The 69,585-nt window shown below is 55.8% G+C and overlaps 2 protein-coding genes, 1 non-coding gene and 1 pseudogene across 3 annotated transcripts; 3 read left to right on the top strand and 1 right to left on the bottom strand.

Moving 5' to 3' along the window:
- The first annotated feature begins 4,792 nt into the window (after positions 1-4,792).
- On the top strand, positions 4,793-6,566 carry LOC118626847 (annotated as a pseudogene).
- Positions 6,567-14,231: 7,665 nt separating this feature from the next.
- On the top strand, positions 14,232-14,361 carry LOC118627399. Its single transcript, XR_004959144.1, has one exon. It is a non-coding gene; the product is annotated as a small nucleolar RNA SNORA24 (small nucleolar RNA).
- Positions 14,362-22,492: 8,131 nt separating this feature from the next.
- LOC118626934 (tumor necrosis factor receptor superfamily member 14-like) lies at positions 22,493-27,481 on the top strand. Its single transcript, XM_036256978.1, has 7 exons — positions 22,493-22,561; positions 23,580-23,685; positions 24,128-24,253; positions 25,322-25,477; positions 25,571-25,661; positions 26,454-26,611; positions 27,331-27,481. Exons 1-7 carry the CDS (start codon positions 22,493-22,495, stop codon positions 27,390-27,392), a joined length of 768 nt encoding a protein of 255 aa, XP_036112871.1. The 3' UTR covers positions 27,393-27,481.
- A 6,865-nt stretch (positions 27,482-34,346) lies between these two features.
- MMEL1 (membrane metalloendopeptidase like 1) lies at positions 34,347-63,593 on the bottom strand. The gene is made up of 23 exons (XM_036256944.1): positions 63,440-63,593; positions 53,058-53,135; positions 52,414-52,473; positions 51,259-51,420; positions 50,925-51,005; positions 47,646-47,741; positions 47,028-47,146; positions 46,443-46,508; positions 45,195-45,329; positions 45,020-45,109; positions 42,585-42,721; positions 42,140-42,233; positions 39,277-39,405; positions 38,824-38,922; positions 38,248-38,331; positions 37,775-37,878; positions 37,454-37,512; positions 36,670-36,789; positions 35,720-35,853; positions 35,552-35,617; positions 35,046-35,141; positions 34,529-34,605; positions 34,347-34,446 (listed from the first exon to the last, which is right to left on the bottom strand). Exons 1-23 carry the CDS (start codon positions 63,591-63,593, stop codon positions 34,347-34,349), a joined length of 2,340 nt encoding a protein of 779 aa, XP_036112837.1.
- Between the last annotated feature and the right edge of the window lie 5,992 nt (positions 63,594-69,585).

Here is a 69,585-nt window from a genome sequence, read left to right as displayed (position 1 = left end):
GCATAATGTCTTGTGTTGAGTTTTGGGTTCTTTGTTCTGTTCCATTGATCTATATGCCTGTTCTTGTGCCAGTGCCAGGCTGTTTTGATTACCGTGGCTTTGTAGTATAACCTGATATCCGGTATTGTGATCTCTCCTACTTTGTTCTTCTTTCTCAAGATTGCTGCCATTATTCAGGGTCTTTTATGGTTTCATATAAACTTTTGGGGTATTTGTCTAGTTCTGTGAAATATGTCGTTGGAATATTAATAGGGATTGGGAAGTTTCTGTGGATTGCTTTGGGTAGTATGTGTTATAACGTGCCAACGAGATAATCAGAGACGCACAGCCGAATTGTAAATGAGAGGAGCTCTCTATTCACCAGCGGGATGCAGGGAGCATAGTCTCCCCAATTCAACAGCCACCAGCATTCTTACAGTCCGGCTTATAAAGACCAAAGCCACATCCTCTTAATGCTTACTAGAAGGGGAATTGATGCAGATGAGAGGCATGAGGAGCTGTTACAAAGGTCAGGGCAATCATTAATCACAGTAATTTTTTGTCTATTTTTGGGTTTCTTAAGGCTATTACTAATCTCTTTATCTTTATGGTTCTGGTTTCTTAAGGCCATGGTGTTTTGATGAGTCAGAATGTGTATGTTTATCAATTGCTGGTCAGAATGGAGTTACTTAAATAGTCTACTTCATTCCCCACTGGATTTACGTATATGAGTCAAATCATTGACTCTCTTTCCTCCTCTGGCACAGGGATATATTGTCCCTTGACTACATCCTAGACTGTTATTCTACCACCAGGGACAAGCTCTCCCTCTCTCACTCAGTGTCCTATTTTCTTCCCTTCTTGACTATTCCTCCAATGTCCTGTCTTCCTGTAATATGTATGTCCCTTTTTTAAAAATCCTTTTTTATCTTTTCACTTAGTCTATTCTTTTCTCTTTGCTTCTTCCCTCTCCACAATCTTTTTTCAACTGACACAATTTTTCTTCAGCTTGCACAGACACTCTACGACTTACACAATCCTTCTTCAACTTCCCTAGTCCCTTCCCTGACATGAACCTGAGAGCTTGCTCAATCCACCTGCTGTCTGTACATCCCCCAGTTTTTCTTCTCCTCCTTCCCACTCAGACCTACACACATCTGCTTATCCCTCCACCTTCTCCCTTTCCATGTGACCTTACTGGACACCACCTGCCTCTTCCTCACCCCTAAGTCTATGAGCCCTGTTGCCATAGCCTCCTATTCCTTGGAACCCTTACTAATTTTTTGTTGTCTCCTTGGTATATGGGGATACCATCCTTAAATAGGGAACATAGATCTATGGTGAACTGCACCTGTTCCTGTTCCCCTGCTGTCACCTTGGCAAGGACTTCCCTGTGATTCCATTCCTACGTTCCCAATCCCATTTATACAGAGTAAGAACAATGTCAAGATTTCAATATTTTTAAGGGGTTTGGAGAGGCCTGGACGGTCTATTTTGCTTGTCCGCCTTCAGCCGTGAATGGTGCAGCCAGGTCAGCATGCTGTTGACCTTGACAGCCATTGGTGTAGTCAGGATGACAGTGTATGGTCCCTTCCAGGCCAGAGCTAGTCCCTGGGTGGTGAACTTCTTTACCCACACCGAGTCCCCAGGCTGGAAGGGGTGCACAGGGTCGAAGTTGGGCACAGGCAGGGCATCATGGACATGTTTATGGATGGCCTTCTGGGTGCACTGCAGGGCCTGCAAGAACTTGCACCCTTTAATTCTTCTCTGAGCTTGGGAAGAATGGGAGGAGGTCGACCATACATACTTTCATAAGGGGTAGAATCCTCCCGGTATGGGGTACTCCTCACCTGTAAGAGGGCCAGGGGGAGCAGAGTGGTCCAGTTTCCACCAGTTTCTAAAGTAAATTTGGTAGTAATTTTTTAACTACATTGGTGACTGTCTCTGTTTTGGTAGGGTAAGCCTCAACCTACCCATAGGAATTGTCTAAGTAAACCAGGAGGTATGTACATCCTGATGCTGGGGGCTTAACTTCTGTAAAATCTATTTCCCAATGTTCCCCTCGAGAGGCTCCTCGAGCCCGAATTCCCAGGGGAGCTTTTCTACCCTGCTTAGCATTAACCTGGGTACAGAGAGTGCACCTTGACACAGTGCTATCCACCACAGTGTCTAAATTGGGTATGTAGCACCTGCCTCTCAGGAGTTAAGTAAGCTTGGTGTAACCTAAGTGGATAGTCTGGTGCAGCTGGTTGACTAAAGTTCAACCTAGAGCCTCTGGGACCAACAATCTCTCATCAGGCAGTGTCCACCACCGTTTGGTTCTTGGGTGCTTGCTTCTGTTCAGCCAAGTCATTTTCTGACCAAGTGTATCTGCAGAGTCCCCACTGATTTTAGGGTTGCCTCTCGAGCTTCCTGATCTGAAGCAGGACTTCCCCGAGCCTCTGTGGAGTTCCCTTTTCGATGTCCTTCCCAGTCAAGGTTAATAATCCTCCTTTTTGGTAGATGGCGCTATGCACGTGCACTGTGGCAAAGGAATAACTGCTGTCAGTGTAGATGGTTACTGACGTTCCCTTGCCTTATTGGAGAGCCTGGATTAGGGCAACTAGTTCTGCTCTTTGGGCAGAAGTTCTCCTATTCAAGGACAGAGACCAGGTTACACTGTCCAGAGTTCTTATTGCGTTCCCAGCATACCTGATTTCTTTCTGGACATAGCTACCTGCATCCTTGAATAATACCTCATCTGATGATGGCAGTGGGACATCCTTGAGGTCGGGGCGGGCTGTCTGCACTATGTTGATTACCTCCAGGCAGTCCTGTAGAGGTTCCTTCGGGTCGTCATCTGGAAGCAGGCTGGCAGGGTTGATGGTCAACATCTTGTGGAGCTTCATGTGGGGCTGGGCTGGATGGCAGTGACCAGCAGGTGATCAATCACTGGAGGAGATCACGTCTGAGTACGGGGTATGGGCATTCCTGCATGACCAGAAACAAATAAGTCACAGTATTTTCCCCAAAGTCTATAGTTATCTTTGAAGTCCAGAGGTAAGAGTGCCGACTCTCCGGTGGCATCTTGCATGGATGTATTTTGGAGGCTAGGGGCCCCATTGGCTGGTCAGGACTGAGTAGGCTGCACCAGTATGTATTAGGAACCTGACCAGTTTCTCACTACTCGTGTTGTTACCCTGGACTCCCGGGGGCTCAGTTGGAAGAAGCCTTGGCCCCGTCATTCTTCTAAATCAGGATGACTTTGTACTTTGTTCCTCTGCCCACTTTTATCAACCTTTCTCTCTCAACGCTCTGATGCAGCTGCACCTCACCTTTCCTTCACTTGCTCTGACCTTCGGCTCCTGCGCCCTCTGGGTCAGTGCCTGAGTGCCCGCCCGCCACCTGCCCTGCCCCCCCCATCACCACATGCCTGGTCACTGGACGCCCCTTGCCACCTCCCCTGGGTGGGTGTGAGGCTGGAGCTCAGGTGGAGGTGGCGTCAGGCTCCTGGAGGCTATATTGCTGGCGGCCTTGGTGGGGCCACTCCCCCTGCTTGGTGCAGCTGCCACTGGTGCTTGCTCACTGAGGGAGGTTCACCTTCTCTGAGGGTGGGGGAAGGACGGGGTTCCTGTCCTCAGGTATCTCTTGGGGCCCAGTTCGGGGCCCACTACCAGTATTAGACTAACTGTGACAACGTTGAGGGAGACACAGTAGGGAGGCGGATGAAGACAAAAACAAGGAAGGACACACGAGACAGAAACATTCGCTTTGTCCGCCTGGCCGCTCCCCTCGCAGACACAGATAAGGACTCACACAGGCTCCGTGACAGGCATTGTGAAGCGTGGTCATTCACATACACAGTCACACCGTTCAAACTTCCATCCAAAAATTGCCTATCCTGAGCGGCGTCTATGCAGCTTGGGAGGTGATCAGACTCCCCTTCCACCCCAGAGGCAGGCTGTGTGAGGAGAACCAGAGGTTCCTGGCACTGGGGAGAGAGCTGGGAAGGAGGCCATCGGGATCCCTGTGAGGAGTCATTTCCCCAGGCTACAGAAACCATTTTTCTGGGGCAGACTTTTCTCATCAAAGTGGCTTTAGCCTGGGGGGTGGTCCCCAATTGAGACCCCTTTGAATCCCCACCCCCACTGGCTGTGAGGAGTTAGCGGCTAGTACAGAAGCACACCTGAGCTTCACCAGCTCTCAGAGACTTCCAGTCAGTCAGTAGGCAGAGACGTGTCTCTGGGTGATTTGAGCCTTGGACCTGGCTCACAGTTGTAGGATTTCCTGACTTTGTGGACCAGGCTATGAAGGGATCCTGGGCCCCTGTGCTGAGCCATTAGCCCATGCTGCAGGAACCGCTTTCTTCAGGCAGAGTTTCTGTCTCCAAGTGACATTTGCCAGAAGGAAGCGATTGCATCACCTGCTGGAAACCCCCTTACTCTTCCTGCCTGGGGGTGGGGGGGTGTTAACATCCCACTGAGATCTGCACTCTGAGGCTGATTAAGTGACTGAGACTAAGAGTCAGCCTGCAGGCAGAAGCAGATCTCTGGGACATTTGAATCTTTGCCTGCCTATGACTCTACCCAGGAGAGTAAGACCAGACATTGGTGTTCAGCTTGGTCCCTTCCATACACATCCACACCCAGCAGAGGGAGCCACAACCTGCAGAACATCCATGTCCACAGGAAGACTCTGCTGGCTCCAAACCCTGCTGAGACAGCGAATATGGTGAAACAAAGAAACAAGTCCCAAAGGAAAGAACAAGAGAATTCTCCAAGAGCAGGGCTATGAAATGGAGTTAAGCAAGTTATCAGATATAGAGTTCAGAGTAATGATTAAACAGATGCTCAACAGTGTGAGAAAATATATAGAAACAATGAAAAACGACCCATCAGAATGAAGAATGACAGCAGAAATAAAGAATACGCTGGAAGGGCTGAAGAGAGTGGTGTGAGTCAGCGGCTTCCACCTAAGATCATGGTGCATGGGAGCTGGACCTCAGGGCTTTCCTTGTTGACAGGACCATCAAGGTGAGAAAAGACCAAGCTAGGAGTCATTTTACCCTGGGGACTCCTAAATGTATCTGTGGCTAGAATGACATATACTGAAATGACTGAAAGATTATAATGTGACATATTGGCCCCTCTGGTATACTGAACTTGCCCTTGTGTCTGTCTTCAGCCTTAATGCCTTATTTGATTTTTGGAGATTTTTCAAGTACACTGGGGAGCCATCAAGTCTGGTTGTTAGCCATGGACAGCAAACACTAATAGGGTTAAAAACAGCTGTTGTACAGACTACTCCTCCCCGTGATCTGGCAGCCACCCAAATTCCTCCCTCTTCACCTTCTTCAATTCAGGGTCAGGGTGTGTTGAGTTATAGCCCATCTCGTTCACCCAGTACCAACCCCACGTTCACCTCCAGCTGTATGACTGGATACAGCCCTCAGCTGCAAGGTCTGTCATCAGGTGGCAGTGGTTCTTATGGCCCATCAGTGACCCACTCACCCATCAGTGGTTATAGAAAGTTGGCAAGCTATAGTCCCTCTCCTTCTCCTTACCTTACTGTGGTTGGACCAGCGGAGAGCAGTGGATTGAGATCTCGCTCCCTACTTCATCCACCGTCTGTAACTCCCCTACTGACAAGCAAGACTACATGACAGACCTACGCACTTTGGATACTTTGCTTAGAAGTGAAGAAACAGCATAGAGTAAAGCTGGGGAGCCCAGATTGTACCTCGCCTTCCAGCCGTCCACCTTCGGGAACTACAATCCTTCTATGGAGGAACTTTCAGTATCAGCTTGTTTATAGATCTCAGGCTCCGTGTGGAGCAAACATGACTCCGATCTCAGTTCTGAACAAGCTGCAATGGAGGTTTGGGCAAGAGTGACGATGAATAGACAACTTCTTGATGATATGGGTTCATGGACAGCTAAGTGCAGAAATTGGATCAATGAGACGATATTAGTGTCCCTTGTACAAGAGATTGAGTCTGTCAGCACACAGATGAGATCATGGGTTGTGCAGAGCAGCACAGAGGAGAGGCTAATATTACCAGCTCAAAACAAGCTGCGCTGGTCCAAGCTCCTCTCATTCCAACTCTGAATACAATCGTGCAGTATCCAGATCTTACACCAAACCAGGAATACTCATTCGAAAGGATCAAAGAACATTCTCAAGGAGGCTGTATGAGCTCCTTCGGATGGAATAGAGATGGAGACTTCACAGGACGCAAGTGGGATGCAGACCTGCCCGCCGATTCTGCTAACAGGCATGTGTGTCGCACCTACCTTGATTCCAGATCACCTCCACATTCTACATACCCTGCCCGAAACACATTTACTTCTCAGCTCTTTGTTCAGACACCAAATAAACCAGATGTGACCGATCAGAATGTTTTTTGCATTTATCAGAGTGCTATCAACCCTCCCCTTTATGAGCTAATCTACCCATGTCATGTCTACAGTCTTCCAAGGGGCAGAGATAGTATGTTTCATTCATTGCTAATGCTCCTCTACATCATAAAGACCAAAGAGTCACGAATACTTGGGAGAGTTCATCTTGGTCTATCCGGTATGAATATTTTGGGGATTTTGGGCGAGTAGTGAGAAATCATGTGATTCCAAACACTTGGACTTGTATTTGACTGAATCAGAAATTGAATCTACGCATCTGCATCACCACCTCTTTTGTTTATGGCACGTGTGTATGTTACAGACTCTGGATTGAATGGATAATTAGCTATTTTTTAAACTTCCTTGTGAAAGTATGTCCTGTATCTTCCACACCAACAGATTTACCCTCGACTTTTTATCACATTTCAGATTTTTCAGTCGCTTACAAAACTGCAACCCTTCAGGATTTTTGTTGACCTAAAACAGTGCAATCCCCCATTAGTTAAATAAATATGAGTTCATTTTTTCATTGTAATTTCTAAGTAAGAGTCACCTACTGAATCTTCCCAGCAAAAGTTGCTTTTTCAATTACCTTATTTAGTATAAATACTTAAAAAGAAACAAAGAACATTGTTAACTTCTTTATTGCTCTCCCTCTCTCTTTCCCCAGTGTTTGGCAAATCAGCCCAAGGCCCACATTTTAAAAATGAGATCAACTTCTAAGTAATGTATTAGTTAGTTCATGTGCATTTAAAAAATATTACTGGAAGAAGTTTGACAGTATTGTGTTTGAAAAGTCTACTCTTGGATTAAATTTGGCTGATAGACTTAAACTATTTGGGGCTTAGTTAAGAAGCTGAGGACATCAAGAAAACTACTGCTTTGGTTTTTGTTTTTGTTTTCATCTTCACCTGAGGATATGTTTTGTGTGTGTGTGTTTTCTTTATTGATTTTACAGAGAGAGGAAGTGAGAGGGAGAGAGAGATACAAACATCGATGAGAGATAACATCGACTGGCCGCCTCCTGCATGCCCCCACTGGGGACAGGGCCCACAACCTGGGCATGTACCCTGACTGGGAATCAAACCAGCGACCTCTTGGTGCGTGGGTCAGTGCTCAACCACTGAGCCACACTGGCCAGACACTGTCATTTTTTTATCCTAACCCAAGGACATTTTTGCATTCATCTTCAGATAGAGTGGGAGGGAGAGAGGAAGGAAGAGAGAGAGAGAAACATCAATGTGAGAGAGACACATCGACTGATCGCCACCTACATGGCCCCAACCAGGGTCGGGGACAAACTGCAACCGAGGTATGTGCCCTTAGCAGGAACCAAACCCAGGTCTCTATGGTCCCTGGGCCAACGCTCTAACTGTTGAGCCAAACGGGCCAGGACAAAACACTGTTTTTTAAAAGTTGATTTTAGAGAGACAGAGAGAGGAGAGAGAGACAAATATCAATGTGAGAGAGAAACGTCCATTTGTTACCTCCCGTATGCACCCAGACCAGACCTGGTATTGAACCTGCAAATCAGGAATGTGCCTTGACCAGAAGTCAAGTTGTCCACCTTTTGGTGCACAGGACGACACTCCAACCAGCTGAGACACTCAGGCCAGGGCTGCTTTGGTTTTAATAACTCGAGTCAAATACAAAAATTTTTCTAAGACGCCTATCTCTATGTCCTCCATTTTACAATTTTAATTCCAGCCCTGGCCAGCTTGGCTCAGTGGTTAGAGCATCAGCCCATGGACGGGGGAGTCCCAGGTTTAGTTCCCGCTAAGGGCATATGCCTAGGTTGCAGTTTGTCTCAGGTCCCAGTTGGGGTCATGTGGATGGCGACTACTCTGTGGGTCTCTCTCGTTCTGATGTTTCTCTCTCTCATCCTCCCTCTTTCCCTCCCACTCTATCTGAAGATAAATGCAAGGGTGTCCTCGGGTGAGGATAAAAAAAAAATTGTTTTTAATTCCATAATACTGTTTGATTTTAAGTTGTTTGTTTTGTTTTTGTTATTTTTTAATAGATCATATGATATCTTAATATTTAACTGTTTAGGTATATTCAATTTATCTGGAAAGTAAGAAGTTACCAGGTTTGTAAGTTTAGCTTGACTCTTGATCTTTATTTTTCTAACGTGTAGATGTAGTATCTCTTAAGGCCAGCCAGCAATTGCCTTTATTTTCTGGATTAAAATATTAGACTGCTTCTGTTACCTGGAAATAAATAATACCAGTATGTTCAGAATAACTGCATGTCAGTATTATATGAGCAATCAATTGTATAATTCTATAAATTCTCTTTTTAAAAGTTGTTTCTGTTTTTTAAAAGTCACCTCCATGGGAAAGGAGTTTCTATCTTTTAACTGCTTTAGATATATGTTCATATGTTTGCTATGATCTTTTAGAAGAAAATATCAATTAAACGTGAAATATAAGAACATACAAAAAAAATAGAACACACTGGAAGGAATAAACAGCATATAAGAGGAAGTTGAGGATCAGATCAGCAAATTAAAAGACAGGGTAAAAAAATCACTCAAACAGTGAACCAAAATGAAAAACAATTTAAAAACAGGTAGGAGAGCCTTGGCCAGTGTAGCTCAGTTGGTTGCAGCATTATCCCATACACCAAAAGTTTGTCGGTTCAATCCCTGGTCAGAGCACATACCTAGGTTGCAGGATTGGTTCCTGGTTGGGACCCATATGAGAGGAAACCAACAATGTTTCTGACATTGATGTTTGTCTGTCTGTCTCTCTCTCTCTCTCTCTCGTTCTTCCTCTATCTAAAATCAATAAACATATTCTCATTAAATATTAAAAATAAAAGTAAAATAAAATTGCACCCAGCCAGTGAAGCTCAGTGGCTGTGTATGGAACCATGGCACTAAGAGGTTGCCAGTTTCATTCCAAGTCAGAGCACATGCCCAGGTTGTGGGCCTGATCCCCAGTGAGGGGCATGCAGGAGGCAGCCAATCGATGTTCTCTCTCATTGATGTTTCCATCTCTCTCTCCCTCTCCCTTCCTCTCTCTCTAAAATCAATAAAGAAAAAAAAATAATAAAACAAAATAGAAAAAACTGGAGTTCAGTTGAAGAGAGCTGTCAGGCACAATGAAACATAACAACATCTACATCATAGGAATACCAGAAGAAGAAGATAGTAATCAAGGGTTAGAGAATCTGTTTGAAGAAACAGTGGCAAAAGACTTCCCTAACATGGTGAAGGAAAAAGCCATACAAGTTTGGGAAGCACAGAAAGTCCCAAGAAAAAAGAAGGCAATGAGGCCCATACCAAGACAAATCATAATTAAAATGCCAAAAATTAAAAACAAAGAGAGAATCTTAAAGGCAGCCAGAGAAAAACAACATTTTACCTACAAAAGAGCCCCCATATTAGCGGATTTCTCAACAGAAACACTACAGGACAGAAGGAAATGGATTGATATATTCAAAGTAATGACAGACAAGAAACTAAATCCAAAACTACACTACTCTGTCCACTCAAAATAAAAGTTGAAATAAAGAGCTTCCCAGATGAACAAAAAAGGCTAAATGAATATATTACCACCAAACCAGCCTGGAAGAAATGTTAAAGGGACTCCTGTGATAAGCAGAAGCAATAGAGAGAATATAGGCATAATAAACAAAATGGGCAAGAAATAGTACCTATCAATAATAACCTTAAATATCAATGGATTGAATGCTCCAATCAAAAGACACATAGTAGCTGAATGAATAAGAAAGCATGACCCATATACATGTTGTCTACAAGAGGCCAACTCAGAACAAAAGACTCACACAGGATGAATGTGAAGGGATGGAGAAAATACTTCCAAGCAAATGGAAAAGAAAATTAAAAAAAGCTGGGGTAGCAACACTCATCTCTGACAGAATAGATTTCAAAATGATGACCATAACTGGAGACAAAGAAGGCCACTACATAATATTGAAAGGATCTATCCAACAGGAGGATATAACCTTGGTAACCATATATGCACCCAACATAGGAGCACCAAAAGATATTACAAAACTTCTGGAGGACTTCAAAGGAGAAATCGACAGCAATACAACCAGAGCAGCGGACTTCAACACCCCGCTGATATCACTGGATAGATCCTCTAGACTAAAAATTAACAATGAAATGGAGACTTATATGACACATAAGATCAGATGGATTTCATTGATATTTACAGAGAATTACACCCACAAAATGGAGTTTATACATTCTTCTCAAGTGCACATGGGACATTTTCAAAGATAGGTCACATGTTAGGACACAAACTAAATCTCTACAACTTCAAGAAGTTTGAAATCATATCAAGCATCTTCTCAGATCACAATGGCATGTAACTGAAAACTAATTAGAACAAAAACCACTCAAAAACATTGAGACACATGGAGGCTAAATATCATGTGCTTAAACAATGAATGGTTTACTCAATGAAAATGAAGCGACAAAATCTATGGGATGCAGCAAAAGCAGTCTTGAGAGGGAAGTTCATAGTGTTTCAGTCCTCCCGTTTCAGTCCTACCTCAAGAAAAAAGAAAAATTTGTAATTGACTATCTAACCCTAAAACTTAAAGAACTAGAAAGTGAACAAATAGAAAAACCCAGAGGTAGCAGAAAGAAGGAAATAATAAAGATCAGAGTGGAAATAAATGATAGAGACAAAAACAAACATATGAAAAAATAATACAAAAGATCAACAAAACCCAGACCAGGATCTTTGAAAAAATAAACAAGATTGATGAGCCTTTAGCCAGCTTCACCAAGAAACAAAGACAAAAGACCCAAATAAAAAAAATCAGAAACAAAAGAGATGGAACAACTGACACCACAAAAATGCAAAGAATTGTTCACAGTATTTGTGAACAATTATATGCCAACAAACTGGACAAGCTAAGTGAAATGGACCAATTTTTAGAATCACACAGTCTCCCAAAACTAAACCAGAAAGAGCCAGTAAACCCAAACAGACCAATAACAACTAAGGAAATTAAAGCAGTAATCAATAAATCCCCCTTGAACAGAAGCGTGTGTCAAGACAGCCTCACAGGGCAGTTTTACAAAACAGCCAAAGAAGAACTAACACGAATTCTTTTCAAACTATTCCAAAAAAATCAAGAGGAAGGAAGACTTCCAAGCTCTCTCTATGAGGCCAGGATAATCCTAATTCCAAAACCAGATAAAGACACTACAAAGAGAATTACAAACCAATATCCCTGATGAACATAGAGACCAACATTCTCAACAAAATATTAGCCAATGGGATCCAACAATGTGTTCACCATGACCAGGTGGGATTTATCTCAGGGATGCAAGGCTGGTACAATATTTGCAAATCAATAAATGCGATGGGTGGCCATGGAGCCTAAGCTGAGGCATCAGACAGGGCGGGAGGGGGGCTGGGCGACAGGGACCCCTCAGCACAGAACCGGCTCCTGCTGTGCGCGAGGTCAGCACCCTTGTCAGCTGGACGCTGCGGTGGCGGAGCTCTCTGCCCAGATCCCCAGGGATGGACAGGGCGCTGACCTCCCACCTCCAGCCTCCTGAGGAGGAGGGCGCCTTAGGGCTCCGTCTGGAGACCCCGCCCGCCCTGGCACCTGGGTTCTGGCCAGTGGGGGTCCGGGAGGAGCTTGGGTGGAGCCCAGGTGGAGGGCGAGATGCGCCCAGCAGCCAGGGTGACACTTCTCCCCAGGGCCACCTTGTCACCCCCGGTGTGGTTGGGAGCCCGGGGAGGACCGTCTGAAATGTCTCCTTCCCTGGAGCAGAGGGGCCGTGCACGCGAGGGGTCCTCCCAAATGAGTGAGACTAAACCGCTGTGGAAACAGGGTCCCCGGGCAGCCTGCGCCCTGTAAGGACTGTTGACTTGCTCTCCGCGAGCAGCCCCCCAGGAGGGTGGTTTCTGTGAAATGCACACTCGCCCCTGTTCCTCCAGTGACAGCGAGGCTTCCTCTGTAGAGTAAAACAAGAATCCTTACTGACATGAATACGTTTGTCCTTATAGTACAATTCCAGCTACTAAATGTAGAAGGCAGGGTAGAATTAGGGACAGCACCCCATTGGGAACCACCAAAGTAATAATTATTTCAGAGGGAATCACCAGTGGATACTGAAGCTAACAGGTGGAAGTGGATGAGAAACAAGATGTTTGCATCGCCCCCAGGTGCCTGCCCACCAAATGCTTCCTGCAGGGGGTGAATCTTAACTAGCGGAGGAGGGAGCTGGTAGACACCCGGACCAAGTGATCAGAGTTAACATGACGGGACCTGGGACAGAGTGAATATTCGGTGCCCCTTGGGACGATGCACCGAGGATCCACTATCACTTCTGTTTCATTCCTGCCAATAACAACAAAAAAGCATAATCTGAATCTAATTTTAGGAAAACATCAGACAGACCCAAATGAAGGACATTATACACATGGGCCGTGTGCTTCAGAGACACCAAGGTCAGGAGAGACAAAGACTGGAGAACTGTTCTGGACTGAAGGAGATGGAGAGAGACATGCCGGGGCCTGGGTTAGGATGTTAGTAGCACAACTGGAGAAATTTGAATAGGTCTCTGCATTTTAATACTGTGTCAATGATAATTTCTGGAAGCATATACCATGTTGATGGATTGGAAGAATTAGCATCATTAAAATGTCCATACTACCCAAAGCAATCTATAGATTCAATGCAATCCTCATCAAAATACCAACGATATACTGCACAGAACTGGAAAAAATACGCCAAAAGTTTGTATGAAACAAACAAAAAAACCCTGAATAGCCACAGCAATCTTTAAAAAGAAGAACAAAGGAGGAGTGATCACAATGCCAGATATCAGGTTATACTAAAAAGCCATCATAATCTAAACAGCCTGGTACAGGCACAAGAACAGGCATATAGATCAATGGACCAGAACAGAGAACTGAGAAATGGACCCAAGACATCATGTTCAATTAATATTTGACAAAGGTAGCAAGAGCATAATTGGAGTCATGACAGTCTCTTCAATAAATGGTGTTGGGAAAACTGGACAGCTACCTGCAAAAAAAACGAAGCTAGACCACCAACTTATGCCATACACAAGAATAAACTTATAATGGATAAAAGACTTAAATGTGACTCAAGTGAATCCATCAAAATCCTAGAAGAAATTGTAGGCAACAAAATTTCAGACATCACACACAGCAGAATTTTCACAGATACGACACCTAAGGCAAGAGAAACAAAGGAAACAATGAACACACGGGACTACATCAAACTAAAAAGCTTCTGCACAGCAGAAGAGACAACTAGCAAAATGGAAAGGGAACCCACTACAAGGGGGGCATCATTGCCAACGATACATCAGAGAAGGGGGTAATTTCCAAAATATATAAAGTGCTCATACAACTCAACAAAAGGAAGACAAAGAACTCAATTGAAAAATGGGCAGGGGACCTAAAGAGACACCTCTCTAAACAGGACATACAAATGGCCAAGAGACATATAAAAAATGCTCAACATCACTAAACATCAAAGAGATGTAAATTAAAATAACTATGAGGTATGACCTCACACCTGTCAGAATGGCCGCCATCAACAAATCATCAAACAACAAGTGCTGGCGAGGGTGTGGAGAAAAGGGGACTCTAGTACACTGCTGGTGGGAATGCAGACTGCTGCAGCCACTATGGAAAACACTATGGTGTTACCTCAAAAAATTAAAAATTGAACTGCCCTTTGATCCAGTGATCCCACTTCTAGGAATATACCCTAAGAAGCCTGAAACACCAATCAGGATGAACATATGTACCCCCATGTTCATAGCAGCACTGTTTACAGTCGCTAAGATCTGGAAACAGCCCAAGTGTCCGTCAGCAGATGAGAGGATGAAGAAGCTGTGGACAGCTCCACGTGACGTTGGGACCTGCGGCTGAGGCAGTCTGTCTTCCGGGCCATGGAAGAGCATTTCCCTGTTTATTGGCAAAGCTGTCATTATTCAATTGGTATCAGGTTCTGACTTGCACAAGTAACATTCTTCGCTCTTAAAACCCTGGAGGGTGCCGGGTTTTTGGGCAAAGGTCGATTTCTCAAATGTTTGTCTGCGAAGTTGGACTCACTGTCCCGATGGGTGATGATGGAAAACATTAGGGATCAAGAAACGCAGGGACGTGGGTGGGTCTCCTGCTGCTTCCCGCAGGGCACAGGACAGCCGTGCTCAGGCCTCAGCTGCTCCTGGACTGGGTGCTAATGATGTCTGCACACGATCAGGCAGTGTTTCCAGCACAGGCCTGAGTGTTGTTGTTTTAAGTAGAGAACAGGTGAGCGCCTCCTTGTTGTAATTAAATAAGAGGCTTGGCTCATCCAGAAAAAAAATAAGAGCTGTGGCACATCCTGGCTGGGGTGGGGTCAGTGGTTAGAGCGTCGGCCTGCAGACAGGAGAAACCCTGGTTTGGTTCCCATAAGGGCACATACCTCGGTTGCCATTTGTCCCCGGCCCCGGTTGGGGTCGTGTGGGTGGCAAAAATTCCAAGTGTCTTTCTCACATCGATGTTTCTCTCTCTCTCTCTTCCTCCCTCTCTCCCTCCGGCTCTATCTGAAGATGAATGCAAAAATGTCCTCACCCGAGGATTAAAAACAAAAAGCTGTGGTACATGTACACAATGGAGTACTGTGCAGCTCTAAGAAAGAAAGATCTCTTATCCTTTGAGACGACATGGAGGGACCTGGAGAGTATTATCCTAAGCGAAAGAAGCCAAGCAGAGAAAGACAAATACCACATGCTCTCACTCATTTGTGGAATATAATGAACAAAACGAACTGATGAACAAAATAGACCCAAAGACATAGAAGTAGGTTCCAGATTGACAATCGTCAAAGGAGGGGGTGGTCAGAGGGAAGGGATAAACCACAGAACTTATATGCATGTATGTGTAACCAATGGACATAGACAACAAAGCTGGGGACGGGGTGGGGAGGGGATGGGGAGGAGGGTGTCAATGGGGGAAAAAGGAAAAACAACTGTAACAAAAATAAATTAATAAAAATGAAAAATAAAGAAATGTGATGGAGCACATAAAGTCATTGAAAGGTAAAAATCATTCAGCCCAGGCTGGTTTGGCTCAGCGGTAGAGTGTCAGCCACAGGACCAATGAGTCTCGGGTTCAGTTCTGATCAAGGGCACGCAACTTGGTTGCAATTCATCCCTGGCCCTGGTTGGGGTCTTACAGGAGGCAACCAGTTGATGTGTCCCTCTCACGTTGATGTTTCTCTCTTTCTCCTTCCCACATTATCTGAAGAAAAATAGAAAGAAAAGTCATATACATATCAACAGATGATGAAAAAGTATTTGAGAAAATCCAGCACCCATTTCTGATAAAAACACTCTGCAGAGTGGGAATAGAGGGATCATATCTCAAGATAATAAAGGCCATATATGAAAAACCTATGGACAACATCATACTCAATGGACAAAAACTAAAAGCATTTCCCTTAAGATCAGGAACGAGACAGGGATGTCTGCGTCGCCGCTCTTATTCAGCAAAGTACAAGAAGTCTTAGCCACAGCTATTAGACAAGAAGAAACAAATAAAAGACATCGAAATTGGACAGGAGGAAGTGACACTGTCATTCTCAGATGACATGATATTGTACATAGAAAACCCTAGAGAGCCCATCAAAGATACAGGATTTCACAGTGCAGCTCACATGAGGTCAGACCCTCTCCCACAAGCCGGGGAGGGGCCTGGACCGCAGAGACCAGTCTCCACGTTCACCTGACGCAGAGCAGAGCCGGCGCAGCGCAGGGCCCCTCGCTGGATCCTCGCACCGGGTCTGGGTCCGCAGGGTGGTCCTGGGTGAGCTTCTTTGGAATCCTGCCCACTACACCAAGTCCTGTCGACGTAAGAAACGTTCAAAGCTGAGAACATTGTGAGTTTATTTGAGCCAAATTGTCGACAAATGCCAGGAAACAAAACCTCAAAGATTGAAATAACGCTCTGGGAATGGCAGTTGTGCCCTTAATTTATACCCGACACTCAAAAGAGAAGATGTGACTGGGGTGCACGGACCCACTGGTGACCGATGAGGGGGCGGAGAGAGCAAAGCGGGGAAACCCTGGGCTTGGACAAAAGGTAAATGATAGACCCAGGCTCCTTTACCTGGTGGTGCAGGACAGTTCACAGTCAACAATTCACATGACGCTGATAAGGAGGGGATGTGTGGTCTCCACCCTGGTGCCCTGGTTGTGCCCTGAGGGGTGTGACAGAGGGAAGTCACTCCACCTGACAAAGGTCTGTTATCTTAGAGGCAGAAAGACAAGGGCTCCATGAAGGTGAAAATTGACCTTTGTCCGGGGAGATGCAGACCTGGGCCCTGTACCTGCCATAACCTGCTTCTAGTTACAAGGTAAATCTCAGACCCTCCTTTGTGGCTACTTTAGTAATATTTTGTTTGTTTGTTTATTGGTGCAGGGTCGACACTCAACCACTGAGACACACCGGCCGGACTTTCTTTTTCAAGTTGTCCCCACCCGGACCTTTAACACAGGGAATCAGCAGGCGGTCGCCATCCTCGCGGCAACTCCTGCATTTCCGCAAGCGCAGAGCTCGCGTGCCTTTTTCACCAGAATGCTCGAGAACGTGAAAATCTTTCGTTTGACCATTTCGCAAGCTCAAGATATTATTATTATTTTTAATAATATGTTTTTATTGACTTTTTAGAGAGGGGAAGCGAGAGATAGAAACATCGATGTGAGAAACATCCATCAGCCGCCTCCTGCTCGCCCCCTGCTGGGAACAGAGCCCACAACCCGGGCCAGTGCCCTGACCAGGACTCGATCCGGGACCTCTCAGTCCATGGGACACGCTGCATCCACTGAGCCACACCCACTGGGCAGGATATTATTAAGGCTTGCCCAGAATGTCCCCTTTTAGGAGGGACTCCAACATCGCCAAGAGTCTATCCTGGGGGTTAACCCCTAATGCCTATGGCAAGCAGATGTAACACATACTCCATCCTTTAGTGGATTTCAGTGGGTCCATGTTACCGTTGACACCATTCCAAGTTTTTGCATTGAACAGCTGCAGTACCGGGGAAAAGCCAAAGACGTTAAGCGTCACTGGCTGTCCTGTTTTGCACATATGGGGGCGCCACTGGAAATTAACACAGGTGGTGGGCCAGCCCATACATCTCAAAGCAAGAACTTATTCCTCCAACAGTGGAGCGCTGGGCATAAAACTGGCATCCCCTAAACCCTACATGACAGGCTACTGTTGAACGTGCACATGCTACTTTAAAGTTATTAATTACAGAACAAAAAAGGGGGAATATGGGTGAACCCCCTGTGAACCAACTTTCTCTGACAATCTATACCCTTAATTTTTAAAATTGTGGTCGCTTTGGTACCACAGCCCTGGAGAGACATTTTCAACATAAAGCTTCCCCCACGGGGCCCCAGGCTGTGGTCCGGTCCCGGGATCCACAGCAGGGGCCTGAGTGGGAAGGTCCTGTGGAGTCATTGGCGTGGGGGCGAGGGGGGGCCTGTGTTTTGTCTCCTACAGGTGCCAGGGGCTGTGACTCAGGGGATAAGACCTCACCATGAGCAGGAAGGACCTGCCCTTCAACCCGGTTCCTCAGATGGCGCAGCTGACCCTGGACCCTAACCGTTACCCTCATGCTCATTCTCGGGGCTCCACTCGAACCTTTCCGGGGTCCCTTGGGGCAGCCTTACGCAGCTGCAGCAACGGTCTGAGGAAGTAGCTGCTCGATTCGAGGCCTCGCAGGCAGCTGTGTTTGGGCTGGGAGGGCGTGGAGGCCGTGGCCACTCGCTCCACGTCACGCGGTGGTTGGTTTGGTCACAGTGTGTAAGGAACCGCAGTGCCTTGGGGTGCCCGCTCCCTGCCCTGGACAGTGGGCAGCAGCACTTGGAGTGAGTGTGTTTGTTAAGAATCTCGGCTGAAAACAGCCCGGGGCCGTGGGAACAGGAGGAATGCTGGGCTGGACTAACATCAGCAGCAGGACAGGGTCTGAAGGACTCAATTAGCTCAAACACAGTGTCTCCTAGGGCTCTGCTAAGACAATAAGTCAGCTGCATCCAGACATGGGGAGCATTGCTCCCTTGTGATGCCCCCTCACGCCAGCCCTGTCTGCTTGTAGTTCATTGTGGTGCGAGGACCCCGGGCAGCTCAGGAGTCAGCGGGTGGTCAGCACGGGGCAGACAGAGAACAGTGGGGCCGGGAGCATCAGACACGCACAGGTGCACACACACAGGTGCACACAGGCAGGTGCACACACATGCACACACAGGTGCATACTCATAGGTGCACACAGGTGCACACACACCACATGATTCACAGACATGATTTTAAGTGGAGGTCCCGTGCAGAGGGCCAAGGGAGGGGTTCTCTTCAGTAAAAGGAGCTGAATCACCGCACAGGGGGACGGAAGGAAATGACTTCTATGTTGCTCTCTAAAAGAATAAGCTCGAGGCTGACTGTAGACCTCAGCCACCTTGGGGTTGGTGTGAGATTTCTCACGGAGAACACACAGACACCAGCCATGAAGAAAACATGATCTATCTTTGATATGTTGATTAATTGGGCTAGTTTGAACCTCTGAGCTGGGGTCTGTCCCAACCTCGTCCCTCTGACCTGGCAGTGGCCACGATGACTCTCCTGCCCTCCTTCTGCAGGAGGAGGCCCCTCCAGGGCTCAGCCCCTACGCACATCTGGGCAGCGGGCAGGATCCGGCCAGAGGGCACCCCGCAGGCAGGGGCAGGAAGAACTGTGGGCAGAGTCATGCTGGGGTTCAGAGCGGGACTTGGGGGAGGGTCTTCCAACTCAGTGGAGTCAGCCACCTCTCTCAGCCTATTTCCTCCCAGAACACTGGGGTGATCACAGCGAGCACCTCACGGATAGAGTGGCCCCTCTATCCGGACAGCCCAGGTGACACCTGCTGCCCCAGTGGGAAAACGTCCCTGTTTGGGTGACCCGTTACAGGCCCCTGCTCAGGGCTGCAAGTATTTCTGAGGATTAAATGGGAGAGGCTGGTGACAGGGAGGCTGTGGCCAGAGTGCGCCCCCTGGGCGGCCACCTCCCCCCAGGTCCAAGCACCACAGGCCCTGAAACACCTGAGCCACCAGCCCCTCCTCTGCCGCCCCTTCAGGGGAACTTGTCCTGGAGCTGCTGCCCCTTCATCCTGTGGTACAGGGCAGTGACCTCTTGTCGCTCTTCCTGGGGGGCTGTGGCCTGTGGGGGGCTGGGCATTGACCAGGGGAGGTGGATCTGGCCAGGTGTGCCCCTCCCCGCCCTCCACCTGTGGGCCGGCCTCACATTTGCTGTCTGCGTCTCCAGCCTCAGCACCTGGCCATGTCCTTCTGCACCAGGAGGTGGTTCTCGGGCAGGGGCCTGTCCGGCCGCAGCATCCTGGGCACTGACACCAGGACCTGCAGGGAGGCTGCGCACACCTGGGCCGGAGGACGCAGGATGGAGTCGGGCACCTGGCCCCCTTGGCCCCTGGGGCTCTGTGTGGGGGTGGGGTGGGCCTGTGGCATGGGGGCAGGCCCCCAGGATGCTTGTCCCTCAACCTCGGCCAGCAGCTCACGGTGTTGTCATGTGTCCATGAGATGGACGCACAGCCGAATTGTAAAGGAGCACTTTATTTTTGCCAGCGGGCTTGGGGGGCATGGTCTCCCCTCAGATCAGCAGCCCCAATTTTTCTTGCTCAACTGCTTTAAATGACAGAAGCCCCACCCCCTTTTTGCCCCCCCTCAGCCCATCCCCCTTTTGGCCCCTTCCCTCAGGTCACAGGTACAATAGTGGGTGTGACAGTGATTACAGAAATCAAAATTAGCATTAATCACTGGGCTCCTGATTTGCAGTTTCTGATACTCAGGGAAACTCAAATACTTCCTGACACGTGGGGGCAACTATGACCTTAAACAAAATTCCTTTACTTCCAGGGGTAGTTAACCTATTATTGGAAACATATCAAGGAGGGTCCATTGATGATAAAAATGGAGTCATTTAGTCGTCTTCGCCAAGGGGCCCAGGTCATTCCCAACTGGTTTTCCTGACAAGTCGAATCGGTGACTCAGCTTAGTTTGTATGAGGCTGTTTATCAGAAGTGACCCAAAAGCTACGAGTAAACATAACATAGCAAGAGGGCTGGAAACGGCAAAAAATAGAGTTGTAAACCGATTTTCAGACTGTCGCCTTTTTCTTTCTTGTTCCTCAATATTTTTCCTAACTAGTGATAAACTTTCTTGAATAAGCCCTGAATTATTTGCATAAAAACGGCATTTTTCTCCCAGTGCAACACATAATCCTCCTTCCTTAAGAAATAAGAGGTCGAATCCTCTCCTGTTCTGTAGGACCATTTCGGCTAAAGAGTTTTCTAAGTGGCTGAGATCTGTCTCTATCTGGAGGCTGAGGTCCCTTAGATTCTGGTCATTCCTGACAGGGGAGTAGTGCCCACTGCTGTGGATGGTTGGGGTTGGTCAGCCTTTTAACATTTATATGTGGATCGCTATTTCCTAGAGAGCAGGTAATAGTAGCTATTGTTTCACAACCCCAAGAGGGACAGAAATGTTTGCTAGCATTTAATCTTGGCGTCTCCTGGGCAAATATAAATTTCTATCCCTTGCAATCCCCATTCTGCAGCAGACGTTCCACAGCTCCATGCTGGGGTGTCTTCTAGTTGGGGGCTTGTGTGGACAGATGGGTTTGATCCGCAGGAAAACCGCCCTGAGTGAACATGGATGCTTTGTTTGCATGTGTCTAAGCTTAGGTGTAGCCGGAACACCCCCTAGAGTAAGCAAATGAGTCCCAGGACTCAAGAATGTCTGGGTTTGTTATTTTTTACCTTTAAAGTCTCTTTCCCCCTAAAACGCCAGAGACAAGGCTGGGCTGTATGGTTTGCAGAGACACCATCTCAAGGAAATAATTCACATAAATGCACATGTAACTTGGGGAACCATTCCACAGATAAATGGGGACTGCATCCAGAGATCTGGATCACTTGCTCCCTTGCAAATCTCCCCTCACTATTACCAGCCTGTGCTTGTAGTTTATTGGGTTGTGCCGACATCAGCAGGCTGAGAGACACAGTCTGTTCACACCAAACTGGCCGCGTTTCATTGGTTTGCACCCTCACAGAGGAGGGAATCCGTGGGGGTGCCATGCCCAGCACCTGAGCCAGGGACACACATAAGATGAGGAGCCAGGGGTGGGGGCTGACTCACCCAGTAGGCCCCCATCTGGTCCACCAGTGGTGGGTGGGCTGCTTCTCTGGAGCCACAGAGCCTGCCCTTTGGATGTGTGTAGGGTTTGCAACCTCAGGGTGCACATGTGTGCCTCAGGTCTGGGGTGACTGAGGTGCTAGAGCCCCAGGGCAGAGCCCCTCCTGCCTGGGAAGATTAGGGTTCGGTTCTGAGCACAGTCTGCACCTGGGAGACCCTGGGCAAGGCCAGGTCTCTTTTTGAGTCCCCATGGCCCCATCTGTGAAATGGGGGCAAGAAGTCCCCAGCCCCACCCCTCCAGGGACAGGTGGGAGTGGATGTGACCATGGTGGGGAGCCCCTCCTTCTGGGTGCTCAAGGGTGACACAGTGCCCCCCTCTCCCTATGCCAGCCCAGCCCCCACCAGACCTGATCTCTGGAATGCTCTGACTCAGACAAGGAATCTCAGACTCCCCGCTGAGGGACAAGCACAGACACCTGCCAGGCACAGGGCTCCGCCCCCAGAGCTGTCAGTCACTGCAGCTGAACACAGGAGGCTCCTTCCAGGGCAGAAGCCACAGGTCAGCTCTCTGGGGTGCAGAGCGGCAGGGAAAGTGCAGGTGCGTGTTGGGGGGCACCCACTCCCACTGGAGACTCCCAGGGGGGCTGATGGACAGGACGGGCTGGGAACTGCTCTGCAGACTCTGGGCTCACCCGCTGGGCAGGAGCCTGGTGAGGGCTGTGCCTGGTCCCCCCCACTCCAGGGCCCTGAGAGCCCAGCCCGTGCCCCTCCCCCCTGGCCTGTGGGTCTGGGAACCTGGGGCCTGGAGGGAAATTACTGCTGAGCCCAAGCTCAGTCTGTCTGCACTTTCGGACCAGCATTCAGACGCAAGGAGGAGTCCTGGGCCTGCCATGGGTCCTGCTGGCAGGGCCTGAGGGTCCAGAGGAGGGACATGGAGCCTCTGCAAGGCTGGGGGCCCCCACCCTGGAGCCTGGCGCCCAAGGCTGCTGCCCTGAGACTGGTGAGTCCTCAGATTCTCATCCTCTGCCCCCCATCCCCAGAGCCCCACTCCTGCCCCCTGCTGTGCCCAGCAATCTGCTCCTCCTCAGTGTCTCCCTGGGCCCTGTCCCTGTCCCTCTCACACCAGACTTTGTCCCCAGCAGCCCCGCTCTTTGGGCTGTCCCAGCCCCTGACACTCCGTTCCCTGAGCACCGGGATGGGGGGCACAGGCAGGAAAGCTGTACCTCCCATCATAGGATCTCTTCTCTATAGACTCCCACCCCCACCACCCCATTGAGGGGTGAAAGGTGAGCCCCACCACGAGGTGTGGGTGCTGGGACGTGCATTAGGGCAGAAGCCCAACCGGGGCTGAATCCACCCACAGCCGCAGCCCTGTCCTGGGAGAAACTCGAATATCTGTGCACTGGGCGGGAGGCCGCTGCTCCTGGGCTGTGTGGTTCCCTGTCAGCCCACGCGGGTACCCTGAGGATGACCCCTGTTTGCCGGGGCCCCTCCTAAGCCTGTGTCCCCTGTCAGGACCCTCCTAAGCCTGTGTCCCCTGTCAGGACCCTCCTAAGCCTGTGTCCCCTGTCAGGACCCTCCTAAGCCTGTGTCCCCTGTCAGGACCCTCCTAAGCCTGTGTCCCCTGTCAGGACCCTCCTAAGCCTGTGTCCCCTGTCAGGACCCTCCTAAGCCTGTGTCCCCTGTCAGGCCAGAGAACCCTGAAGGCCATCCCTGCCCTGACCCTGTGCTCCCAGGGCTGAGCAGGACCAGCAGGGGCAGCAGGGAGGCCCCGGTTCCTTCAGGCTCCGCCCTCCAGGGCTGGGGCCCCAGCTGGGGAGCAGAGGGGCTGAGCTGGGGACCCAGACCAGGCAGTGCCCTCCCCAGGCTTCAGGGTGGTCAGTGGACAGTCCTGTCCTGGGGCCACCAGCTTGGTCCCCACAGGCCCTGACCCTACACAGCTGCTGGTGCCCATTACTCAGGGGGTGAGGCTGAGGCCCAGGCAGCTCCTCTGACCCAACGCCCTCCCATCCCCTTAGGCCCTACTGTGTCTCCGTCTGGGAGCCCTCCTCAGCGAGGACAGGCCCCCCTGCAGGGACGGGGAGTACCCGGTGGGGGCCAAGTGCTGTCCCAGGTGCAGCCCAGGTGGGTGCAGCCCTGCGGGGACCCCTGGGGAAGCTGTGGGTGGGGGCAGGGCTGTGGGCAGGGGCAGACTTCCCAGCCTTCCCAGGCCTGGGGCCCTCAGTTCCCAGTACCCACCACTGGGGTGCAGAAGAGAAGGTTGCGGGGGGACAGGAGCCCGAGGTCACCCCCTGCAGCTCTCACACCTCAGACCTTCACCTCACTGCACAGGGGACAGGGGCTCGGGGTGGCCACCCCATTTATGGTCAGAAGACTGGGTCTCAGGGCCGGGCATCGGTTTCTCCGGAGGCCCCACATTCTCCCAGAACCTCTCACTTCACACAAGGCTGGCTCACTGTGCCGGGGACAATCAGCTCAGGAGCCCTTGATCCCTGTGGGAGGTGTCACCTCTGCCCGGGCTCCCGAGGGGTCACCCTTCCTGAGTGTGTGGACCTCCGGGCTGCAGGACACCGGGTGAAGGAGGCCTGTGGGGAGACCACGGGGACAGTGTGTGCACCCTGCTCCCCGGGGACCTACACAGCCCAACTCAATGGCCTGGACGAGTGTCTGCCGTGCCACCTCTGTGACCCAGGTGAGAACACTGAGCCCAACCAGCTCTGTGCTGAGCCCCAAATCCCCATCACAGCAGGCCCCCCACCAGCCAGGGGTGCTCCCTGCCGGCCATCCTTCAGGGGATCCTCAGGACAACAGACACACCTGTCTGTCCCCAGGGAGGGTCCAGTTCCCCTAACTAGTCACCCCTAGACCCAGGCCCTCCAGGGCTCAGGGACCCTGTCCCATCAGAAGGACACATCATCCTGGGTCACTGCCAGCCAAGGCCCCAGGGCCGGGCCTCCTTCACCTGAGTGCAGGGTCTCAGGACCCCTAAACTTCTCGCCCACCCGAGGGCCCCTCCTCAGGCTGAGCACTGGACCCGAGGCCTGCTTCCTGCCCAGGGCAGGTGATCTGGGCTGGGCACCCAGGAGGAAGGCCAGGGCCGAGGTGGAGGCCAGGATGCTTGGGGTTCAGGGAGGGGGGTGAGCCTCCTGCTACAACCACAGATCCCCCAGGGAGCCTGTGTGACGGGCTGAGCCGGGGCAGATGGCAGGAGGCTGTCTCAGGGGGCTCCCCACCCCACCGCCAGCTGAGGGGGCTCCTGCCCTGTGGCTGCCATCTGACCAGCCTGGTTTGCAGGATGGGAACCTGTCTGAGGGCGTCTTCAGGGGGGCAGCCTGGGGCTGGGACTGGCCTCAGCCTGTCCCTACTGACGGGACCTCACTTCCTGTCGGGCCCAGGCTGGGAGGTCTCAGTGTCCCCCAGAGGCCTGGCCTTCTGTGCGGGACACCCGTCCACCACCCCTACCGATGGTCTTTCCCTGCCGGCTGCTGGTCACCTCCCTTGAACCCCCTTTGGGACTCTCCTGTGTGTCGGGCACCTCCCGGCAGTGTGTTCTGGTGGAGCCTGGGGGCACCGGGCAGGGTCCCAGCTGGGAGCAGAGTTGGGCTGAGGTCCCATCACCCAGGGCGCTCCCCAGACCCCAGGCAGGAGCCCCAGGCCTGCAGGTGTTGTTCTGCCCTCAGCTTGGTTTCCCCCAGTGACGGGGCACTCACCACCAGCCCTGTGTCCTTGCTGTGGGTCTGACTCCTTCTCTGGGTCCCAGACATCGGCCTGGTGACCAGGAGGAAGTGCTCCAGCACCGGGAACACTGTGTGCGGCTGCGACCGAGGCCACTTCTGTGTCCTAGTGGACGGGGACGACTGTGCTGAGTGCAGGCCCCACAGTGACTGCAGACCAGGCCAGAGGGTGCAGGTGACAGGTGAGCCCCAGCACCCAGTGAGGACACAGAGCAGACAGAGCCCAGGGGTGGGGAGGCCCCGAGGAGCCCTCTGCCCGACACTCTCGTTCTCAGGCACCGAGAGGCAGGACACGCTGTGTGAAGACTGCCCGCCTGGAACCTTCTCTGCAGGTGGGACCCAGGCGGTGTGTGAGCCCTGGAGCAAGTAGGTGATCCCGGGGTGGTCCTCAGTGCTCCCCTGGGAGAGAAGGGCCCTCCCCCAGCAGAGAGACTGTGGGCCCCACTCTGGCCGAATCTGCCCATGTCCTGTGTCTCTCTCGCAGTCGTCACTGTAGCTCAGCGCCCACATCAGCACGTCCTCGATCCTGGAGCTCAGGGTGCTGTGGCCAGAGACCCCACACCCTGTGTTCTGGGGTGTCCCCAGGTGTCATGGCTGAGGGGCTTCCCTGGGATTCAGGCCTCAGGGAGAGGCCTAAAGGAGGCTGTCAAAGTGAGGACCCCCTCCCCCTGCAGCAGGTCCCCTGAGTGCCAGTCCCCGGGTTCCAGCTCTGTCCTGGATGCTCAGGGCTATGGGAGGAGGCTGGTGACCAGGTGTGGCTGCCACAGGGGAGGGTCCAGGGGTCCTTCTGGCTCCACCCTCCTCACCCCAGCTGAGCTATGTCCCTTTGTCTGTGGCTGTGGCTTTAACAGTCTGTCCCTGACACCAGCTCTGTCTCCACCCTCTGTCATCTCCATCGCTGTCCCTCTGTCCTGTGAGTGTCCCTGTCCCCTGGCTGTCCTGCCTCCCCCTCCTCTCCCTCTGTCTTCCCGTGGCTGCGGGACATGGAGTCAGACAGACCACGTTCACCCAGAGCCGCCCCCGCACGGGGGCCCCAGGCAGCAGCCTTCACCTCTGTGAGCCCGGCTGTGCAGCGGGACACTGGAGGGTCCCCGTGAGCATCAGGCCCCCAGGGTGCCCAGGCCTGTGACCCAGGTCCCCACCGCTCCTGTCCCCCAGGTGCAGCGGACTCTTGGAGATGGAAGCCAAGCCTGGGACCAATAGCACAGATGTGACCTGCTCCTCCTCGTTCAATGTTGTCATCCTGTGTGTCTGCACTGTCATCCTCGTCACTGTGTCACTGGGATACTTAATCATCAGAATCAGAAGGTCACGTGGTAAGCAACAGCCCCTGGACCCATCAGGGCTCAGGTCCCAGCTCTCATTCCACCACCCTCCCTGGTCTGTCCCTCACAGTGGGGGAGGTGTGGCTCTGGGGCCCGGGAGGGCGGGACTTCCTGTCTGAGGAGCCCTGTGCCCAGAGGTGCCTGCTCAGCACCTTGGACTCTGAGCTCCTGTCTGCCCTCAGGGGACAGAGAAGCACAGGAGCCTGGAGCCCTGGGGGCGGGGCCCACGTCATTCATTCCCTCCTTGGTTCCCCTCACCCACTGTCCCCTGCACAGGGCTCTGTCTGCCCGGGGAGCCCGAGTGGCAGGGGGAGCGGGCACGGAGCAGAGAAAGGCACAGGGAGAGGGGCAGGCTCTGTCCTGTGTCCTCACCCGGGAGGGGCCAGGCCAGGCTCTGAGCAGCCGGGCAGTGTCCCTTCTCTCCAGATCCTGGGGCACCCCCTCCTCTGTGGGGTGCTCACCCCTCTCCCTGGTCGGTGGTCTGACTGGGCTGAGTTAGGGACTGAGTTTGGCAGCTGGCCAGGTGGCAGGGGTGCCCTGAGTCTTGTCACCTGTCCTGGCTCCCTGGGGCAGGCCGGGCAAGGAGCCATCCACACTGGTCTGGCTGCCTCTGAGGGGCCGTCTCTCCGGGAAGGTGTAGGGTGAGGGGCAGAGCTCTGGGGTCCCCCCAGTGTGTATCGCCCCCCCATGCACGTGTCTCTGTTTTGCAGGAGAAACCACCCAGAGGACACACAGGGATCAGGTACTGATGCTTGTCCCACCCTGGCAGTGATGCTGCTGGGCTGGGTGGGGTCCCAGTTCCCTGTGGGTGCTGGGTCCTTAGGGTGCAGTGAGCTCACTCGGGACGGGAGGCCACTGCTCCTCCCCTGGGAGACCGGGCTGACCCTGAGCATCCTGGGCCGAGGGCAGGAGCCGGCTCATTGTCTTCATGCCAAATGTACTCCACAGTGGAGACGACAGCAGGCGGATTGGGACACCACAGCCGACCAAGCCCTGCAGGAGTTTCCGATCTTGCCAGATGTCACCACCGTGGCCATGGAGGAGACAGCATCTGTGTTCCCTGACAGACACCCACCAGGTCACGAATGTCTTCAGGATGCAGACATCTGAGCATCCACGGGGCCTGCTGACTGTTCCAAGCCCCCGAGGACCGAATGTGGGGCCCGGGGAGCGAGTGGCACCTGCTGCTGGAGGGCTGAGCCTGCACCAGGCAGAACAAGGGACCAGCCCTGCTAAGTGGGTTTTGGGGACCACACATGCCTCCTCATCAAACTCCTGAGGTGCCCTGAGCCCTCCTCTCACCCCTTGCTGGCCCAGCACCCCGAGGTCACTCCCACAGGAAATCTTGTCTCCCCACCTGCTCCAGCCCCCTGAGCCTCAGCTGCAGGATGGGCCTGTGGGCACCTCCGGGGGCTGGACTGGGCACAGTGGGCATGAATGTGATTATTGGAAGGTATTTCCCAATTGGACTTACATTCCGTTTATATTTTCACTGCTCATTAAAAGCTATTTTGCGGAGATGCTTTGAGGGTAAGTCAATGTCCAGTTCCAGCCAGACTCCCAGGGAAACCCTGAGACAGACGCTGCTGCACGTGGCTGAGTGTGTGGGGGGAGAGGTGTGAGACCACGGACACGCTCCGTGTCTCATCTGCGTGTCTCCATTGATTTTCTTTCCCGACAAAGTCATTGCACTGGGAAGAACTGTCCTCATTCATTCTGTCACTCCCTCACTCCCTCCCTCACTCACCTGTCCATTCATGCATTCGTGTATACTGATGACCGATGGCCTCATGGTTTCCTGTCTTATTCACTGGGGTCTGACCCACTAATCCCGTTCCTTCTGGTGCTAAGGTCCTCCCGGATCTTTCCATGAGGGGGCACTTTAAGCTGCTCCTGGATTCTTAGACACATTTCTCTCACCCCACGAGCCTCTCCGGAATGCCTGGCCCAACAGCATGTCCAGGCCTCTGGCTCCACCCTCCCTAGTCCCAGGACCAGGCATCCCTCCCCCAGCCCTGGCTGTTTCTATGGAGAACGGTGTTTAGAACCCACCCTTAGTGGCTGGGTGTGCTCACTGTCACCGGGTGTCAGCGCTCCTGGGGTTTCACGGGGAAGAATTAGGAATCGCACACCCCACTCTCTGCACAAATGTGTAGCAGAGATGTCACCCCAGTGGAGACAGAGTAGTGCACACAGGTGTCCTGAGCTGCAGGTGAGCACCAGCTCCCTGCCAGAGGCCCATTCCTGACCAACACCCACGTGCAACAGGGGTTGGCGCGGCTGCTGAGGGGCACTGGGCTGGACAACCCACCGCCCTGTGCCCTCCATCTGCCCCTTGTCTCCCCTCTCCATCCCCGTCCCCCTATGCCTGGGCTCCTGGGCAAGGCTCGGAGCTGGTCTCTGGGCACCTCTCAGTGCCCCAGGTCAAACCCTTGGGGCAGGTTGGTATAAACGGGTCCCTCGCAGAGTGTGGGCTGCTGTGAAGCTGTGTGAGCAGTGACATTCTGACCTTCGTGGTGTCTCGAAGGCGACAAAGTGAGCGAATGGGCACACTTCTCACGACAGAAACGGTGTCTCTTGCCTGGAAAGGAAGAGTCTTCCTTCGTCTCGGTGGCCTTGGTTGTCACCCACACAGCTGAGCCCAGCAGTGCTGGGGATCTGCCCGCCCTGAGGACACAGGCCCTTGACACAGAGCAGGGGGGCGGCACCCGCTCCCTGGGGCGGGCAGAGAAACGCGGTGTCTCCCACCCCGTGAGGAGCTGGGCGGTTCTGCCCCAGAAGCACGTGGAGAGCAGCTGGGCAGAGGAGGGCCGGCCAGGCCCCTGCCCTGGGACAGTGGGCACTGCGGAGAGGTGCACCCCCAGGCCCACCCACCTGGAAGGAGCGGGACCCTCGTCCCCAAGGGGGTCTGCAGCTGTCCACCTGGCTGGGCCTGCCCTTCCTCTGGGGCTCTCCATGCCTTCCAGACCCCGGAATGCATTTGCTCTGCTGGATGGAGGAACCGGGTTACTGTTCTGGAGCCTGGACCTCCAGCCGCACCCCAGGCTGAGGACGCAGCAGCACCTCTGTGGCCTGCGTTCCCTTCTGCACTGCAGGCTCTGGGGTGCCATCAGGGGCTCCCACCTCCGCGTACAGGGCAGGGGGCGCCCTTCCTTCTGCAGCGGGGTGCAGGCCCGGGCCCTCCGTCTCCAGCCCCCAGGGAGCCAGGCCCAGCGCGCGGGCGGCCCGCTGTCTGCAGCCCGTCCCGGCTCCCAGGGCTCAGTGCCTGTGTCACCTGCGGGAAACTTTGGAAACGCTGGACCGCAGGGACTTTCCCGCTGGACCAGACCTTGGGGGACAGGCTAAATCCTAGGAGGGGCGCCAGGTGGGCGGAACCATCGAGCACACCGCTCCCCTTCACCCGCCGCCGCCACCCCCACTCCTCTGGGTGCGGAGCCCGGGACCCCAGCCGAGCAGGAGGACCCGCCAACAACCTCCAGTAGCCGGGGCCCAGGTGCACTGGCGGCGGCCCCGCCTCTGAGCACCGCCCGCCGCCGCGCCATTGGCCGACGGGCCAGGCACATGCAAATTAGCTGTCTGAGTGCCTGAGGCGGTGTCTGGCTGGAAGGAAGTCTGGGGGGGGAGGCGGGGTCACAGGTCGACCCAGGCCGGGCGGGGCTTGTGGGGGTGGCCGGGACCGCAGCTGGGTGCGGGCTGGACCCGGGTTCCAGCAGGGCTGGATGGGGGCGTGGCCTGCTTAGGGGTGCGGGGCGTGCGACCTCGTGCACCTACCCCGCATGCCCGGGCGTGTGTCCTGAATTCCCTGTTGACTGCGGTTGGGGGGTCGTGGGGTCGTGGGGTCGGACGGGAGCAGGGCGGTGGTCCTGGTGGGTCCAGCTCTGGCTGCTGGGCTGGGGTGCTGGCCTTGGCAGGGAGCTCCGAGGGGCAGGGCGAGGGGCGGGGCTGGATCTCCAGCCCAGGCCCAGGTCCTGCATTTTCAGGGCTGGTGGCAGGAACAGGAGTGCAGCGTGGCTGCCTGTGGGGTTGGTGGCACCGAGAGTCGCAGGATCACGCGCGAGCTCAGCAGCCTGAAAAGTCTCCAGGACCAGCGTGGCATGTGCTGGTGGGCGTGTGGCCTGAGGCCCTGCCTGCAGGAGTTTGTAGACTTCCCTGGAGCTGCCTGTGCTCCAGCCCCTCCCCTCATGGAGCCTCCCCTCAGCCCCCTTTAGCTCTTATCACACTCAGGGCATTGGGGGTCCCTCCTGCCAGCCCCTCTCTGTCCAGGAGCAGGCAGCGGTGATGTGCTCCTGTGTCAGCTCCCCTCATCTCTCCTGCCCCTGCAGCTGTGGCCCCAATCCGGATCCCCTGCCCTGATGTCCCTCCCACTGTGGACAGACAGTGTGGTCCCAGTGGTGCCTCTGGTCTGGAATCAGAACTAAAAGGCTTTCCTGAGACAGCTGCACCCCGCCTCCCACCTTTGGTCACCTCAGATGAGAACCTGAACTAACCAGGTGCCACTTCAGCAGGAGTAGCTGGGACAAGAGCCCAGGCTGAGCTGCCCCCACCTCCAGGCCCAGGACTCCTCCCCAGGGACCCTCACAGAGCCCAGGGGCAGAGTGCAGGCGAGTCCTGCTCCCCCTTTCTGCGTGTCATCTCTGGGCCTCAGCCCTTCCTGCAACAGCATGTAACTCAGGCCTACTCTGCATGTCCTGCCCTGTGGGGAGAGCTGGGCTCTTAGGGTGGACAGAAAGCTGGGTGCAGGGGGTGAGCCAGGGTGCTGGGCAGGTCTGGGGCACACACTGAGACCTCTGCTGTCCAGAGTTCTACCTGAGAGAGCAAGGGGTCCTACCAGGAGCAGAGCTTCCAGCCCCTAGGGAGGGAGCCCAGGTCCACTGCTGACCCCCTTCTCCATGCTGTCCTCTCCCTGGACAAGGCTTTGGTGGACCCAACACGTGGGTCAGGCTTTCTACCCACTCCACCCCTACTTGTTGCTTTCTGTTGTGGTCTGTGGGTCTGGTTTCTCACCCAGGACCTGCCCCTAGAAGGCTGCAGAGGGGGCTTGAACACTAGAGCCCCAGTCAGGGGTCAACCCAGCCACATGGGGTGCCTGTGTCCCAGGCTGGCTGCCCCTCCCTGTTGGGGGAACAGTTGAGTCAGAGCTCTAGGCTTAGCCAGCCTGGGGCCCTGTCTACCTTGTTTGTCAGCCCCTAGCTGGCTGCCCCAGGACTCGGGCAACTGTTCCTGGCTGGCAAGGTGTTTCGGTGGGCCCAGCTGGTGCTGGCCTGGCTTGTCTGTGCCCCTTGAGCCCCCGGTTTGATGGGCTGGGGTCTGCTTGTGGGAACTGGTCTGTGGCCTTGGGAGCCTGTGCCTGAGCTGCTGCCATCGTCTGTGAGGGCTGATGTGTGGGATTGGGGTGGCTGGAGCCTCCTGAGGGCCTCCCTCTAGGGCTGACCTGGGCCTGTTCTCCTACCTCCAGGCCTGAGTGGACGTCCCTGGGAACCTGTCTGAGGACCAGCCACTGGTGGTCCTCCAAGGTGGGCTGGGGGCTGAGGAGGCTCAGCGGCCAATGCCTGGTCACATGGGGTGCCAGGGCCACACCCTGAGGTGGGCAGGAAGGCCTTGCAGCGCTGGGTGGGGTGTAGCAGAACAGCTGTCATCTGGGTCACCAGGGAGGGTCGGGGCCCACAAGGCTGCCTCCATCCTCCCCGCACACGGGTACCCCGTCCACCCCGACCCCCACTGCTGCAGGTGACAGAGTGCTGCCACACGTTGTTCAGGTGTCCCCACGTGCCTGCGTCCCCCTGAAGTGCCTCCTGCAGGTCCCAGACATGTCAGCGGAGCCTGTGCCAGGAAGCCACCCAGGGGAGCTCCGGCCTGGGTGGGCACTGCCTGCTCAGACCACCCCCTAGAACTACCTCCCCTGGGCCGAGCGCTTGGCATGGTCAGGGGCTGAGCTGTTCCTTGCAGCTTCAGGTCACTCCAGCAGGTCAGTGTGACCCCGCTTTGCAGAGGGGAGCAGGCTGAGGCCGGTGAGGCCAGGGTGAGGGTGGCTGGCCGGCAGGCGCAGGAGGGCCCCCCCCGGGGCTGCAGGTGGAGCAGCCCCCATGCTGGCAGGCTCCGGGGGGCTTGTCCCAGGGGACTGTAGGGTGGTCCTGGAAGCCGACCTGTGCCCTGCATGGCGGGGCCTGTCCAGAATGTTCCTTTCTGCACAGACTGCTCGGACCCGGTGTGGCTGGCCCGAGGGGCGGGGCCGCCTCCCCAGTGAGAGGAGGTGTGTGGAGCGCAGCCCAGGCTTCAGAGGATGAGGGGCGGCTGCTGGCTGGGCCGCTGCACGCTGGATGGAACGTCCCGGGACGCCTGGGCTGGGACTGAACCCTGCGGGGTGGGCAGCCGCAGGGGCATCATTCCTGCCGGTCAGCATTTCTTCACGAGTCCCCGGGGCCAGCGGGCAGCCATGGTGGCTGCAGCCTCCCCAGGAGCTCAGCAGTTAGTCACAGGAGCGCCAGGGGTCTGAAGTGCAGGGTCTGTTGGGCTCCGGGGGACAAGGAAGGCAGGAGTCGGGGTCTCAGAAGGAGCCGGCGGGGTGGGGCGGGTGCTCCTGTTGGTCCTCTGAGTGGTTTTGGGAGGAGGTGGATTCCACCAGGGGGTTGGGAGGAAGGTCAGAAAGGGCTAGTCTGCCCAAGCACCTTCCCCATGTGAGAATTGTCACGTGTCCTGCTGGGAGTGGCTGGGGGGTGTCTAGGCTCACGGGGTACTTCCGGCTGCCCCCCACCTTCCCCACGTGAGAACTGTCACGTGTCCTGCTGGGGGTGGCTGGGGGTGTCTAGGCTCACGGGGTACTTCCGGCTGCCCCCCACCTTCCCTAAGGGGTGCAACCGCACTTCCAACCTCACAGGTCCAGAGCCCAACCCCCCAGCCCCTCGGGTGCTCTCTGGGCAGTGGGATCGGCTTCAGATGACCCTCCCAGTAGCAGTCAGTCTCGTACCCCTGGTCTGGGCTCCGATGACCACAGGGCCTCCAGCTGGCCTCCCTGCACACCCCGGCCCCTGGATCCAGTGCCCCTCGGGCTCATCTGAACGCTCAGGGCAGGGGACACATGCTTTGTGGGGGAACCTCTCCCCGGGCGTCCAGGTCCACAGACCCCAAATCCAGCTTCCGCGCTGTGGTCCTGGGGTGGCCTCCACCCCACTCGGACCTCAGCTCCCTCCCTTTGGCAGCTCTCCCTCTGATGTGTGGGTGCTCAGGGCCGCAGGCCATCAGTAGGGGCCGCTGGTCAGTGCTGTGGCCCCAGCACGAAGACCCTGGGGGGCTTGTCAGGAGCACCAGCTCCTGCCCAGAGCCCTTCCCTCACTTGGCCAGTTGTCTTGCCCAAGGCCATGCAGTGGGTGGGCAGAGCCAGATGCACCCTCTGGGCACTGCCCCCACACCCTCCTGGCCTACAGACAGGCAGCAGACTTCTCTGAAGCGTTTACTTAGCTCAAGTCCGGAGCTCCAAGCTCCTGCACATTGAGGGTGCGCTTTGGGGTGGGCGGGAGACCTTGAAATGGGTCCATGAGGCTGCGCCAGTGGAGTCGGGCTCTGCGCACCCCGGGTGTCCGGGGCGTGGCGTCGGCTCCAGGTGGGGCACGAGGCCCTCCCTGCTGCGGTTCTGGGGCGCACGCAGGTCCCTGCCGGCTGCAGTGTCGTGTCGGAGCCCCGGGCGCCTGGGCCCCGGGAGGCTGTGCGCCGCTGCGTGGCTCGGCCTTGGCTACCAGACGCGGCATCGCACACGTGGGTGCATGGGGGTGCCCCGGGAGCAGTGGAACGCTTCCGAGAAGGCAGCCAGGTTCTGCAGGGAGCCCAGCACCCTGCAGGCGGAGGGAGGGCCTGAGCAGGCTGCCCGGCAGGGGGCACGGGGCCCAGGGTCGCGGGGCCACGGGGAGCTCTTGCCTGTACTTCAGGGGACTGTGGACGTCGGTCTTGATGGACTGGACGGCGAACTCGGGCCGGTAGGCCCCGCACCACACCTGTTGGCACGCAGGGGCGTGGCTTTTGTAATGGGGGCGGGAGAGAGGCGGGGCGTGGGGACAGGTCTAGGGGTAAGAGGAGACCTGAGCTGATCAAGGACGGGGAGGGTCAGGCCCGAGGGGGGGGGGGACAGGACGGGAAGGGGGGAGTGGTCTTATTTCCCATCAGTCAGGAGGGAGCTCCATCCTCTTAGCCTGCTCCTTCTAGGGTGGGGGAGGGCGGCCAGCAGGCTCCGCCCCTCCCTCCGCGGACCCCCCTGACTGCTCCCCCTCTCCAACCCCGTTATTTTCCTCCTCGAAGCCTTCTAGGCTGGTTAGTTCCGGTTCTGCCTGGCTTGTCTGCTTGGGTTGTCCTTGCAGGCACCCCACAGTTGGGTCCCCAAAGCCGAGGATGGGGAGCCCGTTCTGGGGCGGGTGCAAAGGGGATTCCTAACCCCTACCTGGGCGTAGTTGACGAAGAAGATCTGGTCGAGGGTCAGTTCCAGTCCTGGCAGCTGCTGGTCCTTGCCGCCTTCCGCTACCCACTTCAGGTAAGCCTGCGGGCACCAACCCGTTGCTGGGCCGCCTGCCCGCCCTCCTGGGGAACACAGGGCTGGGCCAGAGCTGAGGTCAGGCTCCAAGGCCTGTGCGGGTGGGGTCCTGCCTCTGCTGGCGGGGCCCTCCAAGCCCGGAGGGAAGGTGCTCAGGGTCACCCAGCTAGCTGGGCACCAAGCAGGCCCCTGCCGCGCAGTGCCTGGGAGATGGACAGGGGCCGCCCACGTGCGGGGGCCTGGGCTGAGGTCAAGGGAAGGTGTGGGCGGAGCAGCCAAGGTGCCCTCCTGCCCTGGGCCAGGCAGGCTCCCCCAGGGCACCGCTGCCCCTCAGCCAAGGGTGCCGGATGCACCTTGGCTTGGGCAGGGGGCAGTTCCGGTCACTCTGAGGGCCCATCCCCGGCCCCTGGACCCACCTTGTATGCCTGCCGGACCCCTCCGTTGTCAGCGATGTTCTCCCCAAGGGTGCTGAAGCCGTTCACCTGCGCACAGGAGACAGGGTGGCGGTGGAGCCCGCTGCCCTTCCCTGGGGGCCAGGCTGAGCCCTGCCCCCCCCCTTGGGCGCAGCTCTGGCGGAGGCTCACGTGCTGCTGCTCCGCCAGGTCCCAGGAGTAGTTCCCGTACTGGGCCACCATGCACTGCGACTGCTTCCTAAAGTGCTTCTCCGAGAAGTTGCTCCACCAGTCCAACATGTTGCCGTTCTTGTCGAAGTTCCGGCCTGGGGGGCAGAGGGGTGTCCCTGCAGGTCCTCCGGGGCCGGAGTCTGAGTTCACGCTTGGGAGTAGAGAGCCCGCCTGAAGGGCACTGGCCTGCTCACAGGGTCAGCACAGTGTCGGGGACAAGGGCCAGGCTCCGGAGAGAGCGCTGCACTGGCCTCCCAAGCCGCCCTCCAGGGCAGGGCCTGGCGTCTCAGGACCCAGGGTCCCAGAGGCCCTGTGGTTCAGTGGCCCTTCCTGAAGCCTAAACTGTCTGAACACTGGGGGAGGTGGGCTGCCCTTGCCAGGTGCCCTGGTCGGGCTCTGTGGGTGGGGCGGCGTCCCTGGTCACAGGCCACCAGGTCCAGGCAGAGTGGTCACCCCCAGGGCAGGGAGGTTGGAATGTGGGGTCGCACAGCCCCGGTGGAGCTGCTGGCTGCCCTGGGGTGACCTGGGCTCGGTGCCAGGTCAGGGCGGAGCTTCCACGTGCTCTGGGCTGTCCTGTTCCCGGGCCCAGGGAGGCGGGGGCCAGATCTTGAGGTGGAGGGATTGTCAGGCCCCGAAGCCTGTGCCCTCGGCTCTGTCCCTCTGCCCGGAGCAGGAGGGCCAGCCGGGGCTAGGCTGCCCATTAGCACCCACTTTGCCACCGTCGCTCCCCTGGGGACCTGGAAGTGCTTCCCATGCCATGGGCCTTGGTGTCCCCACCTAATCAGGCACGGGAGGGGTGGACAGCCCCGGGGCCCCTTCCCACAGCCCGGCTTGCCCCTCAGTGCCCATCTGGGGCTGCTGCCCATGGAGGGGGGCCTCGGAGGCACAGCTCTGGCCCACAGCAGCCCTACCGTTGTCGTCAAAGCCGTGGGTGATCTCGTGCCCGATCACCATCCCGATGCCCCCGAAGTTCAAGGCCTGCGGCTGGTCCTTGCTGAAGAAGGGGGGCTGCAGGATCCCGGCAGGGAACACTGCCCGGGGCGGGCGTGGCAGGGACAAAGAGTAGCTGTGAGTGAGCACACCTGTGTGCCCCACCTCTAGGGGTCCTGCCTTTCACTCCCATGCACCCCACGAGGGAGAGGTCGTGACCCGCCCCTCAGCCCCCATTTTACAGATGAGAGAGCTGAGGCTCCGAGCCCCGGAGCAGGGAAGGGTTTGTGGCAGGCCCAGGACCCATGTCCAGATTCTCTTCACCTTTTTTTTAAAAATAGGTTTGTATTGATTTTTTTTAGAGAGAGAGAGAAAGAAACATGGATGTGACAGAGAAACATCAATGTGACAGAGAAACACAGATCGGCTGCCTCCTGCACACCCCCTCCTGGGGATGGAGCCCTCTACCCGGGTCTGTGCCCTGGCCGGGAACGGAACCGGGACCTCTCCGTCCTGGGCCGATGATCAGCCCACTGAGCCCCGCCGCTCTGCCCCGTGTTATGCTGCCTGAAAAGGGCCTGCTGCCCCGCCCTCTGAAAGCCCCTGAGGTCTGAACACAGACCCAGGAGACGACCCCTTGAGATGGGTGACAGGTGAAGTCCTGCAGGTGGACAGAGGACGGGTGGGGGTGCCCGAGGAGGAGGGGGCCACTGCGGCTCCCCGCTGGCATTAGAGGGACGAGGGCGGGCGGTGGCGGGAGCGTACCGATCTGGTTCCGGTTGGGAGAGTAGAAGGCATTGACCACGGCGGCCCCGATGATCCAGCTGGGGTAAGGGAGCTGGTCACGTGCAGTCCTGGTCTGCAGGAAACCTCCCTCTGGGCCACCTACTGGGCTGCCCCCCAGGGTCCATGCCACAGCGGAATGCCATGGGACCGTCATACCAGCATGCCACAGGGGCTGCTGAGGCCCCCAAAGTGCCAAAAGCGAGCGCAGGGCCCCGGCCAGTCCAGGCATCTGGCTCCTCCTGGGGCCTCCTCCCTGAAACCAGGGCCCGAGCCCCGCCCTGCCCCCGTGCCCCCACTCACAGGTTCTTGTCCACCTTCTTCCGCAGCTTCTTCAGGCTCCGCTGGGCGCCTGACCTGAGGTTCTGCAGGCCGTTCTCAAAGTACAGGTGCTCCGAGAAGTTCAGCTGCAGGAGAGACATGGGGAGAGCAGAGGTCAAGGGCCCTGGGGCCTGGCATGGGGCCCCCGGGACCCGTCTGGCTAGCAGGCTCGGTGCAGAGGGATCACGGCGCAGGTGGGGAGGCAACCCTGCCTCTGCTCCACTGCGTGTCTCCGCAAGCTCCTTTGTCCCCCTGGGGCCTCAGTGTCCCCCTTGGTACCAAGGTGATACTAGAGCTGCCCGAGCACATGGTCAGGTGGGTGAGTTATTGACGGAGCCCGGCCTTCCCACCCCAGTAACCAGGGGCCTGTGGTCCACAGGGGCCAGTTCAGGGGCCGATGGGGTTGGGTAAAGAGACAGGTGGGGCTCTGGGGCCCGGGCCGGGGAGGGGCTCACGTTGGAATACTCCTTGTCCAGGTGTTTGTTCCTCTGCTCCAGAATGTAGTCGGGGTACCCAATCTGCACCTTGATGTTCATTGCCTGGGGAGGAGAGGGTGTGGTCCATGCCCACCCACCACAGGCATCCTGGCCCCGCCCCCACCGAGCAGGTCACGGGCTGAGGGACGCGCCCTGCTGGCAGGCTGTGGAGGAGGGTAATGGAGGCTGTGGAGGGGCTGGGCCCAGGCCTAACTTTGCATCTGACCTCAGCCCAGGATCTGGGGGGTGGCTGGGGCCCTGAGCGGCTCCTGGTGGATACTGGCGTTACTTTTGGGCACCCTGCTTCCTGAGGCCTTGGACTCCCCACCCATTCCCGGGGTGCTGGTGGGTCTCCTGGGCTTGGCTTCCAGTCCTGTGTGGGCCCACATTCCCCTCCTGAGCCAGCCACCCCCAGCCTGGCTGTCTTCCCTGGCTGAGAGTGTGAAGGTGATTGTCGCGAGCCCCACCCTGGGGGTGCCCCTCCTCTGCCCAGAGCCCTGGGGGTGCCCTCCTCTGCCCGGAGCCCTGCCCCGGGCACTCCAGCCGCCTGCCCACCTTCTCCTGGGCCTTCTTCTTGGACGAGTCGTCCATCCAGCTCAGCTCGTCCAGCGTCTCCACAAACACGGAGCGCACCTTGTCGATGAGCTCTCTGACCTGGGGCAGCAGCGGGGTCTCTGCAGGTTCTGGCCAAGCCCCTGGGTGCAGGCTGCCCCGACGGGTGTGGGTTGGTGCGGGGATGGCCCTCCTGGGACAGGGTCCCTACTGCCGTACATGGCCGTAGGGGGCGGTAGGGCCTCCCAGCCCTGGACACACACTCAAACCCGGATCCCCCTGGCCTCGCCTTGTTGGGCGCCAGGGCTCCCCACACACCCACCACCACTGAAAACACCACCTGCTCTCCGGGAGCTGAGTCCCAGTGCCTGGCGGGAGCTGGGGACCTGCCCCCACCCAAGTGGGCCTGCCCCCCGGGAGCGGCAGTGCCCGGCGCAGCGGAGTGCCCGCACCCACCACTTCCTTGCTGTCCTTGGAGAAGGCCTTCCTGACGTAGAGCGAGCCCACGGCGCTCTCCATGTTGCTGTTGACGTAGCTGACGCACTCCCGCCAGCGCACCTCCTCCTCCGTCTTGCCGTACAGCACCTGGGCCACGGTCCTTCGCTGACCCCTGCGCTCCTGGGCCTCGTCCATCCATGCCTCCTCCATGCCTCGTCCATCCATGCCTCCTCCATGCCTCGTCCATGCCTCATCCGTGCCTCGTCCATGCCTCGTCCGTGCCTCGTCCATCCATGCCTCGTCCATGCCTCGTCCATCCATGTCTCGTCCATGCCTCCTCCATGCCTCGTCCATGCCTCGTCCGTGCCTCGTCCATGCCTCGTCCATCCATGCCTCGTCCGTGCCTCGTCCATCCATGCCTCCTCCATGCCTCCTCCATGCCTCGTCCATGCCTCCTCCATGCCTCGTCCATGCCTCGTCCGTGCCTCGTCCATGCCTCGTCCATCCATGCCTCGTCCGTGCCTCGTCCATCCATGCCTCGTCCGTGCCTCGTCCATCCATGCCTCCTCCGTGCCTCCTCCACGCCTCGTCCATGCCTCCTCCATGCCTCGTCCATCCATGCCTCATCCGTGCCTCGTCCATCCATGCCTCATCCGTGCCTCGTCCATCCATGCCTCCTCCATGCCTCGTCCATGCCTCATCCGTGCCTCGTCCATCCATGCCTCCTCCATGCCTCGTCCATCCATGCCTCGTCCGTGCCTCGTCCATCCATGCCTCCTCCATGCCTCCTCCACGCCTCGTCCATGCCTCCTCCATGCCTCGTCCATCCATGCCTCATCCGTGCCTCGTCCATCCATGCCTCCTCCATGCCTCGTCCATGCCTCATCCGTGCCTCGTCCATCCATGCCTCCTCCGTGCCTCGTCCATCCATGCCTCCTCCGTGCCTCGTCCATGCCTCATCCGTGCCTCGTCCATCCATGCCTCCTCCATGCCTCGTCCATGCCTCCTCCGTGCCTCGTCCATCCATGCCTCCTCCGTGCCTCGTCCATCCATGCCTCCTCCGTGCCTCGTCCATCCATGCCTCCTCCGTGCCTCGTCCATCCATGCCTCCTCCGTGCCTCGTCCATCCATGCCTCCTCCGTGCCTCGTCCATCCATGCCTCCTCCGTGCCTCGTCCATCCATGCCTCCTCCGTGCCTCGTCCATCCATGCCTCCTCCGTGCCTCGTCCATCCATGCCTCGTCCATCCATGCCTCGTCCATGCCTCCTCCATGCCTCCTCCATGCATGCCTCATTCGTTCCTCATTCATTCACTATTCAGTCCTCATGCCTCGTCCATTCATTCCTCGTTCATTCATTTTTCATTCATTCATTCTCATTCAGTCCTCATTCATTCATGCCCTCGTCCATTCATTCCTCATGCCTCATCTATTCATTCATAATTCACTCACTCATTCATTCCTCATTCATTTCCTTTTTCATTCCTTAGTCCTCGTCCATTCATTACTCGTTCATTCATTATTTATTCCTCATTCATTCATTCTGCTGCATTCACCAACACCTACTTCTCACCCTCTACTTCAGGGTGCCCAGGTGTCAGTGGGGGACAAGGGGTAAACTCAGAGACTCCCATTTGAATGCTGGGCACAGGTGTGGGATGGAGTGTGCAGACTGGAGGAGGCTCCAACCCAGGCAGGGAGGTGGGGGGTGGGGCCCTGCCCAGCTCCCAGCTCCTCATTCCCTGTGCGGGGCACCCTGGCCAGACTCTGCCCTCCAGGACTCCCGCCCCATCCCCAGACTGACAGTGACCCCAGAGTGGCCCTGCAGCTATGTCCAGCTCAGCCACCAGCTCTCTGTGCCATGTTTTCTCATCACCGAGTGGCACTGAGAAAGTCCGCCCATCTGTCCCCAGGGGCATAAGATGGAAACAGGTCTCCATCAGATTCCTGGCCCCAGCCTCAGCCCAGAGCTCCGCCCACCATGCCCCCACCATCCTGGACAATGGGGTGTCCTGCCCCTCGGGTGTCAGTGTAGCCCTCTCTCCTCAGAGCTCTGGGACTGGGCTCACTCCCTGACGCTTGTCTGGTCTCCAACCCAGTGTGCAAAGCAGGAGTCGGACTTGCCCCTTTCTGCTCTGCCCTGTCCCCGTCCCCGTCCCTGTCGCAGTGGTGGGCTTCCACCCAGCCCATGGCTCTGCAGAGAATCCTGGAGCCCCGACTCCTGGGCCCTCATCCCACATCGGTGCAGCTGCCTCTCCCGTCCGTCATCCACACCTCTCCTGGAGCTACACACTGCCCACACCCTGGTCCGGGCCCTGGTACCCACCGGACACCATGCCCGCCTCCACTGGGCCTCCACTCTGGCCCCACAGCCCCGCAGGCATTGCCCCAGAACAGCCACCAAGACCACAGGGTCTCCGGTGGGTGCCCTGCCTCCACCCCTCCCCCGGCAGCCAGAGTGACCTTGAAGGCAGGACTGTGCTTCCACTCCAGCACCTGGGCTCTCCGGGTGCGGAGTCTGTGTTCAGCCCGGACCCTAGGTCACAGCCCTGCCTCCCTCCCTGACCTCCTCTCCTGCCCCGCATGGCCCGGGCCCTGGGAGAGGCCCCGGGAGACCGCTCTGCCTCTTCATGCCCCATCACCCTCGCTCAAGGTCGAAGGTATCACCTCCAAGGAGAGGCTGGCCCTGCTCTGGGTCATTCTCTTTGTTCTGAAACAGCACATCCCCAGTTTGTCGACAGCCTATTGTCCGACTGCCCAAGAGGGCCACTGCCTCCCTCAGCTCCTCTGTGGCTCTGGCCCCGGGACCCAGGTGGCCGGCCCCCAGCAGGGGCCCGGAATCACAACCGGACTGAAGGAGCCGCCTTGGTGGGTCTCACGCACCTTGCGGTAGTGTGCGCGGGCGTCCTTGAACCTCCGGCTCAGGCTGCTGATGCGATCCTGCACCAGGCGCCAGACCAAGTAGTTCTGCATGGTCCTGCGGGCGGGGGCAGAGGGCCGACGGGACAGGGCAGTGGTGTTTGCTCAGGGGCGGACATTGGTTATGGGTCCTTGGCCAGCAGGTTCTACCCCAAACAGGGAGGACAGGATCATAGAGAAAACCCCCAGATACAGCCTGTCTGTCCTGGAGGCTTGAGATGCCTCAAGGAGGGAGGGGTTCACATCTCTAATGTGAGGCTCCATTGGCCATTCACATTTACCCCCCATTGTCCCCATGTCTCAGAGTCAATGCTCAGGGGGCTTTCTCCTGAGAGGAGGGCCTGTTGGGGAGGGCACTGAGCAGGGACAAAGGTGCAGAGGCCTCCTTGGGACCTCCCCTGGGCTTCACCTGGCTGAGAAGACATCGATGATGTCTTCAAGCTTCTGGAGGTAGGGGATGCCATAGACCACCACCTCTTCGTTTGGGAGCAGCTTGATTTTGACAGAAGAAAGCACAGATTGTATGAAGAGGGTCCAGTTAAATCCCTGGGGAGGTGGGAGGGAGAGGGAGAGGGAGGTGGGCACAGAGCCTGGGCATCCCGGACGCCCAGCCCCCGCCAGGAGATCAGCCAGAAGGTGCAGGTGACCGGACGGACGACGAAGGTGGCTGCCCCGACGCCAGAACCTAGGGACTGTGAAGAGGTGTAAGAGGTTAAGCCAAAATATTTGAAAACTGAATTGCGATGGAAAGACTCCCGGAAAGCACACTACCGAGAAAAAATGACGAAAGAAGGGATAGAAAATAGGAATAGTGTATTCCATAATAAACCGTGTACTGTGACTTTGGCACGAGGCTGGATGTCCCAGCCAGTTCACTAAGACAGAGAAGTGCAATAAAGTCGGTAGAGCTTGACAGGGAAGACATAAAACTTACCTTTCACCGAGGCTGTGCTTTCGTGTGCATGAAAAAATGAAGACGGATCTACAAGGTGTTATAACCAGCAGGTGCTTTGAGCACCACGGCCGTGTACAACGTCAGTCTGCGTGTATCCGGCCACAAAGGAGGCACCTTACAAATGGTGCCATTTACAATCATATAGAAAACAAACCAGGAACACATCTCGAGAAAGATGTGGACGGTCTTGACATAGAAAACTGGCAAGCCCACCGCGAGAAACCAGAGACGGAAACATCATTGGGTTGGGGGGCTGCAAGACTCACAAGCAAGGTGTCCGTGTCCCCGAAACGAACAGGGAGGTGGACTGCAGCAATCCCTATACAACCTCGCAAGCTGGTGGGTGCAATGAGCAAGCTGAGTTTTGTAAGAAAATGCAAAAGACGGAGAAAACTCAAGATGACCCTGAAGAGCAGGTTGCTTCTCACTCTGTGGAATACTGAGAATATCCTAAAGCTGTAGCAGTGGGGTCTTGGGAGTCAGCGGCTGGTTGGCATGGGGCACACAGAACAGTAGGGCAGGGAGCGCTCAGACACACACAGGTGCACACACACAGGCACACACACAGGTGTAGGCTCACAGGTGCACACACACAGGTATAGGCTCACAGTTGCACACACACAGGCACACACAGGTGTAGGCTCACAGGTGCATGCACACAGGCACACACAGGTGTATGTACACAGGCACACACTCACAGGTGCACACACTCACAGGTGCACACACACACAGGTGCACTCTCACAGGCACAGGCACATGCTCACAGGTGCACACACAGGCACACACACAGGTATAGGCTCACAGGTGCACACACAGGCACACACAGGTGTAGGCTCACAGGTGCATGCACACAGGCACACACAGGTGTATGTACACAGGCACACACTCACAGGTGCACACACACACAGGTGCACTCTCACAGGCACAGGCACATGCTCACAGGTGCACACACACAGGCACACCCACACAGGTGCACGCTCACAGGTGCACACACACCACGCGATTCACAAACATGATTTTCAGTGAAGGTCCCGTGCAGAGTGTCAAGGGAGAGGTTCTCTTTAATAAAAGGAGCCGAGTCACCAGACAGGGGGACGGAAGGAAATGACTTCTACGTCGCTCTCTGAAAGAATAAGCTCAAGGCTGACTGTAGACCTCAGCCACCTTGGGTGGGCGCGAGATTTCTCACGGAGAACACACAGACACCAGCCATGAAGAAAAGGCGCTCCGTCTTTGATACGTTGATTAATTGAGCTGGTTTGAACCTCTGACCTTGAGTCTGTCCTAACTTCATCCCTCTGACTTCGGCCCCATCAACACCCATGCCCTCCACCCTCAGACTGGGTTGTGTCCCTGCCACGCCCTCCGCCCTCTGACTTGGCAGGGGTACAAGGACATTCCCCCCCTCCTTCTGCGGGAGGAGGCCCCTCCAGGGCTCAGCCCCAACGTAAGGTGTGGCCAGTGGGGAGGGTCAGGTTGGACAGATGCGTGGGGACAGCTCTCAGTCAGGGGCAGGCAGATCTGGGGGGAGTCGTGTTGGGGTTTAGAGCAGGACTTGGGTGAGGGTCTTTCCAACTCAGTTGAGTCAGCCACTGCTCCCAGCCTCTTTCCTGCTCAGAAAACTGGAGCCCACCTCACAGACAGAGTGGCCCCCTGACTGAGATGGTCTGTTGACACCTGCTGTCCCAGCGGGAAAACGTCCCTATTTGGGTGACCATTACAGGGCCCCTGCTCAGGGCTGTAAGGATCTCTGAGTTTAAATGAGAGAGGCCAGGAATAGGGAGAGTCGGGGCTGGGGCTGGGGCCGGGGCCAGGGCCGGGCCGGAGCGGCCGGCTCCTGGGTGTCCGGCGCCCACCAGGCACCACATGCCCCTCCCCCATCGCCTCACCTTCAGGCCGAACTTGTTCTGCAGCTCCTTCACCCTCATCCTGTGGTACAGGGCCGTGACGTCGTGTCGCTCCTCCTGGGGGACTGTGGCCTGTGGGGGGCTGGGCATTGGCCAGGGGAGGTGGCTGGGGGCCAGGTGTGTCCCTCCCCGCCCTCCACCTGTGGGCCAGCCTCACATTTGCTATCTGTGTCTCCAGCTTCAGCACCTGGGCCATGTCCTTCTGCACCAGGAGGCTGTTCTCAGGGAGGTGCATGTCTGCCCGCAGCATCGTGACCAATGACACCATGAACCTCAGGTAGGCGTCACGCACCTGGACCAAAGGATGCAGGATGGAGTCAGGCAGCCTGGCCACCTTAGGCCCCAAGGAGCTCTGTGTGGGGGTGGGGTGGGCATGTGACATGGAGCAGGCCCCCAGGGTGCTTGTTGGCCAACCTTGGCCAGCAGGTCACAGCGGGCCCTTGGGAAACTGCAGACTGTCACGCCCCCACCCCCCCACCCCCTGCCAGGTCCTCAGCTGTCACTCACACTCCCTGTCAGGCATCCCCATGGGTGGACATGCCCACTTCCCAGACCGATCCCGGGCCTAGGCCCTGAAGACCCCAGACAGCCCAGGGCTGGGCTCCCCACTCCTCGAGCCAGTGACACCTGGTCCCGAGCTCCCAGGGCACCGAGTCCTGCTCTGCTGGCTGCCACGCAGCAGTGCTTGGTGAAGCCCAGGCCACGCCGGGCTGTCGGGTGCCAGGCTGCCTGAGCCGGGTGTCGGGAACTGTGCCTCCAGGACATGCCCTGCCTACACGCGCTGCTTTTGTGCCCCATCCTGGAGGGTCCTCTCCACTGGGGCTGGTCCGGGGCTGCGGGGAGCCCTTCCTGACGGCCCAGCCCCGCTGCTCTGCGCGGCCCCGTGCGGGCTCCAGCCTCACGGCCTCACTCCACAGCTGCTCCTTCCGGTCACGCCGTCTTTTCTCCGGCTCTTTCCTTCCCCCACTGCCGAGCTGGGGCCCCTCTGCCGCGGGGGGTCATTCCACACCCGGCCTTCCAGCGATCTGCTCCCTGCCCCCGCGGGCCCGGGTCCTGCCACTAGCCAGTGTTTGGTTCCTCGGTTTCTCGGTGCAGGGGCGAGTGGCCGCGGGAGCAGCCTGGGCCTGTGCCCCGAGCAGGACACCAGTGCTGTGTGGGGCCTGGCAGGTGTCCCCGGGGCCGCTGGTTGAGCTGAGCTTCTCCCGAAGGTCTGGGGACACTCTACCGGGTGACAGAGCTTGTGCCCACAGCTCTAGGCTGCACCACTCAGGTACTCACAAAGGCTGGCTGTGGGGCCGGGGGGGACACGCGGGAAGCTGGCTCCAGGTGGGCCTGGAGTGAGGGAGGAGGGCCGGACGGGGGGGCGCAGAAAAGGGCCTGGACACAAGGTCTCGCGGGGACTCACCTTCTTGTTGCTGCCATCCTGAAAATAGTACTCTCGGGACGGCATGCCCAGGGTGGGCTGGTCTACCTGCAGACAGAGGGCGTGAGCCTGGGCCGGCGCCGGCCCCTCTCCCCTCCTCAGCCCGAATGCGCCCTGGTGCGGGAGCCTGCTCACTGTGTGCGGGCACAGGACCCCCGGGGAGGGACTGCGGGTGGGCGGAGGGGCGCCAGCCCCCTTCCTCCCAGACTGGGTCACATTTGCCACAGGGGGGCTCTTTGGCTTTCTGAGGTCAGGTTTCCTGCCCAGGTGCCCAAGGGCTGGGCAGCTGGTCCGAGAACCAGCTCAGCACGTGGGCCACGGGTCAGGACACAGGGTCATCGGCAGCCGGCCCCCCACACCATGGACTTGGACCCCAGAGCAGGGCCCTGGGAAAACCCCCGGAGCTCATCTGCCGATCTGGCCATGGCCCTGGATTCTCCCTGCTGTGCTGGAGTCCTAGCCAGGAATGGGGTCCCGCCTAGGCCCCCAGCCCCCCGGGCCCAGCCCAGCCTCCCCCCGCCCCGCCCACCCCGGCTCCCGGCCCCGCCCACCCCCTGGGGCTCCTACGTAGATGATGTGCCGGCTGGAGTTCTGGTCATCATTCCAGATGAAGAGGTCGATGAGGACACGCCTGTTGAACTGCGAGTTCATCACGGCCAGCTGCTGCTCCAGCTCCCAGTTCTGGCCTGGGGAGTCAGTGCCTGTGCTGGTGACCAGTCAGGTCCCTGGGCTCCCAGGCAGCTCCCCGTCGCTCAGTGGACCCCTGGCCTCCTAAGCCCAGACCTCAGGGGGCAAAGGAACCCCTGCATGGCTCACCTGTGGGCCTTGGGGGCTGGGGGACCTGGGGACGCCACTTCCCCACAGTCCACAGGGTACAGCAGGGCCCTGGGGGCAGCAGTGTGTGCAGGGGCTGCCAGGCCTGGGTGCACCCTGTGCCCACCCCCGACCTGAGGTTGAACCAGCCTGCAGAGAGCTGAGCTCGTGCTCAGAACTGGGAGCCCTGGGTCCCCAGCCTGGGTCTGGAACACACGTCTTTCCTCGGGGCCAGAGCAGAGGGGTCCAGCCCCAGGGAGCCCGCCTGCTGGCTTCTGATGCAAGTCCCCAGCCCGGGTCCGAAGCCTGGGTTCCCAGGAGCCCCAGGCCCAGGGCCCCGTCTGTACAAGCTGCCCCAGGCCCTGGCCTCACCTACGGTGTCTGTCCACTTCTCCGTGGCCACTGGCCAGCCTCCCAACACCTCTAAGACGTCCAGCAGGGGCTGAGAGTCTCGTTTCTCTATGATGCCTGGGAGGGGAGGAGTGGGTGGTCACTCGCCAGACACTGGTGGGTGGGACACTGCTGTCCCACAGGCCCGCTCGGCCCTTGGATTCTGCAGCACAGGGCACAGAAGGGCCTGGGACTAGCGGAGATGGGGTGCAGATATGAAAGGGGGTTGGGGGTTCCTAAACATGCAGGTGCCACCAGACGAAGTGACCAGGAGGGGAAGACAGGCCAGCGACTGTGGGTGAGCCCGTCTGAGGGGGGCTGTGGCCAGGAGCAGGCAGGGCTCCCCCGGGGGTACGCTGGGATCCCCCGACAGGGATGTGGGACAAGCCTGGGGCAGACCAACATGCTGGACAGAGTGAAGCACTTCTCCAGGGCAGCCATGGTCTGGCAGGAAGCTTGGGAGAACTTGACTCAGAGACGCGGTGAAGTGTGGAGATAAAGGGAGACCTGGGGGGGGGGGGGCAGGGGAGGGGCAGAGGAGACCCCAGGGGGAGAAGGGGCCTGGGAGCTGGGAGGCAGGGACACGGGGCAGCTGGGTATCTGCAGGATGGGTTGGGGCACCCCCGCTCCTCTGGCTGATTCTGGTTTGGAAGTGGGGACAGAATCGAGGAGCTGCAGTGATGGATGGAGCCCCTGGAGCTGTTACGGGGCAACGTGTAGCTGCCGGGCTGGGTCCCCCGGAGGGTGGACTGGCTTCCAGGAGGAGCTGTGGGTCTAGGTTGGATCTTCATGTCTGGTTTGGCCATTGTCCTGTTCTAAGTTCAGTCTTGGGCCAGAAAGTTCACACAGGTGGGGACACAGGAAGCCCCCTTCACCTGGCGGGGCTGGCCAGACTGGACTAATGACCTTCAGTTCCCATGGGGAGAAGAGGAGATGAGCCTAGGCCCGCACAAATGGGGCTTGAGAAAGCACCCCCATACAGCTGGGGTCCCAACGAGCCTTGCTGTCAGGTATGTGAAGAACAATGCCACCCTCCAGAAGACCCCAGAAAGACCCCAGCTCTGAGCCTCTGACCCCCAGGCTGGGGTTGCAAGCCCCTGAACAGGGACTTAGGGGAAGACAAGCCAAAGGTGTCCCAGATGTGTAAGTCCTCTTAATAGAAACCAGAGCACTGAGAAATCCCACAGCATGCACACACATAGACATGTACAGACATGTATACACACATACCCATGTACATATACACACACATATACACACAGACATGTGTACATACACACACACACATATACACACAGGCATATATGCATACAGAGACATATATATGCATGCACATATACCTACCTACATGCATATACACACATAAACATGCATATATGCACATACCTACACACATAGACATGCATACACATATACACGCACACATATACCTATGCACAGACACGCGTAGAAATGCATATACATATACACATAGAGATATGTGTATATGTACACTGGCACATATACCTACACACGTGTGTGTGCACATACACATAACATGCACATACATATACTACACACATAGACATGTGTATACATACACACTGACACATACGCATAAACTCACGCATATACACACATAGACATGCATATACATATACACTAGCACCTGTACTTACACACGTACATACACACACACACACACAGACATGCATATACATATACACTAGCACCTGTACTTACACACGTACATACACACACACACACACAGACATGCATATACATATACACATAGACACATATACCTATACACAGATATAGTCATACACACACACCCAGTAACACACACATTCTTTCTTGACCAGACTTTAATCTGGCTCAGGGGCCATATCCGAGGCCCATTTCTAGACTCCTTTTAAAACCTAATTTCAGCCAGAACCCTGCTGAACTCCCACCCTCCACACCTGGTCAGGGTCCTCATCCCCCACTGCTCCTGGGTGATGTCTGACCACCAGCCTGCCTTCTGCAAGAATCCTAATAGGTGGGTTTAGCCAGAAGGTCCCTACCCATGATGTCTTCTCTTGATAATTTTCCATCCACTCACCCAGCTGCTCCTTGGCTGCAAAGTCCCCACTGGCCTGCTGGGGACTCGGAGTTGAGCCTGTCTCCCTCCCCCTCTGCAGAACCCCATCACGGTGGTCCCCACACCTGTCCAGATGGCCCTGAATAAAGTCTGCTTCACGAACTTCAACAAGTGCCAGGAGTAAATTTTTCTTTAACAAACACACCCACACATACACACATATACAACACAGACACATATTCCTATACATATACAGGCATATGTATATACATATACACACACACACATACTTATATAGATAAACACACACATATACACATACACACATCCTCACATACATATATATACACACATACACACACATACATATACAACACAGACACATATACCTATACATATACAGGCATATGTATATACATATACACACACACATACTTATATAGATAAACACACACATATACACATACACACATCCTCACATACATATATATACACACACATACATATACTACACACATAGACACACACAGACACACATACCTACACACATATACTATACAGATAAACATGCATATACACACATGCACACAGTCATGCACACATCCTCACACACGCACACGCAGTACACGCATGGGCACACAGGCTTTTCCCGGGGCTTTCAGCCAGGCCTCTCACTGAGGTCCTCCTGCCTGTGGCCCGCGCTGGGGTCAGGGTGTGAGGGCATCATGGGCAGCTGGCAGTAAGTCTGTGCCCCATGGAGAGTCCGGACATAGTTGGCAGGTGGGGGGCACAGCACACAGCCCTTCTGGCCTGAGTCCTGAGTGAGTGGCACCCACTTCACCATGCTGTGCTGCAGCTGGGGGTCCAGAGTGAAATGGGTTCTGGCAGGGGCAGTGTCTCCCACTTGGCCCCATTCCTGCAGGACCAGCCCCCTCCCCCCACTCACTCATTCATCCAGGACCAGCCCCCTCCCCCCACTCACTCTCATTCATGCAGGACCAGCCCCCTCCCCCCACTCATTCATTCATGCAGGACCAGCCCCCTCCCCCCACTCATTCATTCCTGCAGGACCAGCCCCCCCACTCACTCTCATTCCTGCAGGACCAGCCCCCTCCCCCCACTCATTCATTCCTGCAGGACCAGCCCCCTCCCCCCACTCACTCTCATTCATGCAGGACCAGCCCCCTCCCCCCACTCACTCTCATTCATGCAGGACCGGTACAGTGTCTTCGCCTTCTGCACAGCCGGCCGGTCGTTGGTGGTGGGTTTCTCCAGCAGCCCTGTGGGCCCAGGAGAAAGCTGGACAGAGGCCTGAGGCAGCTGCTGGGGGCCAGGTCAAAGGTTCCCATGCTCCCACCACACTCAGGGACTTGTGGTCCATCTGCCCCTGCGGGGCCTTTATCCCAGGGGATCCCCTCTCCCCTGTGCCCACTGGACAGAGGGCTCCGTGGGCTGTCCCCATGGCCCCACCGCCAACCTCGAGTGGACAGGCACCGGCCTCACCAGGTCCGCCCCAGGTCCTGGCCAGCTCACCCTTGAGGACGACCTCCAGCTCATCCCGCAGGATGTCAAAGACACTGTAGCGGGAGCTGGTCTCGGGGATGACGTGGCGCCGTATCCAGCCCCCGCACGCGTACTGGTAGAAGTCGTCACATGGCTCCTTGGACGAGTCCATGTTCTGGAGGATCCTGGCAGCTGCTCACCCCCGGGGGTGGAAGGAAGAGGGGGCGCAGCTGTGGATGCCGGGGGGCCATCGCATTCACCGGCAGCTGCGTGCCCTCGGGAGGTTCAGTCGCCCTCTGAGCCCCAGTGAAGTTGGGAGCAGGGACTCAACTTCTAGGGCCACCCCATGTCAGCCACATGACCTTGGATCCCCGTGACCTCTCTGAACCCTCTATTCCCTTCTCTTGAATTTCGTGATGCCAGCAGTCCGACAAAGGGGCTCTGCTCTGTCCCTGGAGTCCGTGCGTCCAAGTGGCTCTTCCTCGCCACTTGGGGGGTTGTTTTCTGTTAGAGGAAGTGGCTTTGTCCCCAGAACCCCAAGTGTGCAGGGACAGTGGGGCCCCGCTCCTGGGAGCCCTCAGTGGAGGTGGCTGGGCTGCTGGGCTGCGACCCCCCCCCCGGCCCCGGGACCCTGTTCCACGCGGCTGGGACCCCACGGGGAACACCTGCAGGAGCACCCCCGGTCCCGGGACCGTTCCACGCGGCTGGGACCCCACGGGGAACACCTGCAGGAGCACCCCCGGCCCCGGGACCCTGTCCTGTTCCACGCGGCTGGGACCCCACGGGGAACACCTGCAGGAGCACCCCGGCCCCAGTGTTCTCCCACTAGCGTTTCCTCACATTGCTTGCAGTTTGTTGTCTGTGACTAGCAGCACGTGAACCCCCCTTGTAAGACCCACTCCTGGGAGAAAACGTGACTGAGGACATAGTTCGTGTGGTCTTTCTGTAAATGCAAAAGAAAGACCCTGCGGGGTCCTGAGGCCAGGGACCCAGGGGCTTCTGTCGGGGAGCCGAGGGCGGGGGATGAGAATGGGGAGCAGAACCCGCTTCCTCAGCCCAGTGCGGAGCCCCAGTTCGGCCCCAGTGCCTCGTGTCCTGGCTGCTCCCCTCGGCCTCCGGCAGGGCCTGTGCCGGCACACGGGCAGCCCGGCCCGGCAGGGTTGGGAGGCGCGGAGGGAGGCTCACCTGCTATCACGCAGCCAGGACTGATGCACGTGTCCTCGATCTCGCCAACCTCTTGGACGGCTGCGGGCAAGGGCAGTGTAGCATGAGAGGCGGGCGCAGGTGGGGGCGCGGGTGGGGGTGCAGGTGGGGGCGGGTGGGGGTGCAGGTGGGGGTGGGTGGGCCCCCCACACCGTCCCAGTCCCGTGGGCTGTCCGGCCTAGGACCCCGAGGGCAAGGCCGGAGGCCACTGCAAGTCCTGGGGTGGCCCAGCCTGAGGCCTTGGGTGAGGGTGAGCCTTGTTCTAGTTTGACCCTGCAGTTACCCCGCCCCAGGGCTGAAGCCGGCGGTGTGCCCCCTGCCTGTCTGCACCCCCGCCTGTCTGCACCCCCGCCGGCTCTCGCCTCACCAGGGGCTGCTCCTCCAGGCCGCCAGCCAGTGCTGTTGGCTCTGCCCAGACCCCCAGCCCCCAACACCACCCCCAGCTGGTTGTGTGAATGTGCCCCTGCCAGGCCTCGGGGCAGCGCCCAAGCCTGGGCTCACTGCCGCACCCTGCCACTGTCCTCTCTCCTTGGGACTCGGGGCCTGCGGTGACGCGGCCTGGCCGCGGGCTCCCTGCCCCTCCCGAGTGCCAGCCCCTCGGCGTGTCTGTGGGGAAGGCCGGCTACCTCGGGGTATCCGCTCTACAGTGATCTTCTGTTCCCGGGAGACGGGAAGCCGGCTAGTAAGGGTTGGCAGCTGCTTCCCTGGGGAGAGACACAGCACTCAGCTCCGGCCTCCAGCCGCCAGCGCCAGCCCTCGGGGATCCTTGGCAGGTGCCGGCATTCTGCCGTGCCAGGGTCCTGGGGCCACAGCCCTCCCCTCTGCAGGCGGGCTGATCACCAGGGAACCGACTCACAAGGACCCCAGCGGAACTCATCTCTGAGGCTGAGTGGATGGGACGCCCCTGGCTTGCCTGCCCCAGCCCCAGGCCCCCTCCCTGGGCTCCCCCATCTGCTGGGGCTCAGAGGGTTCCTGAGGCAGGGCCTCCCTCTCCAGAGGTCTCCTGGACTTCCTCTCCTACCTCATGGTCATGAGCTGCCCCCATGCAAGGTGGGCAGCTCTTGGGGGCGGGGGTCCTACCAAGGCTGGAACAAGAAGCTTATTTAAGGAAAAGGATGTCCTGTGGGGGGAACACTTTCTGACCCATCGGCCACCCTCAGCTCCAGCCTCTCCCCCTTCACTCTCTGTTGAAGGAACAGAGCCACCTTCCCTCCACCCCTCCTACATGGGGGACCCTGCCTGGTGGGCGTCAGGACCTTCTAGGGTGGGCAGTCAACTCTACCTGGAGAGGGGAGGAGGGGGAGGTGCAGGGATGGGGTAGGGGGACCAGGTCAGGGGAGAGAACACACCAGGCCTGGCCACGCCAGAGCTGGCTGTGGCCGAACTTCCACAGAGAGGCCGTGGGACGGGTGGGCAGAGAGAACGGGGCCGTCCAGGTCAGGGCTGTGGGCAGGGCCGGGTCCTGGGTCGGCCCTGACCACAGTCTTCAGAGGGTGTAGGCCGCCCTGGAAATGGCGGGTGCTCCCTGCGGTCCTGGCCCCTCGAGGGAATGTTTATGAGAAGTGATGGGGGTGGGCGGTGGTTCTCCTCCTGTTGGTTGCTGCTCTTTCCATTTGTCACCTGCTTAGCCATCAACCCGACAGGTGTCGATCACTGTCAGCCTGGGGCTGGGCCTGAGGGACTCCGTAGGCATCTGCCAGGCCCTGACCTCAAGAAGCGCCCCGTGCAGTGGGAACGGCTGAAGTGTCGCATGACGCCCATGTGGAGACAGCTCTGAACTTCAGAGAGAAGGGAACGGGCCACAGAGCAGAAACGGACGAGGAGTGGCGATGGGCTGCGTCCTGGCCGCCCCCAGTCAGCCCAGGGGCCACGGGCGTGTGAGCGCCAGGTCTTCATTTCTAAAACCATGATGAAAGGAACCAGGGGCCTGGGAGAGATGGCCGATTCTATACCTGGGGCAGGAGTTACATGGGGTGAGCTTGGAACACTTTATAGTGCCACGGAGTAAGAAAATGCTACTATCCTCTTCAAAGATGATATGCCCACAACGATGGAGGTATGTCAAAGACCCTAGAAACCAAATGATAGCCCCACCCCGCCCCTGTGGCCAAAGTAAAAACAATTTGAACAAGAAAATAAAGTACTATGGGATTCTGACCCAAAGTACAAAATAAATACCCTCAAGTCCACACTGACATAAACAAATCATTGAATAAAAATGGGGAGAATAGACAAGTCTCCCATACAGAAGAACTCCACATACCTGATATACACATTCCATCTCTAAGAACAGGGGACATAACCCCACCCCTAAGTGTGGGCAGCACATGGTGACTTCCTTTCAAAGAGGACAGTAGGGACAGGGAGGGGACAGAAGTAAATTTACAGGGCAAAAACCTGACAAACACTAACCTCAAGCCATGTGGTCAAGGTCAACATCAGCAGTGATAAGTCACTGAAAGTATGTGTCCTTGATCTGTGGGTTTTCTCCCTGAAACACTCTATCCCAGTCTAATCGAGAGAAGAACATCAAACAAATCCTAATTGAGAGACATTCTATAACACACCTGGCCAGCCCTCTTCAAAACTGTCAAGACCACAAATTAAAACAAAATAAAACAACAAAACAAAGACCCTAAAAACAGTCTGAGAAACCATCACTGTCAAGAGATTGGACCACTGACTATAACAGAGGATTCCAGAGGGGATCAAATCCTGAGACAGAAAAGAACATGAGGAAAAAAACGGAGGAATAGACTTAGTTAAAAGTAGTATATTAATATTGGTTCATGACTTGTGATACATGTATCACACTAATGTAAGATGTCAATCATGGGACACTGGGTGTGGAGTGCATGGGAACTCTGTTCTATCTTTGCAGTAATTCTGTAAACCTAAAACTTGTCCGAAATTTTCAAAAATTAGTTTTAAAACAACATAACAAAGGCTATGAAATGGGTGGGACAACATTACATGCTTTGACATACGTGTAACTGAAGTCCCAGAGGGGAGACGACATGGGTCTTTGAAGAGATGGAGGTCACAGATTTTTCAAACACGATGAAATACATACATCTACAGGTCCGAGAAGTGCTAAGAAGTTAATTTTAAGCAGTCCCAGGCTGATAGCATCCCAACAGGAAAAATACAAAGAAAACCACACACAAAGCAGCATCACAGTCAAAATACTGAGGGATGAAAGAGAAAGAGACATTCTTAAATGCAGCTGGAGCTAAAAAGACATTACGTTCAGCAGAACAACAGTAAGAATGATGATTGTCTTCTCATCATACACAGGAGAGGTCAGAATATGATGGAATGAACCCTTGAGTAAATGCTAGAATGAAAGAAAAACAACAACAGCACTATCAACTTAGAATTCTATACCCAGCAAAAATATATTTACAGCTCGAAAGTGAACTGAGACATTCCAGATAAAATCTGAATTTGTCTCCACCAACAAGCACCATAACAGATACTAAAAAAATATCTTTGCACAGAAAGAGCATAAAGTCTGTTGGAAGCCTGGACTGGTTGAAAGGAATTATGAGCACCAAAAAGAGAAAACAAGGATGAACTGGGTGAATGAAGTGTTGTCGAGACCAAAGCTAAAAAGGCAAGTTCATGGCTCATTCATGCTTACGGGTCTCTTCTGTCTCCCCATGTACCCAACATGGGCTGCCACAACCTCCTGGTTGGAGGAATTCCTATGGTAAGTGCGTCAGGTGCTACAGCTTGAGTTGCCCTAGGATACAGTGCGCCCCCCAGGGAACATGTCCAAAACTGACTGAGACAATAGAGTCATGTTTTTCCATGAGGCCTTTTAACTTTATTGCCTCATTCGATTATCACAAGAAGCGTGTGCAGCTCACCATCTCCATTTTCGTAATGAGAAAACTGACAGGGAAGTGGGGTGATGTAGCCAAGTCACCAGGAGTGACAGAGTTTGGACTTCCAGCCTCATATTTTTACTTAAAATCTGTTCTTCTGCCCTGGCCAGTGTGGCTCAGTTGGTTGAGCACTGTCACTTGCACCAAAGAGTTGCTGGTTCGATTCCCAGTAGGGGCACATGCCCGGGTTGTGGGCTCAATCCCCAGTATGGGACATGCAGGAGGCAAAGCCAATGGATGTTTCTCTCTCAAATCAGTAAAAACATATTTTAAAAATAAATTAAAATCTGTTCTTCTAAGCAGGAGCACAAAAAAAATAGCAAATCTCTTTGACACAAAAACGGAATAGAAATGAAGTTCTCCCCCTACTGCTAATGTGGGAGCAAGAGAAAATGGAACAAACCCCACCCAAGGACATTTTCTTCTTTATTCCAGAAGGGAGTTGCTTTCCTTTTTTTAAAAAAAAATATTTTTTTCTTTATTGATTTTTTTTTTTTTTTATCATCACCCGAGGACATTTTTTGTTCAGACAGAGTGGGAGGGAGAGAGAGGAAGAGAGAGAGAGAGAGAAACATCGATGAAACATTGACGTGAAGGGACACATCGAGTGGTTGCCACCCGCACGACCAACCAGGGCCGGGGACAAACTGCAACCGAAGTACGTGCCCTTAGCGGGAACCGAACCCAGGTCTCTCTGGACCGCAGGCCGACGCTCTAACTGCTGAGCCAAACCGACCAGGGCTTCTTTACTGATTTTAGAGAGAGAGGAAGGGAAAGAGAGAGAAAGATAGAAACATCGATGAGAGAGAACATCGATTGGCCGCCTCCTGCATGTCCCCGACTGGGGATCGGGCCCACAACCTGGGCATGTGCCCTGACCGGGAATCAAACTGGAGACCTCTTGGTGCAGGGTCGATGCTCAACCACTGAGCCACATGGGCCAGGCGGAGTAGTTTTCCTTAATGCTCGATCCACATACAATCTACCCTGTGTTCTTTCATATTTGCTTGAATGACTCTCTAATATGCAAATTATTTTCACATAGACTGTACATTAAAAAAATAATTGTGACATTTCCTCTGAAAGTGTTGTCCTATTCCAAATGTTGACCTTGGTTTGAACAAGGCTTTGATTGAAATAATGTATGCCTCCTCTCTCTGTCTTTCTCCTCTTTAAAAAAAAAAAGGACTGCAAAGAACTTTCTTGGATGGAAAATGAACATTCTCCCTGGAGAATGCATTATCACAGGCTAGTTTTCATGCATGCGTGGGGTGTGTTTCCATGCATAATCACAGGCTGGTTGTCATGCAAGTGTGGGGTGTGAGTTTCCATGCCCATGTGGTCATGGAAACCTCAAGCTGAGAAGTTGATTTTAAGCAGTCCCAGGCTCGTAGCATGATGCCACATGCCCCATGGAAACAAACACACATATTCTCCCAAAGGAAACCTCTCAGCCCGAGTAACCTAGGATTCCCACAGGTAAAACCTATTCGGACATGGATTCACTCCATGAGTGAGAAATAACAGGCTAGAACCTCAAGGACTTCATATTTAGGGATTATCTGATCCAGATATGTGGAAGATGGCAATGTTGCCCACAACTCTCGACTCCTCTCTGCAGGTCTCAGAAGATCGAACTGGGGGCAGGACTCACAAGATCATAGAGAGCCCCTCCAGCAGCACCGGCATACATATCATCTGCTTCTGCTGAGGCACAGGCACCAAACTCCTCCTGCTTGCCTGGACTTCCTCTCACCCCACAGGGGTCAGTGAAAATCTACTGGCCCAAGGGACTATCAGAAGTAAAAGTCCTCTGTCTGTGGGAGAATAAAGAAGACCCTTGTGGGCCCAGGATCTTAGACTGACATCAAAGTGAGGACTGCTGTCACTAGGGATGGGGCAGGAAACTCAGGCATTAGACAAAATTTGATGGCTACGGGGATTAGGGCCAGGATGCTGAGCACTCCACTCTGGGGCCCAGACACCCGAGGCATGACAAAGACTGAGATTGGGCCAGAGCGTCTGAGATCTTATTGCCCCAGCATGAGCCCAGCACTGATAGGCAACAGCAGCCTACCACTGTTGAAGGAACAAAGGCACGAGGAGCACCCCTCGGTGTCACAGTCACCCAAGGCGCACCCAAGGCGTGCTGAGAGCAGAGGCTACAGCAAGAGCAGGGTAAAAACTCTGGGCACTCCAGGCCCACTTCTCTTTAAAGAAGTTTTTTAAAAATTGATTTTTAGAGAGGAAAGGAGAGGGAGAGAGAGACAGAAACATTTATGAGAGAGAACATTGAGTGGCTTCCTCCTGCATAGCCCCCACTGGAGATTTGGTCCAAAAAGTCGGCATGTGCCCTGACCAGGAATTGAGCCGGTGACTTCTTGGTGCATGGGTCGATACTCAACCACTGAGCCACAATGGCGGGCTTTTAAAAAAATCTTCCACTGAGGACACTTTTGCATTGATTTTCAGATAGAGTGGGAGGGAGGGAAAAAGAGAGTGAGAGAAAGAGAGAGAAACATCGATGTGAGAAAAACACACCGATTGGTTGCCTCCTGCATGGCCCCAACCAGGGCAGGGATCAACCTGCAACCCAGGTATGTGCCCTTGACTGGAATCAAACCTGAGACCCTTTAGTCTGTGGGCCGACACTCTAACCACTGAGCCAAAACAGCCAGGGCCACTTCTCTAGGCACAAGGTAATATTAGCCCATTGCTGGAGGAAATTGAAGTCTGCAGTGCACTGAGGGTAATAATAGTAAGAACAAAACCCTAAGTCAGTTAACTCCTGACTAGATTGATCTAACCTCTCACACTGACAGGCTGACAGAGGAGCAGGTGTGCCTATGTATGGGTGCAAATATTACTGACCTCAGTCTCTACTCTTCCTCTCATAATGTCCAGTAAAAATGCATGTGACACACAAACGCAAAAGCAAGTAAAAGCAACCCATTTCCACAAGCTAAAGTGATCAGTAGCACTAGATTCACAGACAGTCCAGATATTGGCGCCATTAGAGAAGGACTTTAAAATAACTGTGATTTATATGTTAAAGGATGTAATGGAAAAGGTGGATAACATGCATGAACAGATAAGAAAGTTCAACAAAGAGATGGAAGCTATGAAAGGAGTCACACAGAAATATCAGAAATAAAAAGCACATTATTAGAGGAGAAGAATTTCTTTGACTGGCTGGCTAGTGTCCTGGATACAGCTGAGGGAAAGCTAGGAACTTGAATACTAATCAGGGTCAAACTCTTCAAACTGTATCACAAGGAATAAAGGAGTGAACAAAAACTGAACAGATGTCCAGTTTGACATGGGATAATGTCAAACCATTCAACAGACACATATGTGGAATCACAGAGAGACTGAGAAAGGGGAAGAAGAAATATTGAAAAAGATAACAGCTGAAAAATTTCCAAAATTAGTGAAAGATAATAAAGTCCAAAATAAATAAATAAATAAAAAACACCCACAAACAGTATAAATACCAAAATACTTACACACAGACATCACCCACCCCTAGACACATCACAGCTAAACTGTAACCAAAGATAGCAGAGAAAACCTTGAGGGCAGTCAGAAAAGAAGAAACATTACAGAGGAGTAAAGAGGGGAAATTTGGCAGACTACTCATCGGAAACTATGTGAGCCAGAAGTCAATGGAGTGACTGAGGGGGCAGGTGGTCAACTCAGAGTTCTATACCTACCCAGAGTAGATAACTTTCAAAATACAGTTGAAATAGAGGCCTTTTCAGACAAATAAAAGCTGAGAGAATTTCTTTCTGGCACACTTGGACTACTATAAGTACTAAAGGAATTTCAGTAGGAAGAAAAATGGTGCCAGGTGGGAATGGGATCTCCATAAAGAATGCAGTGGATTGAGAATAGTTTTTTTTTTTTTTAAAAAAAAAGGTGAGTGAACCTGGTAAGGCTCACCCAGATATAGGATTCTGGGAAGATAATTACATATGTTATATTTGTATAGGCTCAAGCCACAGTATCACACCTGATCATAACCTGATAGTTGTTACACAGAGCAAGCATTAGCCTCTTTTGCACACTTATAGATTCTTTGGGTTTTGGAGATGAATAGGATCTCAGGGGTTTAGCCAAGTGTCCTCTTCTTAAAAGAGCAGAACCCCAGGCGAGGTGGATATGTCACCTGGGGCCTAGCTGGGGCTGAGTTTCAGTTTAGGGGGGCTGGCAATACTTCTCTGTAAAGGGCCAGAGAGTAAGTATTTTAGGCTTGTGGGCCACATAGAGACCGTCTCACCTATTCTTTTATCTCTGGTAGCAGGAAAGCATCCAGAGACGAAACATAAATGAATGGCGCAGCTGTGTTCCAATAAAACTTTATTTACAAACACAGGCGGTGGGCCACAGTTTGCTAGCCCTTGCACAGGAGCCCAATCGCGGCTGCTTCTGAAGAGCCTGATTCCAGGGCGGGCAGAGGTGCGGGCGTGGACCGCCGCCCACTGTAACGTCAATCAAAACACTTGTTTTTCTGAGAAGGGGTTTATCCATAACTTTAAAAACAACAAAGATTAAAACAAAGAATCCAAGAGGACCATGAAAAGATAGAAATAGAAAACTTCCAAGCTAGTCGAGGGAAAATGAAGTGAAAAATAATCGATCGATCCAAAAGAAGGCAAGAAGCCTGGCCAGTTTGGTTCAGTGGTTAGAACATCAGCCTGTGGACCAAAGGGTCACAGGTTCGATTCCCGGTCAAGGGCACATACCTGGGTTGCAGGTTCGATCCCCAACCCCGGTGTGCAGGAGGCAACCAATTGATGTGTCTCTCTCACATTGATGTTTCTCTCTCTCCCCATCTCCCTCCCTCCCTTTCACTCTATCTAAAAAAAAAAAAAAAAATCAATGGAAAAATATCCTCAGGTGAAGATTAACAAAAAACAAAAGAAGGCAAGAAAAGAAAAAAACAAAAACAAGAGGCATAAGAAGCCTCAAGGGACACGACAGGGAAAGGTAATTTCAGTGACCTCGGTGTGCACAATAGACAACATCTTCCAGGTAACAGACGAAGACCGAATCCAGCTACACGCTGGTACACGAGACACATCTAAAGCCAAAGACACAAAGTTTCAATAGAAAGATTGGAGAAAACAGAGGCGGCAAAGGCATTTGTCTAGTCTGTTCATATCAGACAAAGGAGAATTTAAAACAATTTAAGGCAGACAGCATTGTTGAGAGAGAAAGGAAGTACAGGACCCCATGGATCGGAAGATAGACGGACTTTAAATTAGCATCCACACAGTAACGCAGCCTTAGAATAGGCACATTGATACCTGACTTAACTGCAAGGAAAACGGATGGGTCTCTAGTGCAGTATTTTAACACACATCTTTCAGTAACTGGAAGATCAAGGAAGTGAAAAAAGCAAACAGAGAAGATGCCTCGGATGGGTATATCTGTATCTATACTATACCTGCATCTGTACCTATATTTCCAGTTTCATTCAACAGAGATCGGCTGTATTCCATACACACACCCGGATTACTGATCCAGCTGACCACGCGTTAGCCCCGCAGCCAGCCTCAGCAAATATCAAAGAGTCAACATCCCATTCTAACAAAGCAATTAAGTTAAAAATCAATTTTTTAAAAAAGGTAACTAAAAATAGCCCTGTGCCTCTGGAAATTAAAATTTTAAAAATTCTAAATAACTCGAGTCAATTTTTTAAAAAGCATAGCAGAAATGAAAAATACACTTAGAAATAAAAAATAACCCTGCATATAAAACCCTCCCATGAGCTCAACCGGATCACTGCTGGGGGTGGGGGCACAGGGGTCCTGACTGTGGAGCCCCCACAAACAGCCGCTTGTATTATGAGATGCTGAGGAGGGGAGGCAGGCTGGGCAGGGAGGGTCCCTCTTGCTGGGGTGGGCTTTGCAGCTCTTCACTGCCCAGGAGAGGACAGGCCCCTGTGGGCCCCACGCTGGGGTGGGTGGGTTCAGCCTTGTTCCCTGGAAGCCTTCAAGCCAGGTGTTTGCAGAACACAGGTGCTCTGGGGTTTGGGCTCCCCAGGGCTCTCCAAGCAGCAAGTGACCCTTCCCCTTCCCTGTTCCGTGGCCGTGGAGTTGGCAGTGCGCATCCACCCCGGCAGGAGCAGGAGGGGCCTGAGAGCAGGGCACCGGCACCTGGTCAGGCCGGGAGCAGCCCTGGGGAGGGGGAGGCGGTGCTCACCACACCCACAGGCTGAGCCCGGTCTGGTTCACAGAAGTGGCCTTGCCCAGGGATGGGTGGATGGTCCCACCGGGTGCAGACTGTGCCGAGGGCCCTGGCTGGTGAGGGAACCTTCTAGTACAGAGGCTGTGGTGCCCCAGTGTTGAGAGAACTGAGGCGAGTGCTTCTCCTACAGATTCTCGGGAGCCCACGGGAGGAGCCCACGGCGCCCGTCCCGGGTGCACACCTGATGTACAGGCCCCCGCAAGGGTGCGGCTGAGATCTGACCAGGGCTGCCTGGTGCCCAGGTGCATGTACGTGAGCCCCTCACCTTGCTCCTTGACCTGAGAGAGGGACAGCCCCGTTTCTCCAGGTCACCTGGGAGAGGCCAGGGGCGGGGACTGCCAAGTGGGGACTGCACCTCTCATCTCCGGGACCCCAACCCGGCACCGTCCCACCATCCTGCAATAAGACAGCCTGTCTGGGAAGCCACGAGGCACCTGTGACCTGGGCCTTCCTGGGGCCAGGGGAGGAGCATCCCAGCAGGTTCTGCTGCTGGGTGGCCCTGGAGGCGCCGACGCGCTGCGGGTCCCCAGCTCTGGAGCTTGGGCTCCCTCTGCTGGGCCGGCCAGGAACTGCAGGCGTTCTGCGCCGGGAGGGCCGGGGGCGCACGCGGGGCGGGGACCTGGTCTGCCGCGGCTCGGTGGCCTGCGGAACCAGCCGCGCTCCAGCCTGCGCCTGGGCAGAGCCTTCTGGAAGGGGCCCAGCCCCGTGCAGGTCAGTGACCCTCCTGCAGAGTCCGCAGCCTCCGGAGCCCGTGCAGACCCACCCCCTCTTCGCTGGTCAGGGAGGGCGCGTGCAGACCTCCGGAGGGGTGGGGAAGAGCAGCGGTGGCGGTGCGGGGTGGGGCCTGCGGGAGGGCTCTCACTCACCTCTGCTGTGGGCATAGAGGAGGCCCAGCGCCCCCAGGGCGCCCGTCACCAGGAGCAGCAGGAGAAGCAGCCCCCACTCCAGGAAGCCGGGGCGCCTCTGCCTGGACTGGCCGGTGATCTCCACCATCTCTGCTGGGCTTTCCAGCTTCCCCATCACCACGTCTCTGGAGGGAATGGTGCGCAGCTGAGCAGCCCCGAGGCCAAGGGCAGGGGCGCGTCCACCCAGGGCAGGGGAAACGTGGTGCGGAGCTTGAGGCCCTGCCCGAGACTGGAGGGGCCCACTGCGGGCTGGGGGCAGGGGCCGGGTCCCTTTGGGTGCTCAGCCCCTCTCCATTGCCAAGCCCACACCCCGGCCCTTGGGCCCTTGGAACCTGTGCCTCAGGGCTTCCCACACCCTTCCCGGGCTGGAGTCCCTGAGCCTGGGGTCCCAGAGTGGGGAGAGGCCCAGCCTGCTGGCCCCGTGGCAGTCTCTTCTGGAGGCCAACCTCTCCAGGCCCAGTGTCTGGCTGGAGGTGGTCTGGGGACCACTCTGCTCACAGCTTGGGGTCCACCTGCCAGGTCCCGTAGGCCCAGCTCCCTGTGGGGGTCGGCAGGTTGCTGCAGTGGAGCCTGCCTGGGGCCCACTCATGCCCATGCTTACACCCACATGCACATCCAAGCTCATGCCTGTGAGTGTGCACACGTGTTCCATCTCCATGTGTGTGTGCGTATCTGCATGTGAGACATGAACCTGAGAACGTGCACCTGTGTGAGTGTGCACCTGTGAGAGCATGTGTGCACCTGTGTGAGTGTGCACCTCTGAGAGTGTGGAACTGAGTGAGCACCCATGTGAGCATGCACCTGTGTGTGCACCTGTGTGAGTGTGCCCCTGTGAGAGCATGTGTGCACCTGTGTGAATGTGCACCTATGAGAGTGTGGAACTGAGTGAGCACCCATGTGAGCATGCACCTGTGTGAGTGTGCACCTGTGAGTGTGCATCTGTGTGAGCATGTGTACATCTGTGTGTGTGCACCTGTGTGAGTGTGCACCTGTGAAAGCATGTGTGCACATGCACACGTGTGCCTGTTTGTGTGTGTGCACCTCCTTTGCTGTACTTGGAGCTCTGCCCCAAAAGCTGCTTGGGAATCTGGGAGCAGCTGGTGCTGTCCTCACTCAGGACAAACTCACACCTCTGATGTCTGCGCCCGGTGCCCGGCCTGCGTGAGGTGAGCCTGAAGTTGGCAGAAGCCTGGGGAGCACAGACCCAGTCCTGCCCTGGGCAGTCAGCGTCCTGCCGCTGAGGCCACCGGGGCTGGGTTAGATCTTCCTCCTCGCCAACACCGGGGTTCTGCCTGAGTTCTGTACCGACTCAGGGGTCTTAGGTGGGTCTCTTAACTTTCTGGACATCACCTGCCACCTGCCCCAACTTGAGGGGAGAAGCCAGGACTGCTCTGGTCTCAGGACCCCCCAGAGTCCCTATCACCTCTCCCCGTACCCCCTGCCACCGTTCCTGCCCCAGAACCTTGCCTGCTGCCCTTTGCCCCTTTCCAGAGTCCCAGCTCAAGGTCATCCCCAGCGAGGCCTCCCTGGGGTCCTTTATCAACATAGTCAGCCCCAGCACCCCCTGCACCCAGACTTGTCTCTGTTTTACCACCAGACACACAACCCAATCTCCACTTCCATCTCTCCATCGGAAACACCGGCACCACAGGGTAGGGGCCGTTCCCTGGGTCCCCAGCACCGAGACTGGGGCTCCCCAACCCCGGGCATCAATCAACATTCACTGAATGAGTGAAAGGCGAATGAATGAGTGAATCAGTTGGGTGGGACAGCTCGGGGCCTTGGGCGGCTCACTCGGTCTGTGAATGTACTTCACCTGTCCCTCGAACTCAGGGGCTCAGGAACGGCCTCCAAGACCGGGGCCAGCAAAGCCCACTTCCACTAGATAGGCAGAAAGGGGCTGCCATGGCCAGGCTGCGGGGTCGGGGTCGGGGTCGGGGTCCGGGTCGCACCTGCGGCCCCCAGGCTGTCGCGGCGCAAGGACACGGGAAGGGAACCGTGCCCAGGAGCTACCGGCCCGGGGACAGGTGAAGCTGCACGGACAACGCCCCGCCTGCCCCGGGAAATGGGCTGGGCTGGAAGGTGTTCTCAGGTCCGTCCGGGAGCGCCGGCCCAGCGGGCAGCCTCCAGCAGCTCACCTCAGGTCACTCAGGAGTGGCCGTCGCCTGCGGGCAGGTCTGGAAGGCTGGCTCGGGATGGCCTGGAGTTTCAGTGAACAGGGCCAGGTGGAGGGGCTCCCAGGGGCCGGAGGGCAGTGACTCAGAGGCTCCGTGAGGCCTGTGGCTTCCGAGGCCCCTTTGTGATGCGCTGACCCCTGCTCAGTCCCGGGGTTCCGGCGGGGCTTGGTGTGGGGGAGGGGAGCAGAGCAGTTCCTGGGGCCTCTGGTCCTTTGCTCCTTGACCCCTCCGTCCAGAGGGGCTGCAGGGGCTGCTGGGAGAAAAGGCCAGACCCTACCCCACACTGCCCACCTGGCCTGAGAGGGCAGGACTAGGACCCACGTTGGCATGGGGTCTGCGAAGGCCCCGTCGGGGGCTCCTTTCTCTGCCGTCTCCAGGGAGGCTTCTGGGGGCCTTGCCAAATGAAAGGGAGGTGGGGGGTTCCTGATCGTGGTGGGAGCGGGCAGAATTGCCAGGGAGGGTCCCCCGCAAGAGACACCCACATTTGGCCAGCATGGGGCTCAGTTGCCTCCCTCTGCCCCTGCGGCCTTGAGGCTCAGAGCCCAATCTCCAGGAGCCCGTGGCCCTGGCTGGGGGAGTGGGGAAGGGGCACCCCAGTGATCGGAGTGGGACTCAGCCACCGGCACTGCTGATGGGCCAGCGGCTCTGAGCGGAGCAGGCCCAGTCGGAAGTCAGGCTTCCCTTCCCCGGGCCTGCCTTGGTCCCCGCGTGTTCCTGTTTCAGAGCCTCGCGGACTCTGGGGTGCTGGTCACAGAGCCAGGGTCCTTACCCGAAGGCCTGCCCTGGGTCCTGCAGGACGCCTCTGGCCACCCTGAGGCGGCCTCTCAGGTTAACAAGCCCTGGGAGGGCAGTGCGGGGGATCGGATCCCCGCCCCCACCCCTGGAGCCCAGCCCAGGTCTCCTCGGTGCCCTGGCCCTTTCCTGGCAGCCCTGTCTGAAGGCCCAGGAGCTGGCCTGGATGGGGTTGAGGTCAAGGTCAGGGCAGTGAGAAGCTGGGACTGACTTTCCTGGGAGCGCGGGGGCAGGGCCAAGGCCCAGCCAGGCCAGGCAGAGGGCCCTTCCCAGAGCACTGTGGTCCTGAGGTCCCCACACTCGACTTGGTCCAGCCCGAGTGGCCCGTCCCCAGCCTCGGCTGCCTGCACGCAGAGGCTGGCGGGCCTCGGCGCTCACATCTGTCCCCCCGCCCCGGTCCTTGGTTCTCCCCGTCTGCAGCCACATTAGTAAAAAGCAGAAACTTGGGGTGAGCAAGGGGCCTGGTCCAGGTGGGGGGCTGGGGAGGGGCCAGGCTGGCAGCCACCAGAAGCTGGGAAAGGGGTTCCACCGGCTGCTGGGGGCCCCTGCACACCCTCCCCGCCTGCTGCCTCCTCAGGTCGGGCCTGGGTCTCCTGCACAGGAGCAAAGGGGCCAGGGTGGCCTGACTCTGCCCAGGTCTCTGTCATCGAGCCACCAACTCAGGCCTAACAGCTGAAACAGTCCCCTCCCCTGTAGGGTTTGTCACAGAGTCGGCAGAGAGAGCAGGTGCACAGAGGTGTGGTCGGGGAAATACTGGGAGGGGGGAGGGGCACAGGTGAGGGTGGACAGCTGGTGGGAGAGGCTGGGTCACCTTCTCTGAACCCTGAGGTCACTGTTTCCATGATCCCTACAGTTAACACTTTTACCCTGGTTCCATAATTAACATTTTTATAACTAATTAGCAATTTTTTAAAAAAATTTATTGATCAGAGAGAGAGACACACCGACTTGTTGTTCCGCTTATTTATGCATTCATTGGTTGATTCTTGTATGTGCCCTGACCAGGGGTTGAACCTGTGACCTTGGCGCATCTGGACAACTCTAACCCACTGAGCCACTCAGCCGGGCTGTTAGCAATTCCCTGTACGAAGTTCTTGCTCCTTGATTCTCCGTGTGGACCCTGACTGATGATACATTGGTGTTAGAAGTGTCCCTGTCACCAGACCCTCAAGATAGGATGTGGGGCTGAGGGCCTTGGCAGGGGGTCCATGGCGTGTGGTGGCTTCACGATTGGCGGAGGCACCGCTGGAGTTGAGGACCCAGGCACTGCTGCACGTCACCAGCCCGGCGGCGCTGGCCCCAGGACAGCCGTGCGGCGGGTCTCCTGGTGCACTTACACGGGCAGAAGTACCACTTGGGTCCTGGAATGCTCAGCTCCAGTCACAGCAGTCAGAGGGGTCCCTGGCGGCCCTGAAAGGGACTGGGCTGGCCTTGCCGTCAGCTGCACACGCCACCCTGCAGGGGGCGCGCCTGCCACGTTGGCTACATTCACGCCTTTCTCTCCGTTTCTTAAGAAAAGCTCAGGCGTTGATGGGAAAGCAATGGGACCTGGAAACTAGGGAGGGGACACCTGGTCCAGCTCAGATGAAGCTGAGAACCTTGAACCCTCGTCTGCCAAGCCTCTCTTTCCAGCGGAAGCTGCTGGTCCTTCAGCCTCCGGGAGACCTGCCTTTTCTCATCACAGACCCCGTGAGAACCTTGCAGGGGTGAGGGCCTAGAGAGAGGATGCTGGTTCTATTTAACCTCTGCCCCATCCTCAAGTAGGGCTGGATCTCAGGTGTGGGGGAGGGGGCTCCCATGCAAAGGCTGACCCAGGAGAAAGTGGCACAGGCACCCGGTGCCTGCAGGGTTTGCCAGGTCACACTGAGAAACCTAAGGACACAGTGTGGGAATGGAGTCTCAGCGTATGAGACCAAGGCAGAGAGGGTGCCACATGGGGCTGGCTTTACTAACATGGGTACACCTGCCAGAGACGCTGAACCTACTGTGTTTGCTCATGTCGAGCCGGAAGTGACTAACGAGTCACTTAGTGAATGACTCTAGACTCGGTGGTCCAGTTAATGGAGTGGAGATGCCAGGGCTTCCCCGGTGTCATGTAGAGGAAGGCCCCCAAAGTGCAGGGAGACAGCATGGAGGAGTGGATTTATCACATGTGGCTGGTGCACCCCACGGCAACCGCCATGGGGGTCACAGGACTTTCCCCCCCTCCGTGGCTATGATAAACTGTAGGAATACACTTGAAATTGAACCTTCCTTGCATTCCACATGCATTGCTTATGGTGCATTATCCTTTCATTGTGGAGTTGGATTTGGGTTTGCCAGGGTTTCACTGAGGATTTTGGAACTGGTGTTTCATTGAATGCAATCGGTGGAGACTTCTGTTCGGTTGGGATTCTGCTTTCTTCTTGGTTCTAGAGTTGACCGTAACCTGGATGGGCTGTGCTTGAAAGGCTGGGCCATTGCCCGACACCACCTGGACCTCGGCTTGCTGGGGCGGGGGTGGGGCTCCTCCACCACCTTCTCCTTCCCACCGCGGTGATTGTCCTGTGTGAGGTTTGTCTGTTCTGGGGTCTGTAAATACCGTTTTCCTAGGAACAAATGCTTTCCCTACAGGCCTTCGGACTTATTTGCATAGAGTTGAGAAAACTTGATGCTTTAAAAAATTTTTTTTTTATCCTCACCCGAGGACATTTTTTCATTTTTTGTTCAGAGAGTGGGAGGGAGAGAGAGAAACATAAACATGAAAGGGACACATCGAGTGGCTGCCAGCCGCACGACCCAACTAGGGCCGGGGACAAACTGCAACCGAGGTACGTGCCCTTAGTGGGAACCGAACCTGGGTCTCTCTGGACCACAGGCTGACGCTCTAACCGCTGAGCAAAACGAGCCAGGGCTTGATGCTTCTTCTGATGTCCTGTTACTGTGTCCTTGTCATTTGTAAAATGTCGTGTCTGTAGTTGAGATTCTGGTGGCCATTTCAAAAGACATCCACCTCGAAGAAACATCTTGCCATGGGGACTCAGGTTACTGACCACATAGGTGACCCTGCCTCCAGTCTCCTGAGACCAAATTCCCTCTCCTATACACCAAATTAGGCAATAATGAGGGATCCCAGAAAACCGCAGACACCCACTCTTG

Source organism: Molossus molossus, unplaced genomic scaffold (assembly GCF_014108415.1).
Source record: "Molossus molossus isolate mMolMol1 unplaced genomic scaffold, mMolMol1.p scaffold_m16_p_12, whole genome shotgun sequence".
NCBI lineage: Eukaryota > Metazoa > Chordata > Mammalia > Chiroptera > Molossidae > Molossus > Molossus molossus.
The sequence above is the reverse complement of the archived record's forward strand: the minus strand, read 5'-3'. Positions and strand labels throughout refer to the sequence as shown.

What these genes read in the sequence shown, in the direction of transcription:
- LOC118626934 (XM_036256978.1), top strand. Translation starts at nt 22,493, where the DNA reads ATGGAGCCTCTGCAAGGCTGGGGGCCCCCACCCTGGAGCCTGGCGCCC. An exon ending in AGGCTGCTGCCCTGAGACTG is followed by an intron (nt 22,562 to 23,579) that starts GTGAGTCCTCAG and finishes CCATCCCCTTAG; the next exon opens with GCCCTACTGTGTCTCCGTCT. An exon ending in GTGTGTGAGCCCTGGAGCAA is followed by an intron (nt 25,662 to 26,453) that starts GTAGGTGATCCC and finishes CCTGTCCCCCAG; the next exon opens with GTGCAGCGGACTCTTGGAGA.
- MMEL1 (XM_036256944.1), bottom strand. Translation starts at nt 63,593, where the DNA reads ATGGGGAAGCTGGAAAGCCCAGCAGAGATGGTGGAGATCACCGGCCAG. An exon ending in TGTAGAGCGGATACCCCGAG is followed by an intron (nt 52,474 to 53,057) that starts GTAGCCGGCCTT and finishes CCTTGCCCGCAG; the next exon opens with CCGTCCAAGAGGTTGGCGAG. An exon ending in CCAGCCGGCACATCATCTAC is followed by an intron (nt 46,509 to 47,027) that starts GTAGGAGCCCCA and finishes CTCTGTCTGCAG; the next exon opens with GTAGACCAGCCCACCCTGGG.